At 38.3% G+C, this 60948-nt stretch overlaps 2 protein-coding genes across 6 annotated transcripts; both read right to left on the bottom strand.

Annotated features, from left to right (window-relative positions):
- Positions 1 to 7965: 7965 nt before the first annotated feature.
- FMR1NB (FMR1 neighbor) lies at positions 7966 to 21887 on the bottom strand. Of its 2 annotated transcripts, XM_021281514.2 has the most exons (7): positions 19093 to 21887; positions 18420 to 18491; positions 16320 to 16433; positions 15016 to 15153; positions 12453 to 12549; positions 9666 to 9808; positions 7967 to 9373 (listed from the first exon to the last, which is right to left on the bottom strand). In XM_021281514.2, exons 2-6 carry the CDS (start codon positions 18487 to 18489, stop codon positions 9706 to 9708), a joined length of 522 nt encoding a protein of 173 aa, XP_021137189.2. In that variant the 5' UTR covers positions 18490 to 18491; positions 19093 to 21887; the 3' UTR covers positions 7967 to 9373; positions 9666 to 9705. The 2 variants fall into 2 exon arrangements, with proteins under 2 accessions (XP_064933545.1, XP_021137189.2); XM_065077473.1 differs by having other exon boundaries at positions 7966 to 9373; positions 18420 to 21887.
- A 1997-nt stretch (positions 21888 to 23884) lies between these two features.
- FMR1 (fragile X messenger ribonucleoprotein 1) lies at positions 23885 to 52961 on the bottom strand. 4 transcript variants are annotated; one of them, XM_065077472.1, is made up of 15 exons: positions 52437 to 52958; positions 44200 to 44252; positions 43472 to 43565; positions 42397 to 42468; positions 41978 to 42126; positions 41219 to 41312; positions 41010 to 41126; positions 36228 to 36398; positions 36037 to 36115; positions 33966 to 34075; positions 30485 to 30571; positions 28038 to 28233; positions 26593 to 26772; positions 26192 to 26274; positions 23885 to 24438 (listed from the first exon to the last, which is right to left on the bottom strand). In XM_065077472.1, exons 1-15 carry the CDS (start codon positions 52485 to 52487, stop codon positions 24433 to 24435), a joined length of 1542 nt encoding a protein of 513 aa, XP_064933544.1. In that variant the 5' UTR covers positions 52488 to 52958; the 3' UTR covers positions 23885 to 24432. The 4 variants fall into 4 exon arrangements, with proteins under 4 accessions (XP_064933544.1, XP_064933542.1, XP_064933541.1 ...); XM_065077470.1 differs by having other exon boundaries at positions 23885 to 24392; XM_065077469.1 differs by having other exon boundaries at positions 23885 to 24443; positions 52437 to 52957.
- Between the last annotated feature and the right edge of the window lie 7987 nt (positions 52962 to 60948).

Genomic DNA, 60948 nt, shown 5'->3' with positions numbered 1-60948 from the left:
CTAAGATTATATATAGCATCCACAAATTCCACAGAATCCCGCAAAACCTTAATACTGCCCTTTTCTGGAGCTGGCGTGTGGTTTATTTCCCCCAGAGCATCACTCAGTTTCAAACTGTACTCTTCCAATCTATCAAACCATGACTGACATAGAAGGAGGAGGCTATCACAAACCCAGGGAAATGTATTAATAGCAGGTTTGCCAACACTGCTTTCAACAGGTCCACAGCATTTGTAAAGAGGCAATCAAATCTGAAGGGAGACAAAACCCTTTTCAGCTGGTTGTCTGAATGAATCAAGAAATAATTATTCTTTCCTCTGAGGTTAAGTTTAGCCAGACTGGCAGAATTCTACTCTTGCTCAGCAGAAGGAAATACGAATAAAACAGATCTGAGCAGCTCTTTGCCACTTCAGGTGCCTTGGCCATAGAGGAAGCTCTACCTCTCTTCACTTTAGCTTGTGAAACAAGCCACTGGTCTCATAAGTGCACTGAGCTTAGGAAGGTGACGGCTAGAAGGAGACTAATGCTCAGTGATCATCTGCATAAATGAACTAGTTCACGCATTAGAAGACAATTAAGAGCGAGGTGTGGATGAGAAAGACTGGTTGGAGGGATGTATAACACCTGCCAGCACTCTACTTGGTTCAGGCAAGTGTTGTTCTCATTCATGGGGAAGTATGAGCAAATTCTCCTTAAAATAAAGAAGTGGAGGAGCAAACGCCAAGACTCTGGAGCTGACTGCATATGTAACTTCAGGCCAGGACTAGAGAACACCTTCCCTACCCTGTAACGATGAGTCAAGCCAAATTTTATTATAGATTATAGGGGCTTACTAAAGCAGCCTGACCACAAGAGCTACTAAGAATAATTATGATCTACCCACAGTAGTCATTAAGTTGCTATATCTGTTACATGTTTAAATAACAAGGTGAAGAGTGAATGGGAAACAAAAAGTCATATACCTATCCCACTGGTCATTGTTTCCCATAGGACTAGGAGGTCTATGTGGGGAGAACCAAGTAATGGAGAGAGAATTAAAGTACAGAAGATTATATTTAAGGAAGGGGGGAGTGAGGTCTGTCCTTGGACTATGCTAAAGCAGTGGTTTCCTAAGTGGAGTGTGTTCACACAAAGGGGTACAATCCATTCGAAGGGAGAAAATATTTTTCCTTCTATTAATAAAATGAAAAAGAATGAAAAGCAATGTTTATCACATCTTTCATCCTTTTTTAATTTGTATTTTTGTATATGTTTTATAGTATACATAATATATTAGAACAGTAATAGGGGCACATTCTTAGAAATATTTTGCTGATGGGGCACGTGATCAAAAAGTTTGGAAACCCAAAGGACTGGTGTTGCAGGTAGCACTAAGTCAGCTCTGAAACTAGAAGTAGTGTCGAAACAGCAAAACAGCTGGAGCCAGTGTCAGGGTAGCTATTATCCTTACAAAACAAGTGCTAGGACCTGAATAACCAGCCCTGAACATCAACCTGCGTGGAAATCACAGTACAGTGAACAGTCCACTGGATGGTAAAGATATGCCCATAAAATAAGGAAAATTTAGTTACTTGTTGCGCCTCTTGCCGCTCTTCCAAATAACTGCATAAATGTGAGATTCGTGCTGTAACAACTCGAACCAGTCAGGATGAGCTACAGGTGATGTTTTAATCTTTAAACAGACTTTGCAAATTCTAAGCATGTCATTCAGCACTGGCTGCATGCTTCTCATTAAAGGCATTAAGCAAACAGAAAAGCGATTGTTCTACGACAAAAAGTTTGTTGATGTGTAAGAATATGGAAACTTCTGCAGCTGATAGCAATAATTCCTTTGGGTTTATCTGTGCATTCTTAACAGTATATATTACTTAATTGACAAATCATAACTCATTTAGAGCTCTTAGGTCTATTGCACAAATATGTGGTCAGGCTCTTTAATGCACACCACTGTTGCTATAGACCATAACAGCTGCTTTGGAGATGTCAGTTTAGTTTGTCACTACCTCTTTTAATCTGAAAAAAAAACTCAATTACTTTGTAGTTGCCAATGCGCAATTTAAGCTGATTGTTTGGTGCCATAATTGAGCATTGTCTGAGCATGAGAGGTGAAATACTAAAGCAACTAAGCAGAACAGGCATCACTATCATCAGATAAATCACAGGGGACTCAAATTCAAAGTTAATAACAGAGATGCTTGCCATGTGTTTACAGAGGACAAACGATGAGAAAAGAGAGGATGTGAGACATTATTTCTCTGTTTCACTCTGTACTCAGCTACTTGAAAAACCTACATGAAACCATTAATGCTATATTTACAGTTAAAAAGCAGTATCTGCTTGCTATCCCCACTTCCCAGCTCAAGTGTCAGCTGCCAGTTAGCTGAGAAATCTCTACTGGGTAGGGGGTGCCATCCAGCTCATCCATCGTAGCAACAAGTTCAGACCTAACCAGCACATTGAGCATCTCCAGCACAGGAATTCAATGGAAAGAGTGACGCCACTTTTCCTGTGTTTTGGCCTGTTGGCACATCACATTTCCTCTCCTCTGCACAGACAAGTGGTTGATACAAGTGCATAACTTTGCAGGTAAGGAAGCAGATGTCAGCTGTTCTCAAGTGCAGGAAAAAGCTAATATAAATGCTCAGAAAACCCAGCTCTGTCCCTAATGGTCTCTCTGCTCAGAATGCTATTCTCTATAACCACATAATTCAAAGAGACTTTCGCTAAGTACTGGGGGAAAAGTGGCTTCCTTTGGTGAAGGGAGCAAAATGCCTGTTGCTGCAAGCTATCTATCATCTTAAAAAAAGCCCAAGACATACTGAAACTCCCAAATTTTTATTCCCAACAGAACCAGATAAGATCAGTGTTTTCTTGACAGGCACTCCTCCCATGTCAAAATCTGCTTCTCAGTACAGTTTCGTAGACATCAACCCACCTGCTAGGCTGGATAATAAATAAATGCTCATCATGTCTTTATTTGAAAAAAGATCATCTTTTTTTCATTTTCCTTGCACATTTGGGAAAAGATACCCTTCCCCCAGCCAGGAAACAGCCATTTTGAGGTAAGACCTTAAAACTGATGATTTTGAAAGTTTTCCCTATTGCCATGCTGTTCTGCTCCTGCATTCCTGTGGTGCCAACAGATGAAGTTGTAAGCCTGCTCGCCTCCCTGCATCTAATCCTGATACTACTCAGCAGCAGGGAAGGTGGGCAAATGTTCACTAGCAGTTGTCGGGAAAGAAACACAGCAGGATTTAAACTGGATGACACCACCGCATGTGTAAAACAACCATTTGAGCAAATGCTGCTATAGCAGCATCTTTAACCAGTAAAACAGAATTCGCTGTTAACCTTTTGCTTCCTAGCTAGCTGCACTGATGAGTTACGATGAATTGTAGTTATGCTCTTTTTTTTTTAAAAAAAAAAGCCTATTGATTAAAATAAAATAAAATAAAATAAAATAAAATAAAAGCTTGTAGGAGCTGCTGTGACACACTTTTATGTCTGACCACACGAAAAAAAAATACATTGTAAAACTCTGCATTCTGGTAAAAGGCTCCATGTCATTTTTCACAAGGCCTTTTTTTCCCATGATCTTCCTTTTCCTTCTTTCAAGTTTGCACAGTTTGGTCTTTAGTTGATGGGCCCCAATCCCAGATGTTTCACAGTTTAACTACAGTTGTTTTATAGCATTCTAGGACTGTTATGAATGAGTAAGACCATAACAGTAATTTGCCACACTTATCTACTATTCAAAAGCTAGATCTCAGTCACCTACTGTGTCATCAAAACAACTGGTCAATGCCATCCCAATAGCTGTTTTTTCTCCAGCCTCTCAGATTTCCTTGCTTCTGATAGTTGTTTATACAGACCCTCTGCTTCAAACTGAACGCCACCATTCTTTGAAGTTATCAGTTTAGTATGTGAGAAACATAATGTCAAAAAACTCGAAATATCAGCTAACAACAGACCCAATGTTAGGAACGGGAATGAACTTTTTCCTGCCCTTCATTGAAGATGATGGGAAAAGATGCATCACAAAGCCAATGACAACTCCTATATGTTTAGCTGCTGCCATTCATAAGGCCATGTTTTACTGAAGAAATTGCTTTTCAGTAATGCTGCTACCTACGTGGTGCGTTTAACTGAAGTTGGGCTTTCTATTCGGAAATGTATGTAAGAGCATTTTATACCTGTGTATTATCCCCCGGATCTCCCATCTGTGCAGTAAGTCCTCAGCATAGGATGTTATCTGTTGTTTCAGTTGGCTTAGTTCCTCCATCTCACATTTAGATCATGCATGTTAGTGCTGGATCAAGCAACTTGAAGAAAATAGTAAAAGCTTGGAGGGTCAGTAAAAACCTGAACAGGAGCCTGGACAGGAGTGCAGAGCTAAACAGCAGCCCAAGCAGATGCATCAGAAAATTCCTTTTCTAAAGAAAAGTTGTTTTAATTATTTCATTTTTACTCAGTCGATGATATGCATTAGGCAGACTATTGAACAGCTCTAGTCTTACAGACTGAAAATACTTGAAAATCAGGGAGATAAGTAAGATGCAGCAGGTGTATAACATCCATAGCCATGCTCCCTTTTAGTGGGCAGCTTTTTGTAGAAGTGCCATTGTATTTCCCACGCGGCCTCAATGGCTGCTGACACTACCAAACCTGCAAAGCTACCAGGATAGCACTAGTGGCTGATACTACAGAGAAGCAAGCTGATGCAGAGTTGTCATGGTTTAACCCCAACTGGTAACTCAGCCCCACAAAGCCACTAACTCACTCCCTTCCCCTGCTACGATGGGAGAGAATCAGAAGGGTAAAAGTGAGAAAACTTGAAGGTTGAGATAAAGAGAGTTTAACAGGTAAAGCAAAAGCTGCACATGCAAGCAAGGCAAAACAAGGGATTCATTCACCACTTCCCATCCCAGGCAGGTGCTCAGCCACCCCCAGGAGAGCAGGGCTGCATCACAGGTAACAGTGACTTGGGAAGACAAAGTCCATCACCCCGAACATCTCTTCCTTCCTTCTTCTCATAGCTTTGTATACTGAGGATGCAGTCATATGATGTGGAATATCCCTTTGGTTGGTCAGGCTCAGCTGTCCCAGCTGTGCCCCCCCACACCCACTCACCAGTGGGTCAGTGTGAGAAGCAGAGAAGCCCTGACTCCATGTAAGCTCCGCTCAGCAGGAGCCAAAACGTCCCTGTGTTATCAACACTTTCCAGCACAAATCCAAAACACAGCCACACACCAGCACAAGAGTGAAGCTCTATTCCACTTGTACACTGAATAGAACACACACACACATGCTCAAAGATTTATACACTTGGATGGGAGGTGGATGTAGGATAGTGGATTCTGTGAGGAAGCAGTGCAGTAAGAAACATGCCTTTTGTGAACCGACTTGGAAGCAGTACAATGAAACTTAGAAGGCTACAATAGTACAGCTGTGGACAGATTTTCACTTTCATCTGGCAGAAATTTTTTTCAAAAATATTTTTTCCAATGTTTTGTGAGAACAAAAAACCTTTGGAGCACAAAGATCAGAAGCAAAACTGAGTTGGACGGAGGCAGATGCTCCACTGGGACCTTGCAGCAGAACATGAAATACATTTTCCAGGGAGACCTTTGCATTTTATTTCAGCTGTGCACCCAAACCCAGGTCGACAAAGGATCAGAAGAACCATAACATTTCAAAATTGCACCCCTTACATGGAGACAAGCTGGGAAAATATTTGTTGAGAGATGAAGTACATTCTCCTGCTATATCTGCACTACCTGGCATTACATGAATCTCAGCTGGGAACAATAGGCCTCAGAACTGAACCTCAAGCCTTCAAAAATACGAGACCGGTTCCCCAGTCACAGGGATTTTGCTTAAATACAAATTTGTATTTGGCTTTGGATTTTTGAGCTTTATGGTTCAAACCTGTTCTCTCACTATAACTCTGAGAAGCCTGGGTTTCATTTCATTGTACTTATTTTTTAAGTTTAATTCTCATGACTTTGAAAGCTTTCTAAAGGTCAGAGGGAGAGAACTACCAGGTATCACCACAAATGCCTACAGTGTAATGCAGCCATTTCATATTGCCTTAAAGCTTTCCAAAAATCATTTCAACTCTTTCTCTTCATCTTACAGCATGTGGTTAAAGGTGTGGGTTATGTTTCAGAGGGAACAGAAAGCGAGACAAATCCTTTGCCATTAGACATGGTGCAGGCTCTGAGTGATGTGATAAAAGAGCTGTACTCCTGTGGAAGCCCTATCGTAGCTCCTGTCTCTAGGGCAGCGGCATCCACTCTTGGACACAGCTGTTGTGCATTGGGCAGGTTGTTTATCCTTGTATTTATTTAATCTTTGTGAAGATAAAGAGGGATGTTCCACTGAGAGCTCTTTTGTTTCACTCTGTATCAGTTCAATACAGAGCGAGCAGATCTAAAGCCACAAGCAATGGTTTGTGTATCTTGTAATTCCTCTAAAGCCTTGTCATCATATGCTGCATTATGTTGTCTTTTTTACTGAGTGACCATTGCTCTATTGTACACTATCTGCCTTTTTGTGACTTGATGAACCACGCTGTAAAAGGGAGAAATCAATGAAGTTCTCCAGAAACCAAAACCACCAAGGGAAAAATGTTTTCCTGCAGCACCATCTTGTGGTCCCTGGTTTTAGCACTGGAGGTGTCTGTCCCTCTCCTGGGCCTGGCAGGTGGAAGGTCTGTCTGCTCTGCTGCCCTGAGCAGCTTCTTTTGCTGGCCACAAAAGCCCTGTGAGGAGCTTGTAAGAAATGCTTGTGCCTTCTTCTAGCTGACCTGGGCGATAATCGAGGTCTTTTAAGTGACAGAAAGCAGAAAGAAAACATGAGTTTGGCTCAGCAACATGCAGCCTGGTGTACAAGATACACTGCAGAAGTTTAGGCACCGGGGAAGACACGTTCCAGGTAAATCTGCGGTAGCATCCTGTTGAGATTGTTCCATAGTATGCTAAGGTTTGGGAATACAAAAACAAATATTGTCAAAGGAATCTAAATATCTAGCACTGGGAGTAAGCAGCCAATCAGCTGATCAAAACATGCGCATTTATGTGACAATGTCAGCAAAGTTAGCATCACACACAGGCCTGTGAATGACTATCAGTGATTTGACCCTAAGGTAATAATCTTGACCTGCAATAATAATGAAATAGCTATTATGACATTTTAAGCACAAATTGCAATTACTTATGCAATACCCTTGCTTGACAGCTACTGATTCAATGAACTGTCAAGATACTATAAAAATTTCAATTTAAAATCAGAGGTTCTGTTTTCTCTAACTGAAAAACAAAATTTCCAGCTTTTTAGAACATCTTTACAACAAAGCTGCTACGTGGAAAAGGGACAGGGCCCGAGTCCCTGTGCTGTGCTTTTGACCACTGTCCCACCAGGGGACAATATAACCCTTGCTGTGTCTTTTTGAGCTCACCTCCTCCTCTTACAGTGCATATGTTTTGCTTATACTCATCTTGTTCTGGTGCTGCCAGATACAGTTACTGTAGATGCACTGATTGCTTACTATTAAATATAGTTGTTTCATCAGTACGTGTCCTTTTGTCAGAACGTTATATGACATCGAAGGTAGTTGTGCTGCCAATAACAGAGAACCAGAAAGAATTTCACCCTTCAAATCAAAATCAATACCCTTCAAATCAAAATCATGAAGCATCATGTGAAAGCCCAACTTTCTCCAGAGCACAGCTCTGTCCATAATCACCATCAGCCGTGAGGATCTATGTGGTTTGTCACATGCACATTTCAGCTGTGACAGTGCCCCTAAATTCAACATAGCAGGATACTTTTTGTCTTTGTCAAAATGTCTGTATACATAATTCACCGTTCATAACGATAACATGGAGAAACAGCAAGTACATATCAGATTGGGAAGGCAAACAGAGCCCTGTTCAGTGTCCATCATTCTGCTGCTCCACATAAAAAACATCATAATACTTTTATTTACAAAATTATAATGAAATAATCTGTAATATTAATACAATGCTAGTGGCAATGGTTGCAATACCAGGTTTTAAAGCTCCTGCATATAGCTATATCTATCAGTAAGTACTCCCACAACTTCATGAGATTGCACATATGCATATTCCACCCCTATTATACTTGGATTTAAAATTATGCCTTTTTTTACAACTGATGAAACTAAGAAAAATGTATTAAATGAAATCCTGAAAGTACACAGAGTTTATAAGAATCACACATAACGCTTGTTTGCCAGTTTAGGAGCAAAGCTCCGTTAATCCCAGTTGTAGCTCTTGGAAATTCTGCTACATGGACTTTACAGATCTAAAGAAAAATGACCAGTGACTGCATTGTTATGTGTGATACTGATTCCTGATGACATTCTTTTAGGCGCTTGTCGTGGTCGAGACGGACAAACGACATAGACCAAGTTCTTCCAGGATGAAAGTAGTAGGTGCCATTTATTGCCACAAGTGCATTTTTATACAGTTTTACCAATTAATGTGTCTCTTCATTATTGGTTACAAGTTACAGCAGTAACATCTCATTGGCTAATTTTGCTATCATCAATGTTACTCTTCTACTCCCTTCTCTCTCATGGGTACATCCTTAACATCTCCGGATACTCCTTTACTCCCATCTTTCTCACAGGTGGGCCTTCATATCTTCAAGGCTAATTTCTGTTCCCATGCCCTCTGTCAGGGAATCTATGGACCCACCGTAGTCCCCCACAGGCGCTCACTCTTACTTTGCAGTCAGATGCTGAAACCGTTACATGTTTGTTTCTTTTATTTTTGCTACTCTTCAAAGAAACAGAAAGAGATTCCATTTTGAAATCACCTACCTTGGGAGACAGGTCATCTTAAGATCAAAGAAAGTTCTGTGGTGCAGCGATGTATCGTGGAGAGAAACAATGCCAGAGAAAACACTACCACAGTTTCCTCAAGTACTTAGTATTTTTGCCAAGCTTATCTTTAAAGCTTGCTGTCGATTTAATGAGTGACAACACTCTCTTCTTAATCCAGATAATATTCTAAGACTGACCTCTAAACTGAGATGGGCATTTATCTGGTATCTTTATGTCCCTCCACAGAGATGCTATATTAATAAAAGAAGACTGGCTTTATTATTCAGGAGTTGCAATGAGCAGTTTTGCCTTTCAGTGTTACCAGCCTTTTTTGTACAGGAGATAAGGAATGAGCATGAGAAACCAGAAATGAAGAACTTCCATTGCAAAATCAATAGCATTATCAAGGGTTGACAACATTGTATTACTGATACTAAAACAAAACATCTCATTTCCTGGGGCATACTCAAGTAATCCTGGTGGCCTTCTGCTCAAGGTCTTCAAGATCAGATGGATGTTTCTCTACACAAAAAGGGAAAAAAAATAATATTAAATATCAGTATAAGCAGATTTAGGCACATCTTTACATATTTGCCAAACCAATATCCTCCCTCCAGTATTTCTTTACAGTCAAATGACCTCACTGATGCTTGATTTCGTTGTCACCTTTAGTACACTATAAATTGGCATACTCATACTGGACTGAGAGGCAACAGGCATTTAGTACTGCACATGTTCAGTATTCTGTACAGAACTGATATAAGATAGCAATCCTAAACCAGAAGAACAAAAGAAAACTCCAAGGTTAGTTTACCTTTTTTTTGTTCTTATGGTCCTTAAGAGTCTTTCTTAAGTCATTCCAGTAAACGTCGAGTAAGGTCATCCTTATATGCTCTTTTCTTCTGCATAGTTTGAGCTATTTCCTTGTTCGCACTTTGTAAAGGATTGACACATGGACTGCAACATATTAAAACAACAGGTGAAATCGGTTGACTTGCAGAGAAGGAATTTAGAGAAGATCACCTGGACTTCAGCCATGGAATCCCAGCTCCAGTGAAAAAACCACACAAAGCTACAGCTGATTTCAGGGCCATCACAAAAGTTCATCATTGTCAGCTTAGGGCCAGGAAAAGCATGACAATAAGCTTTTCCCATCTCTCACATTTTCTTCATGAATTTCAGCTCACCGTTTGATTCATATCATGCAACCATGACCAGAAATTTCCCATTAACTAGTCAACCAAATTCTACGCCCTGCTTCCCACCGCTGCACTAGAAATTCAGCAGAAAGATTTTTCTAATTCTTGCTCTATTTTAAAAATCTGCACAATATTATTCAAACATAGCACTAGTTAAGTGCACCTGTGTTCTCCTAATCTTGAGTATCTTAACCTGCCTGTCATTGCATGTTGTTCTTAATGAAGACTAACAAAACAGAAAAATAAGATAGGATAGCGCAGTTATAGACATAGCAAAAGCATCAGAGAACACAGCTCAAGAAAAGAGGTGCTATGTTGGTAGCACACAAGAGAAACAATGACTGTATAACATTGAAAACAAAAGAATTCCCAGCCGAAGTACATGGTTTAGGCTCATTAAGGGAATGCTTTTCAAAGCCATATCCTCTGTTGACTGCCTCTAAAAATTGGTAAAACTCAAAGTTACAATGTTATAGGATTGCTCCTTTCCTAGAACTCAAATATATGATGTTGGAAATTAAAGCCATTTAGCATCTGGTTAATCACTTCATTAAAAAACAAACCAAAAAACAAGTCATAGTAGAACAGCAACATTCCTAATTTCACTGGCTGTGAAAAAACACAGAAATGATAATTTAAACATTAATGTGAATTCTCTCAAAACGAACACATATTAATTCATTTTCCAGAAAATTTATGATAATTCTATGCTAATTCTTTGCCTCCTGTTTTCAGAGTCACTGATGACTCAGTACAGCTATCTGTATGCTGAACATCAGCTGCTGAGCACAGTGGAAGATGCAATGTGGAGATTTGCACAGCAGGTTTTGTCTAAATGTGAAACTCCACAGCAAATAGCCATCTGCTGAGCAGCTGCATTGGTAACATCTATGTGTGCGTGTACGTGCATGTATATGATCCCACACAGACTACTATCATCTTAGTAAAGCAAAAGTTTAACACTTTGGGGAAAAAATAATCCTCACATAAAGACAATTCTGTCGCATTAACCAAGCTATAGCATTAGCCATTAGGTATGAACTACCACCTTAGAAAAATAAAGCACAGTTAACGCATTCCATCTTAGTTTACTGATTTTGATGTTGGGAAGCTTACATTTTCCCATTACCATAAAAACATACACATATGCTCAAATTCTTCACAACATCAAACATTAAACCACTTGCACAACACTCACAGGCTGTAATGTGCCCTATACATGAAAAAGAAATGAACTGCACTTTAGAAGTATTAGAAATAATTCACTTTTCCCCCAACCACACTCCCAGCCCATCTCTCATTCTCTTCAGACCCACTACTTTGTTCATTCCGTGTCTTACTGCATAACTCCAGGTCTGTCCCACACAGACACATTTCTACTTGTTCTTCTTTACAATCCGCTTTTTCTCATCCATTTATTCCCTATTATCTTTCAGATAATTCATTCCTGCTCATAGATGTAATTTCCAGTGCAGCAGTCAATTGTTTCCTGTAGGCAACATCACTCTGTTGTAGAAGTGGTTTTGAAGACAATGGTAAAAGAACCAGTTTTGTCTCCATTTTCCCTGTGATTTTCGAGAGCTAAGGCAAGTGGGAGGATGTTTTCTCACTTGTTTCTGTTTAATTTATTTTACAAAGTGAAATTAAGTTTTCCTTAAAACTATTCTTTTATTTTTTTTTTTTAATTCATGTTCTGGGTTTTCTTTCCACTCATGACCTTGAGTCCTAAAACCCTGTTCTGGGTTGACCAGGATGGGCTGTGTGCAGTGTTGGAATCTGCACACATCTCATTTGCCACCTTTTTTGCTCCCTATTGGCAGCTGCTGGTGTTGCTTTCCTGCCAAAAAGAGGAGAAGAATGCAAACCAAGTTCTTTTAACACATATGGATATAGTAGCGTTCGGTGGGGAGCAGGGACAGAAAGTGGGGGAATATAACCACAGAGTCAAGGGAGAAAAGCCTGATTTTCCCTTCCTTGGTATATCTGCCCAGGAGAGGTTCTGTGTCCTGCAGAGCTGAGCTCAAGTTCAGGCACCCCTGCTCAAGCCCTGCTCAGGGCTTTATGCACAGACTTTCTTTTTTAACCCCCAGACAGCTTCAGGTTTTACATGCAGCTTCCCAAGCAATGGAAATAAGATTAAGTCCAAGTCCTTTATAACTATGTCTTTAGAAAGAATACAGTGGTGTTAATAAGCTTTTTTTTTTTTTCTGTAAGTCAAATTGATTCTCTGTTTTATGCAGCTTCGAAATAGAAAGACTCATTTTTTATGTTTGCACATTAGTTTCTTGCCTTTTTTCCAGTCTCTTCTCCCCTCAGTGACTTCAAACATGTCAGCTGCCTGTATTTTCTACATTTAGAAGCAGTACACCATAAACTGGGGCTGCTCACACTCCAACACTTACCTTCTCTGCAAACAGGCAAAGCAACAGAATGGCAGACACCCCAAAGTCAAAAATCCTCCTGCTGCAAGCACAAGCACTCGAAATATCAGTTGTATATCTGTAGAGTCAGCAGAAGTTTGCATTAGTTATGAATCATTCTGAGACATACATTGAGGTGAAGATGACAGAGACCGGCCTCTAAGAGAGGTTCATGTTCAGCCGCTGTTAACAAACACCCCCAGGTCCTTTTCCACCAGGCTGCTTTCCAGCCACTTTTCCCCGAGCCTGTAGTGCTGCCTGGGGTTGTTGTGACCCAAGCCTGGAACTGCCTTCCAGAAACGCAGGTGCCATGAGTCTAATATCTGCTAAGTGCTCCTATTTTGTCAACAGATTCCTACAAGGTAAACAGCATGTGCTCCCAGGGCAGTGTTTGTATTATCTTTAGACATATGTTGTACATCTAGGAGCATTCAAGTAGCTAATTAATCTATGAACAAATAATTCTGTAAAATAGTCAGCACTTGATATTAATGTCCAAACAATAAAAGCTTAAGTGGAATGAGAAAACAAGCAGTTATGGCTGAATACTTAATTTTAATGTTTGCTTGAGTATCTATCCTAAAAATGTGCAGAAGAGTTATAACTTTCACTATACAGCTCTTCCTCTTGCTATAGTAAAATGCCTTTTACGTATATATTCATATACATATATGATATATATAGGCCTAAGTAGGGAATATTATTTAGACATTTTATTTCTAGAGTATGCCCCTAATAAACAGATTCTGATGGCCCCACGCTGAACAGTACTTCTGTCTATCACAAGTTATCTTGCTAGTAGCAATTACAGCTGCCCCAGCACTGGAATGGGGAGCTGCTTGGCTACAAGAACAGTTTCAAAGCTGAATCCTGAGCCCTGCTTGCTTCTGAGCAAGCACGAACAAGTAAAAAGTGAATTCATGGTAGCTTACAAGTATTCCCTCTGGGGTTTCGTATTGGTATTAATTGAGCTCTTCTGAAATTGGATATAGTCTCTGAAAGCAAAGGAAGTATGCTGAGTTATACCAGGAAGACCTAAGCCATTAAGCTCTAGATTATGGTTTCTTTTTGCTAACATCCACTTTTAGCAAGATTGCGTGTGTCTGAAAACAATTCTGTCTTAATTGTTGGTGAAAAAAAAAAGGATACAATGTAACAGGAGTTGCTGTGTTAAACACAACATGGTAATATTTGGCTTTTTCCCTATTTAAGTTTATGATGAATTTCCAAATATCACTCTAATACCTTGACATTTTCTTAAGAGAAAACCATGAGATATGTGTCTAGTGCCAGAACATGAGGCAGGGGAAACAAACCAAGATGCGAAATCCCACCTGAACATGATACTATCTATTTATTTAACTGCGAGGGTTCAAACAGTAAACTCTGGAACAGGTTGCCCAGAGAGGTTCTCCAGTCTCTGTCCTCAGACATATTCAAAACTTGACTGGAAGTTTTGGGAAACTGGGAAAACTGTTGTAGCTGAGCTGGCTTGAGTGGGGAGGATTGGACCATATGGTCCTGAGAGGTCCCTTCCAAACCAAATAATTCTGTGTCTAATAAAAAGCCTCTAAAATTTTCCATTTTTCAGTTTGTTAAGTAAGTTCACTGTGAAAAGCAATAACTGTTTCTACAAAGCTGCACAAATGGAAAAAAAGTTATGACAAAAATGTAGATTTGATTCAGCCCTTTTAGCAAAGCAGAGTTGTGTGCAAGGTTTGGATGTACAAAAAGAGTTTGCTGCATTCTTTCACATGAGGGAAAAACAATCATGTACACCAAGTGTATGCTCAAAGGAAAAAGGAAAGAAAAATATTATGTTAAGGCTAGAATTTGAGAACACAGAACCACAGAAATTTTGCCTGTAAGATTTCTGCTCCCCAGGTAGAACAACCTTCTCCCTGAAGCAAGGCCACCTCCAACATGAGGTCAAGTAAGTTGTCTTTGTCCAGCCAAGTATTGAAAAACCTCCAAGGCTGGCGACTCCTCTACTTGTCTGATGATTTGTCTAGAGTTGCACGACTTTCCTAATGATTTTTTCCCCTAATTTTAGAGCTAAATTTACGAAGCATCACTTAGTGGCAATTCCCACTTGTTACATCACCTGGTTCAACCAAGAAGAATTTGTGGCTTCCTCATGTTAGTAACTGACCTTCTAAACAGGCTTCAGTAACTATTAAATAACCAATCAACCTCTTCTGCACCAAATTACATATATCCAGTTCCTTCACTTTTTCTTCATAGCACTTTCACAGAGTCACTAATACTTCGGATTAAACTCCACTTTCCACAAATGAAGCCTTCACTCCATTCTTTGCACTATGTTTATTTGCACTACTTGTTCCTTGCTTGTGCCAGGGTTGGCATGATATCCAGCTAATTCTTTATCAATTATTTGTTTTCTGTATTATTATATATGCAGAAATAAATGCAAGCTTACACATTGAAAAGAGTGGTGACCTGAAAAACTAAAGGAAGAAATAGAAATGAAAATCACCCAAAGTAGCATCAGCCTAGGAGGCAGTAATTCACAAAGTATACTTACTGTCATTGAATGGCATGTAACAGGTCAGGTCATGGCTGGTTTTGGAAGGACAACATTTATTTTTCAAGCATTCGGTTTTGTTAAGGCCCTCTCCTAGGTTACAAGGAATTAAGACTTGCTCATCTCTGTAACGGCACGCTTCAAAAAGAGAAAGAATATGTAAGATCTCTATTGCAGAACAATGCTCCGGTAGAGGGAAGTTGTCCTTTTGGTGTCCCCAGTAATCATGTCATGTAAAATCTTATGTAATTTATTTCAGCAAACATTTACAACCCCAAATCTAAACACCATTGGGACCCTTTTTGTACTTACATTTGTTAAGTGGGAAAGACAAACTCCACTTTTTGACTGAAGTGTTTCAAATTTTAAAAATTCAACAGAAATTTAAGACTTTTTTTTTTAAGGGCCCACCATAGAATATATTGCAGCTCTAGATCTCTCTGGCACTACAGCTGAAAAATCAGCTCATAGGAACAAAGCCCTAGTATATCCAACCCTGTTATTGAACAGAATATTTAAGCCATTTTAAAAATTTGCTATTTAATAAAAGATTAATTGATAATAATGAGATCATCTGTGAGAAGGGCTTGAACATGTAAGACAGTTATAAATAGTAGATGTCTCTTTGTATTCAATTCCTGTAAAACTTGGTATCTCATCCCTTACATGACACTTTCTCAGCAACAGCAAAGCACCATTTGGTTCCAGTAGCTCCCATAATTGAGTGCACTTGCAATTTTGTACAGGCCAAGCCCTTTCTGTATTCATAGGTATCATCTTTGCTATTGATATTAGCAAATTAGCACTAAGATAATTTTATGCAATAATGTTTTTCTTGTCATTTAACTTCAGCAGTCCAAAAGGTGAGTGGTTTGGTCTAAGCTTGTGGCCACAGAGCCTTCCTTAGGCAGTAGAGGTGGCAGAGACACTACTGTGGGGTAAAATTCTTAACTTAGGATGTGGCAAATTGCTCTTTTATTCCTATGTGTTCATGGGAAGACTAGAAAGCTAGTTCAGGTCAGATAAAACAAAGCTTGGCAAGGTGGATCCTAAGCCGAACTGTCCAGCATTTCCAGCACAATCACATCATTGATGATGAAGGGTTTTGTAGTAACACAATGAAAGTCAATTTATGATTGCTCCAAAGGGGAGTTTAACGATGCCACTTTGAAGAGATATATCAAGCTTTGCAGTACTGGACTGAGGGTTTTAAATGCACTAAATGCGTGAGGGTGGACTGGAAGTGAGGCAGACGAAGGGGAAAGGGAAGAGAAATGATGCCGTGGTGCTGAAGTGACACTCACTCACTGGCCTGAAGAAGGTTTTGACAGCATCAAATGACGCCTGCAGTTTCCTTTGGAGATGGCTGGGTAACACTTCACCTTTTTCTGAAACATTCACAGTTTGTTGTGCAAAACCTGAAAGCTCATAATGATTACCTCATTAGCATCAAAATATCCATAATTAACTAAATGCAATGACATTTTCATACTGATTATCTTCCATTCTGAAGGCATTTATAGTCATTATGAGTTGTGACTACTGATGGCTAGCAAGGTTAAGCACAGATGTCTTCCTGTTGTGTTCAGTTCTATTACTTCAAATTGCTTCATGAACCACAATGAGTAAGGAACTAAAGCTGTGAAATTTAAAGAATTCATTCAGGTGGAAATTGTTAAGATGAAAAGCTCTACTGTTCACCTATAAGGTGCATGTTACATGAAAACTTGGGGTTACATCTATGGGTGTATTTTTCTTGTATATACAAGCAGAACTTTCAGCCTTTATTTTAAAGATCTAACTGAAAACCTAACTGAGACACAGAACTGGTAAAAGGCAGCTTTACCACATACAATCAAACATCCACCTAGCCCAGACTGGGACCTACAGTGTGTAGGTTGTGTAGAAAAGAGCAAAACACCCCTGAATATAGAAGGTACTGGAGTATTTTTGCAAACCGTAGTGATCCATAGTTCTGGGACTTCTTGCTCACCTTTCATTTACACTACTCAAAGTGATGCGGCATCACATCTCTCTTTAATGAAACCACAAGTGCAAATTGCAGCGAGACTCCACTGGCAATCAAGAAAAAAAAACCCAAAACAAACCCACAAAAAAACCCACCAAACAACCAAACAAAATCAAACAAACAAAAAACCCCACACCCCCAAACCACCCAGTAATCTTGTTTGCCTTTTCTCTCTCCATATGAAATAGCTTTCAGTGATGGAATTTCTTGAAAGCCATTTCATGGTTTTATAGATCCTTGTGAACAGAAGGGATATCAGGGCCTAACCGAAAACTAAGGTATTGACCGTGATTCTTCAGCTGGCAGCATCAGGAGCCCCAGGGCGATAAATCCCCTGTTTGCCCTGGTGCTCCACTGGGCTCTTCTGTGCCCTATGAGACTCACTCGACAAGAAGCAGCTTCAGAGTAGGGAGAGTTAAACAAATGTCGAAATAGGGAATCCAAGACTAACGTCTAACAGAAAAGTGACCAGCGAAGTTCACACTGACAGTTATCTCACGGTCCCCTCCCCACCAGTAATCGAGACACAATAGAAAATGTTAAAAGATTTTGTAATGATTTTGCAGGAAGTTCATGAGATGAGGTACCTGCCAATCGGTTTGACAAGAATTATTTGAATATATGTCCATGGCTGTCCTACACGTCGCTCTCTCCTGTAAGATTAATCATGTTTATATCTACATGATACCTCACACACATAAACACACTGCAAAAATGGTTTTGCCTCTTTTTTTTTTAACCAGAATGACTTTGGTATCTGGATATTGCAGAAATGTTTGCCAATGACACTTGCAGCAAGCGAGAGCCTTTCACCAAGCTCTCGAAGTGTCGTGTCTCAAGTCTGATTATCGACGCCTGAAGGATCCAATGCAATGGATCCATTGGATCCAAACGTGAAATCCTACGTTTCATGTGTGGGCTGATCCTTTCCACATCAAATGACCCAATTTAACTTCTGGTGCAAGAGAGCAGTCAAAAATCTTTGCTAACTATTTTGGGCCATCTGCTGTAGTAAGCAAATACATCAAATCTCAGCAGATTATAGGAACACTGAACTGTACACTGGAGGAAAAGAAAAGTGGGGAAAGAAATAGAAGAATCTAGAATCAAAGGTAAACAAAAGCAAAATAAACTGCCAGGGATAAACCAAGCAGGATGTGTTTCTCATGTAGATGCACAAAGAGGGAAATGGGAACTATAGTTGGGGGAAAAACATTCTGCTGTTTTTAAGTGCCAGGACTGACCCTACCTGGAGTATTTATATCTCTTGGTAGTATTTTTCAATCATTACCAAGACAAACTTTTAATCTTAACTTCTTGCTAATAACAGTATTCGCTGCTCCGACGAAAATACTTTTCACCTTGCAATACTCACTTGAATTGATGCTGCAAAGCAGTATCAGTACCACCAAGTTCCACACTAGATGAGTGCCAATTAGCAGCATTACTGCAATAAAACCAACAGGAATAATAGATATGTGCTTATGCATAAAACACATTATGATCTTAACTTTGTATTTATGGATTAGAATATGACAGCAGATCGCTGCACTTTTTCTTTTTTGCATAAAGGCGGTGCCCAAACCCAGTGATTTTTGTTTCTTCAGCAAGTGATTTTGAGGAAATTATTCATTTACAGGGAGCTTAAATGGATTAATCTTATTAATAGAGACTACACAAAAAGATCTCTGTGAAATGTCCCAGAGCTGGCCACCTGACAACTTGAAAAGACGACTTTTAGCTAAAAAAATACACAGGAATCAGCCTTTGAAGGGTCTGTTCTCTCTGTGCTCCTGCTGCTAAACGAGGAAGCTTTCCTGCCATTAGAATGGACCTGTTGAGTAACATACAAATGCCAGCTGTCCCACAGAGAAACTTTGCTTTGGTAATTAAATGTAAAATGATATTTTAAGAGGACAGCAACCATTTTCTGGTATACTTATTACACTCTAATGCCATCCAGGATAAACTGGGAAGAGGAAAGAACCTCCTGGGAGAAAGAAAACAAGGGAGATAGAGAAAACACTCTAGTTTTCTCTATTACATACTATTTTTCCCGTCTTCTCTGCTGCTGCAGGGAGTGCACAGCTGTTCAGAGTACAGCAACTACAGACTTGCTCCGCACAATGACGTGGAATCAAAGCTCATCACAGTGGGCTCCCTGTTACTATGATACAGCTCAGAATCCATGGTACAGATGTGAAAAACACAGCTTAGTGGCCAGAAAAAAGCTGTATATGTGGTTGGAAAAAATAAATAAGTCCTTCCCAAAGACTGTTAACAAAGCCTCTTAAGTCTTTTAATTCACTAAGATAAAACCGAGTTCATGGTATTACCAACTGTACTCCAGAACCACCATGTAATTCTGCAGAGCAGGTAATAGATGCCTCAGGACACCAAAACACATTCCGCTCAAAACAGACAAAGTTTGGTCAAAGTGCTTAAGTCTGAGCTTCCCAATAACCCATTACATGTGAATTAATTAGTTAAGAGGATCTTCTGTTGGGTTAACCAAGTCTCTGCACACTTGAAGCAAAAGCACAGTCTGACACACACTTTCTTAGCCGTTTCCATTCCTAAGGAAAGGCTCTTTGAATAGACTAGAAAGAGCGTTTTAAAAAATATTGAAACCTAAAGTTAACAGAGATGCCCCAAAAGTCAGCAGTTCTCCAAACAGCTGAGCTGCCTAAAGCAGTTTGTTATGTTCTAGAAAACAGAGTATGCTACAACAACCATTCAAAAAGATAAATTACCTTTTAAAAAAGTTATATATTCACATAAACATGTTTTGTTTGTTTTCCTGTTTCAATTGAGTAACGAGTTTAAAGGGTGACTCTCTAACCTAACTTGTACGCAGCAGTAGCTTGCTAACATAAGGAACAATACACAGTATCTTCACTTTCATTGTTTCATTGCACACAGTCACTCGCAATAGTACCAATGAGAAGACACTTAGAAACGTCCAACACAGAAGAGCCAGTCTTCATTTTCTGAAGCGTAAGGCCCCACACGCCGTTAAGATTCTCCACACCAATTATTCCCGTAGAACGCTGCCTACAGCACGATGCATTCTGCTGCACAAATATGGGACCTTTCAGACCGCTCATCACCTGACTAAACTGCCTCCACGTTTTACCTTGACCACTTGATTTTCTTTTCATTAAGTTTAGGACTGTTGGCTCTCCTTGCTGTAACTATGGTCTGTACCTAAGGCTCACCTTGAACACATCCAATACCCCAAACAATTCTTTGTTACGCCATCTGTGCAGCAGCCAAGTTCCCACTCATTTATACAGACTGCATCCATAGATCTTTTTTTCTGCTTTAAATGAACTGCCTTTATTTGGAATCAGTTTCATATATTCAGAGCAACAAATGTAAGAAAGTCTTGTCCCATTGAACCCTCAGCAGAAACACAAAACAATCATGTATGATCGTTGCTCTTTTTTATCCACACAAAAATACCTTGAAGTCTATCATAAAGAAATTTTAAAACACAAGTAATAGTGACAACTAATTCACATTCATGGTTCAGTAGCAATTATTTATCTCCATCACAAATTGCTCAAGATAGATGATCTTCATAACCGTGAAAGGAGTGATAGACATGGGAAATACCTTAAAAAAAAAATTAGGAGTAGAAAAAGAGATTCACCCCCCCCAATGAAGGCAAAATATTCACAAGCTGCTGTGAGAGACTCGCGCTGGTTCAGAACAGTGGGCAGTAAATCCAACCCTTCCCATGGTGAAGGCAGCACGGAGGTGTGGTGAGAAAGCTGCACTGCACATGAGCCTAGTGAAACTCCAGCGAGGAAATCCTTGCCCATCAAAGTGGAATCTATTCAGAACACTTACCTCAGACGAACTAACCTCACTTTTCGTAACATATGGAATGGTGTCTCACACCATTAAGGTATTAAGTTCTTTGTGGTCACCCTGATTTTCACAGATGTGAATCTGGCTGGAAAAGACTTTCACTAGTGTCTTTTAGGATGAAAACATTAAGTACCAGTAAGTCTAAGTGAATGAGAAAAAAAGCTTATTACAAACTACTGAGGAAACCACATCAAGCTAAGCCTTGTCACTTGAAAAAAATTCTTTAAAGTAGCCACCAGAACCAACATCAGCATCTACCCCCACCCCCCAGAACAGATATCCCACCACAAATCCTACTGTTTCTGGAAATAGACTAAAATCTTTAACAATGCATGGGCTAAAAAAAATGAGACCCATTTTTTGCCTTGCAGATTAATACAGAATGCTGCTTATTGGACCAAGGCAGCAGGATTCCTGAAGTGACTGAGGAATTCCCACTGGAAATGAATTAATCTATTCCCTTTTAATATTTAATACTGACGGGTTTTGCAGAGAAAGCTACTGCAGTTCAGGAAAACAAGTTCTCTTTCACAGTAAGTGCTACTACGAAGAACACAGCATCTCCACTCACTAGCGCAGCACTTCATGTTGTTTCTGGCTTGTTGAAAGACTGGCACAAAATAGTTGATATTAGAGACACATAGGGCTGAGAAAGTTAATCTATTACTATGTAATTTAAACAATTTCTGTATTCAAGAAACTAAACCTGTTTGGATCTTGAACTCATGAATGCTCATAAAGGAGAGATTTTTACCTATGTTTCAAAAAAGCTGTGTGAAGGTTTTTTTTTCCTTGATAAGGTTTTTTACCAACTCTGAAAATCCTAATCCACCATCATTACCAAAAATGCCCTTAGTAAAGAAAGGAAACAAAATTGCTGTTTGGATAAGTATTTGTTAATTCACAGTCTTTGCGCTTTACACTATTGAACTAGACTTTGGCATCATTCACAAATACCTCTCACTCTTTTTAAAGAACTTTATTTTAAAAATAATTTTAATTCATTAGACCATACTTTATAAGTTACCAATAGGACAGACCTGAACTCAAGCATCAGACAATTTGTTGCACTTTTAAGTTTCGAAACAACATGACTTTTCAAAATAAAATCGTACATTTAGATTCACAGTTTAATTTCTTGAAATTTAATAACATTTAAAAACACTGGAATTTGAATTGAAAGGGATACATGTTAAGCACACAAATACTGAAAAAGGTCATAACCCCAAAATGCACTTGAAAATGGAATGCAGCTAATTAGTCCAACTGTAATTTAGTAATTTCACATTTAACCTAGTTAGCACCTTAGTGAATTCAACCACTGAATGTGAGAAATATAGTGCATGTAGTGTGACAACTCAACAGGTACTGTACCATTTAATATTTAGATTGCGTTGTCTTGAGCATTATGTGCCATAGTTTTGAAAACAGTAATATTTTAGAAGTCTTCTATAACGTGTAAGTAAACAATGGCTACAATTAAAGTCTAAACAAAGAAACACTTTCTCTCCACTCTGAGATTTTTGAAAGCAATCATTTGTAAGGATTGCATCAACATCAGTTAGCAGAGGAAGATCAAACTTTATTGAAACTGCTTGCATACAAAATATATTGCACTATAACCAAACAAATGTCAACATAAAATCCAATCTGTCGCAGCTAATATGTACAGAGAATATTGCCCAAGAGCAGTTACATTACAAGGTCAGTCTACCTTGGTTAATTATCTACAGTATTTTAAACCAAACAGCTTACAGATGATGTGTTCAAGGTACCAATTTCTGTTTTCAAATACTATACATTCCCAAAATAAATAACTAGAAATCAACATTAATGTTTGGCAATACTTTTTAAGACATTTTTATATTTGTTAAATCATGTGCAGTTCGTTGCCATTTTTAGTATGCTCACCTGTATGCAAGGAAGAAACAAAAAGAATGAAAAGAGCAAAGAAACAAAACTCACAAAACACATCAGAGGCAAGGTCAAGTTTGTACAACTCTGTCCATAAACAGTGGCTCTCCTACTGGAGCAATCTCAATAAAAATGGATTAAAATGAAGGTCCTTATACAGTTTTGCCAAGTAAGTTTAACGCACGATTGGAAACAGAAGCAAGCACAGCTCCTCCCACCACTGCCCACCCTTCCCTGGTGTACAACTCCACTTTGGATCGGATTCTGCGACACCTTCCAATTGGCCATTAATTCAGACCTTGTACCTCAAAATACGATGTATTTTTGTTCTGTGTCCAACCTCTCGCACTGCTGTACCAGGGCACTACACATGGTGATTCTCTTCCCACCTCTCCTGAGAACAGTTCCCAAATTAAAATAAGGAATTAAAAAAAAAAATTGGGGAGGATGAAAAACATCAGCGCTTAAACTGGTCGTCTGGCCAAATAGCAGGCACACATGACTGTTTTGTGAACATGTTACACTTGTTCCCTCAGTAACAATGAATTTTAGTTTTCCACAATGGAAAGGTTTTTATTTTTTTTATTATTTTTTTTTTTAAAAAAAGCTTCCGTACTGCCTACAAAGAAAAAAAATTACACCCCTTTTTCAATAACACTATTTGCCAAATCTTCAGTGCAAAATAAATCTCCTATTCTTAGAACTGCCTAACTCAATGTTTATGTAAGGAAAAAATTATGGAAAGCATGCACTTGTCTATAAAGTACTAACGTCTGACAAGGATTGCTACATATATTTTACATTTAGTGTTACCAACTCATCTTCCCTGATATCTGCATCCAAATATAATATTCCTACCTGCCAAGATATAAAAAAGGCACAGATCATACAACTTTTTTTGCTAATGGAAATGACAATTGTTACATCACACATATTTCAGGGTCCACTAAAATATTGAAAGAGGTGGACCAGAATGTGAACTGACACAGGACATAAAACGACATAGCATTTCATGAAGAACTTGTAAGTTAGATTGAAAACAGAAGCCAATTTGATTACTGCAAACACTATTTATTCTGAAAATTGAAATTGAGCAGTGAATTTGACCCGATGTGTTAAAATGGTACAACTGAACAGAAAGTTTACCAATGCACAGCTCAGTATTTTTAAAACAAACAAAAAAAGAATCTTTCATTGTTTGAACTGCAATATGTACTTGAAAGCGATTTTCGGAAATTCAGATATTTTTATGCAAATATTGAATAACTTCTTATTCTGAAAACAACTGCATACTGTTGATGTTAAAAAAAGGCTAACAGAGAACACATGTTCATTTCATGCCCTGCGCCGTCTCGCCTACTATTTGTCTTTGGCCTAACAAGTTTCTCTAACATGGAATAGGAATTACTGAAACAGTATAGGAAATATGACTTCAGAATTATGCAGTTTAGGGTACTCCGTTCACCAGCGGCTGTTGACCATCTGCGCTGTCCGTTTTCTCTTTCTTCTGGTTACGTTCTTTACCCGTGCGCAGCCGACTACCTTCACTGGAGGTATTCTGTAATGTTTTAGTGTGGACACTCCTTTCATTATTGCAGTCAATTCTGATCTGGAACAAGTTAGAGTTATATAAAGCACCCTCTTCCTTCCATCCACCCCTTACGCATGTGCTACCTTGGCAGCCTGGGAGGAGGACTATTTACTAAATAGTCAGAATATTTAAAGGGTTGCACACCCTTATGGCTTTGTTAAATGTGTCCAGCTGAAATGGAGAGTGTGTGCGTTTTTTTTCTGTTCAAAAATGCCACATACTTGTGACCTAAACCCAAAAATCCTCCCATTCACCTAGACTTGGAAGCTACATTTTCCTGTGTGTTCGTGCAAGAGAAAGCTCAAGAACTAACAGCATCATTTCACTTTAAATAGTTCGACTTTCTACTTGCTGTATACACGTATAAACATTTTTTTGGAAAAAAATGAACACAGAAAAGTTGCTCATGAAATGATATGAACACTCAAAAAAATCTACTTTTGAATTTGAAAAAATGTCTCATTTAATCGACCAAACAGATTTCTGTGGTCTTTTTAACTGGTCATAAAAATAAAACATTGAAAAAAGCAATCTGAAAGCAAAATTTTTATGCTTGTAAAGAGGGTAAGTCCTTACTCCTTGAAATATTACAAAGTCTTTACAATTAGATCAGTCAGGTTAAACAATACACAGATGCTTATTTTCATATAAAGTATCTCATCCAAATCTCAGAGTAACAGAAAAAAGACTTGTTGATAACATGCCTTTCTTTTTCAGCACTGCACTTTTGCATTGTCGACTTCAAACTTTAAGTTAATTACTGATCAACTATGAAAAATAGAAAATATTTCTGGCATGTCAGCTGCTTGCATTTCAGATGCATATTCGAGTACTACACTTCCAAGTTGAGCACTGCCACTTGGAAAACTAAGCATTTGGTCACTTGTTCCAATTTTTCCCCCTCCTTTTTTCAGCAGGTTTTCTAACACCAAACCAAGAGCCATCTCAATCTCCCATCAGAACCACAGCTCCTGGTAACACCACACAGAAGGCAGCCGCTTGCAGCGGCTCCTATTTCTTCCTCACAATATAACTCATCCTATGCAGGAAGAGATGGTAGAAGGTTTGCATGTTATCATTTGAAATAAGAATAGTTTCCATGTGGGGAAACTTTGTGTATACGCAGAAAATATCAGCCTGAAAAACTTTACACAACAAAACATACTTGAAAAAAGAAAGTAAAAGTATCTTTATCAAATACTACAAATCATTAAAGGTTATAAAATATTTCAATATGACTTGAACAGTTTCTTGATGTGTATTTTTAACTTACTTTCTAGATTGCATAGCCTTCAATTGTAAATGTTTCATTTAGTAGTGAAGGTAGTTTCTGAAGTTTAATCTTTCTTACTCTGAAGATTCTGGCTACAACACACTCTCTTTATAAAAAGCGTTAACGATTCTCCTCCCTCAGGCATATAGGCGACAGAGAACAAGACACAACGCAGTAAGAAATATAAGCTAAAAAAAAAAAGCTAGTAAGAACAAAGACTGAAATCAAGCTGGTTAGTAAATCCTTTGGACTCATGATCAGAGTTCCAACCAAAGGGAGAGCTAAGCTAACATTACAAAGTTGCATCTTTACACAACTTGTTATACTGAGATTCCTGCACATATGTTACAAAATGACACAGAACTCTTGTAGATCTGAATAGGCAAAAGGGAACCATAAGTCTGTGTCACTTGTAGCTTTAAGGACTTCAATGTCAGTATTTGACACTTATGCATTTTTAAACATTACAGAGTTCCAATAAGAGAAAAATTACCTCAAGAGATCCATCTGCTGTTCTCCCTTTTGCATCTCTTGAGTTACGCTGACGGTTATCTGTTCGTGACTGTTCATCATTTCCTGTAAGAAGAATTAATCAACTAAGTTGTTCGACGAGGGCATATGTTCCTATTTTACTTAAAATTTATGCAAGCATAATAGGAAAATACTTCAAAATTTTCACACTGAATAACATTAAACAAATATTCTTAATAACATAACAACTGTTCTTAAACTGTGGGCCAGGAATCACTACGGAAACTTCTGTCAGGTGTTAATCAAATTAGACAAAACCACAGTGTTTAAAACCATCAGTTCAAAAGACTGTCTGCTGATTGAAGTGAGTTTGCTTAAGGATTCCAACAGTGACCTCTTTTTCAAAATTAAGCCTACATTTACCTTTGAATCCTCCACGACCCCTCCCTCCTTGCCCTCTCGCACCACCACCACGTCTTCGCCCGTCTCCTCTACGAAGGTAGTTGTCTCGCTCCTCTTCTGCTGGGGCTGCCGACCAATCGCTAAGTTCATCTCTGTGATCAGATTCTGTTTCAGAAGCATTTGATGCTTCAGAATTAGTTCCTATCAAGAGGATGAAAAAAATCCAAACATGCCAGTGTAGCTTAGCATGAAAGTACTACAGTATAATGAAAAAACACATATATATTTTTGAAAGTAAACAGTTCTGGGATCTTTGCCTCCCAATCTCTATAACACACTTAATACAGAAATGTGTATAATACACATTACTTCTTAAATAAGTCAAACAAACAAATACAAGTTAGAAGTGCATTTAATGTAAAATAATTAAGTGTGCCATATATTTATAGCTACTTGGTGTTATCAGCCTACCAATATACTATTGAATCGAAGTTAGTAGTCTAGTAGACTAGCCTTTCATATTTCTAAAACTCAAAGTTCTGCATGTAACCTGCCCTGTCTCCCCTCACCACAACTCCATGAAAGGGAAGAAAAAAAATCCATAATGAAACAGCCTGTAACACACATTACAAAAGCAGAGAACTAAGAATGCTAGAAATGTATCAAACCCAAAATAACTGTCCATTACCATTTTTCCAGTTAACAGATCACCTTCACTGCTAAAAGCTGGTTCTTTTCCCCAATTTTCCCTCCTATAAGCCTGTTATGGCCAGTTGAACTCACATCTTCAAAAACAGCAAACGGGCTTCAGCACAACAACATTAATTGCATATTATGTAGAAAGTAAGCTAAGACTGTCTTATCAAGCCCATGCTACAGGCCTTTCAGTGAGGACAAACACCGGCTGATCTGTGTTATGGATAATGAAGTAATAGATCACACTGAAAAAGCACCAACCTGAAAACTACTCATTAGTGAATTATACAAGGTTTTAAAAGTGTAACCCTACATTTTGGTGACTATGCTCTTCTAGTAAACACACAAAAGTTCAATTTAATATGAGGAAAATAGCTTTTCTGCTCAGCTACACAATATTTTCACTTATAAATATTTACATTAAGATAGCCTTTTACAGGTGCAAATGAAAAGTGAAGCTTTATCATTAGGAATTGTTCAAAATACAGATAAAATAACAATCCTTCCCCTGAAAAGTTCATAAGGTAGAAGACATAAGCATTCTCTAAGAGACAAGAACTGCGTGGAAATAAGTTTACATTACATATAAGCACTACATTTTACTTCAGAGTATCTTCTACAGCACAAAGCTCCATATAGTTTTCAAATAATAATATTCAGTATTAACTACACTTGTTTTAAGAGCTCTGTTTCCAAGTCCAGTCTTTTTAAATAAATCAAAAGACCAACAGGCCACTCTTGAAACTGCGAGTGCACTTGTAGTTGCGTACCTGAAGCATAACCTGGACCGCGTCTGCTGTGGCCTCTGTTTCTGTAAGGCCGACTACCCCGGCCGAGTCCTGGCCCATCATCAGCCATGTACCCTTTTTCCTTATCTGTGCGATTTGATGGTGGCCTAGAAGTAGCTCCAATCTGTCGAAGCTGCTCATCAATTTGCAATCTTTCCAAACGCAGCTGGTCCACTTCCTACACAAACACAAGCACAGCGAGTCAGATGTCACCAATATTTAATCACCTGAATGTACAGACAGGCAGCTCTCAGAAAGAAACAGCATGTCAGTATTGCCACTAATAATCCATTTAATACTTAAATATAGTAATTGAGCTTTGAAAATAATTTGCCTACTAAAAAAAAAAATATTTCAAATGCTCAAATCTGTTACCAATAGAATTCTCCCTGTGGCACAGTTGGCAAGTTTAGGTTTGTTTAAACTAGATATATCAAGAAAAAGCACTCAGATCAACTGTTTTCAGGAGACACAATAAACTATACTTCAGTATTACATTTATGAGATCTTTACTCTTAAGGAAGTTAATTGTTCTTTAAACAGAGAAATTAGCATTTCTTTATTTTTGAATACAGTAATATGATCCATTTTTAGCATTCCAACAATGACATAATTTAAACTTTTTAGATTACAAGACAAGCTTCTTACACTGCTGCACATAACAAATATCAAAGTTATTAAACAATTACAGTGTAATAGCACTGTTTCATAAAAAGGGCTAGAGGTTACACTGCTGTTAAACTCTACTTAATTATAACAAATAACACCAGGGAAGTGAGGAAGCATAAAAGCATAGAGAGCAAAGTGCTTTAACTCAGGCATAGAAAGACAGCCAGCAAACAGAATTTTTACCACACATAACTAATAAAAGAGATAAACACAAACAATTCTCTACAATGACACATATTAAGGGAGTACTTTTGTCAGTTTGAGATGTTTTCTAGCTACATCCAAAAGCGGCAACTTTTTTTGTTTAAACGAAAGTTTCAGTGTGATGTTGGAAGGGACTGGAGGTCACTTACTGGAGGTCACCTACTCCAGCAAGGACAAAGAGATCTCTCAGCAGCCAGAGTCCCACCAAGCCCCGCTGACTTGCATGTTTCTTTTTTGTGTGTGGTTTTTTTGTTTGTTTGTTTTAGCTCCCCCCCCTCCCCAGATGTTCCCTAACTCAATCTTCCTTCAGGAAGGGTATGTCTTCATTTCTCCAGATTCTCCCAGTGGATTCAAGGGCCTGGCATTTCTTAGGATAAATCATACCAATACAAAAAGTGAAGATGATATTCAGTACTTCATCCTTGTCCTTTGTGACCAAGTTCCCTACTCCACTCAGCAGTGAGCCTGCATTTTCTGTAGTATTCCTTTTGCTGCCAGTAGACCTGCAGAAGCCCTTCCTGTTGCCCTTCACATCCCTTGCTGGCTATTAAGCACTTTCCACTTAGTCAGTACCCATTTAAGTACCAACTCACATGTAAGTACCCACTCAAGGTGGCCAAAGTAGTTAAGCCAGAAATATCTTCTGAAATAACAGTGAGCATACAAGAAAGGAGCTTGATTTTTAGTAGTAGCTTTCAAGTGGTCCTTCTCTGCCTCTAGTACATGATAGCTGCAGAACTGCTGTATCTTTGCTCCACAATACTGATAAATTCAAGTGCTCAACAAGCAGGATTAAAAGGTATAGTTAGTCAGTAGGTGATTAAGGTAACAAAAGTAATTTCTTCTAATTCCTCTGATCACTGTACTGAGAAGTTTCTTTCAGTTGTGTACAGATATTTTAGCACTCTAGAAGATTCAATGATAGCTACTGCGCAGACTGGATATGTATCAAATCATTAATGGTCTGGAGGTTTCAGAAAAGATACATTTAACTCAAAGCAGTCCCTACTGTTAGCACCTGGCCCTGCCATCCAAGATCAAGTATCTGCCGCAACACCTATAAAGCAGAAGCAACTATAAGTAATAACGTGGGGTATTTTTTTCTCCCTATACAAAAGACAAGCACTGCAGACTACTAATGAAGTTATAGCGCAAAGGGGCAAACGCAACACAAAGTTGAATCACCTACAAAACATCTTCATGTATGAAATGTCAATTATCTACAGGAGTTCGGGGTTTTAGAATGAAATGCCCACTGTATACAAGATCTCTGCATAGAATGCCGCTTGCTCTGCAGTCGCATCATGGACTATTCCTTGTGTAAAAATTGTCATCATTTTCTGATTATTATTTTTTTTATTTTTACTCAGTCCTTTGTATTTTCCATTCTGAAAAATCCTCCACATAAATGATTCTTTTAATACAACATGGCTTTTACAATAAGCCTTTTGAGATCGAAAAATCTGTTACAACACCAATTTTCAGCCACCTTTGGGGCCCAAACGGATTTTGATCATCTTACTGTTTCAATGGTAATGCAGCATAATTTTCCTCACCTTTAAATAATTAAGATGATAATCCAGAAGAACAGTCGCATTAGTGATGCTGTCCTTTGTTCCCACGAACACAAATGGTACCATTCCCTAAAACACAGTAACAGTAGTCTTATGGTTATTGATTAGGCATCAAACACTGAAGAAAACCACACATATTGCTGTAAAACTTCAAAACAATTTTTACAACATGGCTAAGCATAATTTTAAAAGTGAGGCAATATTGTATTTAAATTTTCATGTTGACTAGGATGACAAACTAATTTCCTTTACATGAAGGGTTTTTTTAAGACTATTTTTTAGATAATACGCATCACAACACCAACATTTATTTTTCTGAACAAGTGAAAAAATAAAGAGTCAATTCAAAACACTTCAGGTTTCCTCCCTTGAAAATTAATACCACCTTTGCTGTTCACATCAACTCTCTCATACCAGGTTCTTTTATGCTACACATCAGTAGAGAAACCTTTTAAAAAAGTAAATCAAGTTAACATCATGTCATAAAACAAAACTTGGTTCTTCATAAGGATCTCTCAATTTGTAAAATGCAAACAATGACAACAAAAAAAAAGAAAGAGTACTTCATGTAGTGCCTGCTACCTTACATTTACCTTTCAAGTATTTTAAGTGATTCTACAAATACCTGAAAAAGGTAAAGGTGGAAGTTGTAATCATGACGCCTGGAGAGAAAATATCTGAAGACTAACTTAGGAGGCCAAAGCAGACTATGAAATCTACCTAGAAGGGCCTCACTGCGTGCCAGAAACACAGCCAAACTTGAGCAGATCAAAGGATAATTTCCACACCAAAACTCTTGACACTAGAATAGGCCCATGCAGCATTTCAGAGTTGTGATCAGAGCCCACACGGACCCGCTGAGCCAGCTTTGAACTACCTGATTCTTGGTGCAGCTGCAACCCCACCATGACCGCGTAAGCTTGACTGAGGTTGACTCCTGTGCTCCACAAAGTCTCACAGACACTCAGTTGCTGAAACCTACGGCACTGCAGACCCAGAGCCTGGCTATACCTACCCCGTTAACTTCAATTTTGTTCTGACACCTCATCCTCACCTCTAATGACACCTTTTATTATCATTTTATATACACCCTTTACAAGACTGCATTCCCAAAAAGGGTTTTTTTGCAAAAGTGAGTTGATTTGAAACACAAATGTCTTGAAAAAATAACCCACACACAGTTTGCTGAGGTTCCCTAAGAAGGACTGAGTGACAAGTCTATAATTTTGTCTCTGCTTTTTTTTGTGGTTTGCTTTTCTTTTCTTTTACGTACAGAAAACTTTTGTAAGGTCTTACGTGTTTGCATTAAATAACAAGGAAAAAACACCAAACCACTATGCAATATTCTAATCCTAAGAAACCTCAACACTAGCTTTCACAAGCATTAGAAATCCTTTAGCCCCAGGCATCATTGACTGAAACGTTTTATTATCTCGGGTATTTTAAGTTTCATAAATATTTAATAAAACTTGATAAAGAGCAATGAAATTTCTACTAAACTGGCATTAACTAGCACATAGTATCAATTATTAAAAGATCACAGGACAACTGACTTAAAAAGGCATTTACGGAAACAGCTCGCTGTTGCTTTTAGCAGTGGATTCTAGGGACAGCAATGCCAGCTGATACTCTTAATAGTTGGCAACAATATCAATTTTAGCCACACAAAATATCAAAATGCTGATTTATTGAACCTTATTTCTGTCCTTAATGCAAAAGTACCGATCTTCAACTTAGTTTCAGTGGTGAGTACTGAGCAGATCTTATGTCCATAAGAAATTGAAATATCAAAATAACATATACTACTATAACAAACACCACCTATCTCATTTTAAAAAGATGAAAAGCCTGAAGACCCTGTTATAAAATTATGCAAGTTATGAAACTGCACCTGAAATTTATGGGCAGTATTTAACAAAAAGAACCCAATGCTGTATTAACATATAAAACTCAAGTACTGTTCCTTACAAAACGAAGGCCTGTAGTATCCAAGTTCACACATGGCAATTTTAATGTGAATTTATTTAAAATATGAGATACAAATAAACCTACAAAACCTCTTATCTGCCAAAATTTTATCTCTGGTTCCTGTGTTGCTCCTGATATGACACGAGTAACACATGAAGCAGCATCAGCACTGCCCATGTTACCAGTGTCATTAACAGGTAAAACAGGGAAGTACCAATGCAGGGCTTGGCGGGTAATAAAAGCTTTCAAGTTCGTCTTTAAAAGCTGCATTTTGGATTGAAGAACATCAACAGATAAGCTTTTTCACGTCAGGAGGAGAAAAGAAAACCCAACATACTAAATGCAGCCATGACTACTTGCTCTTTTACCTTCCTATTTATCTCCAGGCTGACATGTTGTTAAATTTGAAAGTTTAAGCCTACAATACTAGCACCCTCTTGCTTATTAAGCTAGTTCAAGAATTTTATGCTGCAAGAATTTATCAGTAGAAATGAAACAGGACATAGCAGTGAATTCTTGAATCATACACTATTTTACCTTTTGAGATAGATATAAAACTAATAAAGTAGAAAAAAAAACCTTAATTGCTTAGCCACCATTTACAGAAAGATGGAAATTGGATTGTGGGTCTTCAGGAATAGTTTTACAGTGATGATACAAAAGATTAAATAACTACTCAAGCAAAAATGTAAGGGTTCCAGAAGTGTATTTAGTATCTTATTCAAAGTAGCAAAGGTTCCTTACCTGGTACGTTTAGATTTCCAGGTGAACTACAGACAGTTCAGTTTTCTCAAAGCACATTTCACCTTGGAAATTGCGGGCAACTTTTTGCATTGAGATGTTAAAAGCTTCATGCATGAAGCTTTCCTTGCAAACCTGCGAACTCTCCCCTCAACACAGCCCCACAGAAAACCGCCTCACATTACAAAGCTCAAGACTTCACGAATGCCATTTCCAAGGCTGACAGCCTTCCTGTGCAAACCTGGAGTATCATGTTGCTCAGGGTTGTTTTTCATTTAGGTTACAATTGACAGGTAATATTTAGGTAATATTTCTAAAAAGAGAGGCTTATACATAAAACACAAGCTTTTCTTTACAATATAAGAAATGACTAATCAAAATTTAAATCAGGTAAAACCCCAAGAGATCAAACTCCAAGCAAATTAATGAATGAAAACAATAAGTTTCACATAAGCTGATATACAGCTTAGCAAGTGCTGTGAAACAGCGTCACTGCTTCTAACAGGATTAAAATGAAATATCGAAGAAGGTGCATGAACAAGAAATTTCACAAAGCATTTTTCACACACAGATAAGCCAAATTTATATAAAAATGCCCATAAGCGTTAATAGGAAATTAGAGATAACACCAAACAATAACCACACCTTAATCAGAACATCTTACCACTATGAAGATACACAGAAGAATTTTATCACTGGTTAGAAAATAGCTACCAATTAACACACACAAAAAACACATTAACTGAAAACATACCTCTTCTTGTGGAATATTTTTATCGTTTTCAGCCTCAATTCTCACTCTTACAACACCAGATTTGTCCACTATCTCCTGAATCAGTTTTCCATTTTTTCCTATTACTTTTCCTAGAGAAAGAACATACAGAACATTCCACCTTTAGGGTTTTCCCCCAAACCTGAGAGTAATACTATACTGTAATTAAACAAGAGTATTTAGTACCAGTGCAAGAACTCATCAAAAATTAGTTAATACTCCATAACAAAATTTAATTAACAAGCCATGATCTAAAATGTTTAAGCAAGCTTGGGGTTACAGAGTATAGTTTCCTTTTTCAAAGCTTGTGTAACAGAGCAAAGGAAATTAAATCACAAATGCCTTACCTTTGTATAGAATTATTTGAAATTACACATCTCAATTACACAAATATTCACTATGTTGCATGCTTATTTGTCTTTGCTTTGTTGGTATGAAATAGCTTCGGTGATTTACAAATAAACATTGCTGGTTGCATTTAAAACACAACACAAAACCCCAAAAAAACCCTTTAAAAGTGCTCTAACATTCACTGTCACTGCCTTTTGGGTAGAGAACAAAGCAACACTCTTAGTTTGTTGACAAAAGTTTTAGTTGATGAAGTTTTCTGATACTACTGAAGATACAATATGAACCAGATCTGAAGTTCTCTTCTCTGAAACTGAGCTTTTTTAGAGGTATTTGAAAATAGTTTATGTATCATTAAAAAGCAAAGGATAAAAATGGAAATAAATTATACTCTAATGCCAGTAATTAATGCATTTATCTTTGGAACAAGACCTTCTAATTGCATCATTTGAGACAATGAAAATGAAAACTTGAGTTCTCTACAATCTCAGCAAAATAACGTGCTGTCTGAAACCTGAGCTGCTTGGGAGACAATAAGGAAAGGCCATATCATTCAATTAAAGCATTAAAGGAGAGACATAACAGATGTTTTCTGCATGTAACAAGTAGGGGGTTTTATGTGTGAGTGGTTGTGGTTGGTTGGGGGTTTTTTGTTTGCTTTTTGTTTTGTTGCTGTTGTTTTGTTATTTTGAATGTAACATATGGTTCAGTCAATTTTATATTCTAAAGGATCCAGGCCAAGAAGGTAAGCAGAAATTAAAAACTGCCAAAACAAAAATAATTGCAAAATTCTAAACAAAAACGAAGAAATTAAAACCTCAAGTTAAAATGATGATGGCAGCTTATTGTTTTTACTTATCACCAGCAGAAGCAGAAGCGAGCGGGGAAGGCAGAACTACTGGTCTTAAACCAATTCCAGAGCTGAAGTGCCACATGAGTAAGTACTTGTCTCACTGCTTCATACACTGCTGGGCAGCATATTGAAGCCTTTTTCAGAGGAAAGCCATACTGTCTAGCATTTTCCCTGGTTTTACTTATTTACTTCTCTACCAAATTAAGCCATGTATTTTTGTTTGTAGCATCAAAAGCTCATCAAAAGATTTCCCCACATGCAAAAGGGTTACATGCACTCTTGAGGACTTTTTCAGGGTATGTGATACTAGAAATCTATTCCATTGTCTTTGGGGTATTTTCTCGACCATTGGGTACCTTAACTAGGAGTTTGGTTCATCCCACAGTGCTGCTTCTAAACAAACTGTATTTCAGATGTAAAAGGACAGGGAAAAAAGACAAATACAAGTCAAAGACATGATTCAAAATGTACTATGAAAATATGAGACTGCAGATTCATCTGCTGTACAGCTGAACTCATCTCTGGACTTCTTCAGAGGAAGTATTTGAATTATTTGGCTCAATACAGAAACTATTCTACCTCGTATTTAAACGTTGGTTCTAGTTTAAGATATCCCTGAACTACCAAACCAGGAGTTAATTTCTTATAAGGTACTGAATGTAAATGCGTTCATAAAAGTTCCACATGGAGATGGAAAAAAATAAGGGCCCAGCGCCAAGACTTTGTACCATGGAGAACTGTTTCACATAGAGAACTTCTGCAAACTTTTACCCTGCCACACTTCTGAAAGTGAAAAAAACACAGTTCAAGGCATTTTTCCTTATTATCACACAGTCTCCAGAACTGACATACCTACTAAATTTCTTGGGACTTGTATGACATCTTCAGCAAATTCAAGGTAACTTCTTGCCTTTTTCACTGCATCTTGATCCTAAAATATACAGATGTGCGAGAGAAATGAGATCTGCTTTCCCATGTGCGTGGGGTTGTTCTATATTGGTGTGGTGTTTTGTTTTTGTTTTGAAAGGCTAAAAGGAACTTACCTCTCCATAAATATGGAATGTGCAAGTATCCTCATCAAGATCAATGGCAGTCACTCCTGGGACCTTTCTGGCTTGCTGAATATTAGCACCATGAGTGCCTATGGCCAAACCCATTAGGTCTTCACGTACAACAAACTGTTCATGAAATCGTGACGCAAGTTGTCTAGAACTCTGAGGAAAAATACAATGTTAGCTCACTTTGATTTTTAGTACACCAGTGAGAGAAATAAACAAATGTAGAGCCAATTCTTTAATCAGGTACTTAGTATACTTTTCACTTGAACTAATCCTTTTAATGCACTTATTTTCACATCTAAAGCACTGCAGAGTCTTCTTCAGAAGTCTTAATGTTGCCTTTTAAATGTTAACATAAGGCTATCCTCTAGCTTTGTTGACACCTCTGTATTTTGAATTACCACAGGGTATCTACAGCTACCCAATGTTATTAGGGAAGACAGTGCCCATATAGGTTAGTAAAAATCGGAGCTATGTTGACTGTTAAAGCAAACCCTACGATCTCTGAGAAAAAAAACCTGCATCCATTTCAACAAGTAGGGGGAAACAGCAATAACTCAATCACCGGGCAGAAAAAATTATACAGAAACCAGTAACTATGGATATCTATTGCACTTAAAAAAAGAAGAATCTACGCCTATGCAAGACAACACAGAATTACAGTATAACTGCAATTATTGCTTGAATTCATGGAACATGTATGTTAATAATTTAAGCCAGGTATCACATTTCTACCAATACAGAAAGGTCAATCTGACTACACTATTAAAATCAACTTTCCATCACATGTTTGAGACTCAGTTCCTCTCAGATTCCACACCTGGTTACTGTTTTGGAACTCTCATCACCTTTGCAGGCAACTACTATGGTGTAACCAAACAATACAAAACAGCTTACAGAATCTTAATGAGGATCTCCTAAATGAAATAAGATGTCAAGAAAGAAAAAGAAAAAACAACAACAAAAAAAATAATCAACTGTTGGATCTGGAATTAAAAAAAAAAAAAAGGTATAATTAGAAACCTGGATAAAACTCGCAAAAACTATATGAAACTGGGAAACAAACAAACTATAACTCCAGTGACCACAGTAAACCATGTCCTAAAGTGGTCCTGAGCTTCCAAGAGAACTATGTTAGCAAGCTCTGATTTGATGCACAAGTATGTGTATACCTGCCCATGCAGAAAATACAGTTTCTGTACTCTCTTAATGGTATAAAGCTTCCACCACACAGCAAGCAGGCAGAAGAGAGCTGGAAACAGAGGGAAGCTGTTGAGAAATATCTTGTAGCACACTGTGGAACTGGATGGCGCTTAAAATACCCAAACATGCAGGAAGCCTGGATTTTGTCACCATCCAAACAATCCTGCATGGATATGAACAGCCTCTGTCAGTCCCAGGTGGCTCAGATTATTGGCACGTACAGACCTCACGAGTGCAAGAAAAAGCACTTCGGAAATGCTGAATTGCATGCAGTTCAGAACCTGTCCAGCAAGTGAGGAAACTGCTAAAGATAAGTGGATGCATTTTCTTACAGAAACAAAACGATGTTTAAGACAACTAAAAGGATGGCTGACAAGCTTCTCCTATACACAGCCTCTTCATGCTTTAATAAAACAGTTTTCTTATAGGACACTTGATCTACATGAACCGAGAAGATCACTACGTTGGGTCACTCTAAGAACTAAAAGAAACACATGGAGAGAAATCAGTAAGATATAAACGTACAGAACAAAACAAATTGTTTATGATAATGAAGTTGTCATACATTTAAAGGAAGTTATAGTACTTAAATCTACAGAGAAGAGCAAATATAAAGTGTGTAAAAAAAGTCATTATTTAGCATAGTGAGCAAAATCCCTACATAAAAACATAGACACCATCCACAAGCATCTGAGCATAACAGAACACAGGAAAGCAGCACTGAAGGAAGAAAGAATTTCCAAATGTGATAATCTATTAAGTAAAATAGAAAGAGCGTTTTGCAAGGAAGAAAACTAAGACAGAGCTGCATATTGTCTTTCCAGAGTCAAGATATATAATCCTACACGTTTCTGCATCACAATCAAAGCTGTAACTACTTCGAAGACATATACCAGCACACTTAAAATTAGCAGTTTAACCTCAGTAACACGAGACACTACAGAGCCTGAGAAAACATTTAGAAAGTGCTCACAGTAAACCCTGCTCCACCTTAGCTAAACTGCTACTACTATCTGACCTGCTCCTGCTTAATGCTGTCAAATACCCTGTAGTAAATCACTGTCACAGAGAACTGGCTACTGCAGATAGTGGTACAAGCATGCAAGTGTCATGGAATACTTGCTATACTCAGGGAGCCCTACCAAGCACTTTATTAACTGGATTACAGACAACTCAGAAAGCAAACATTGTTTTAAATGCTCACCGATCTACATTCTAACAGATAATCCAAATGCCAATTTACTAGTTGGCATCTGTTATAGATTGTCACATGACAGTGGAGAACAGAATGATCAAATCAATGATCAGTTGTTAACACAACTATCTTCGATATGTAGAAAAGATGAAGCTACATCATCACTAGGGACCATGGCTGTGAGAGTCAAACTGTGTTTATATTGCTTGCACTATTATTAGATTTTCTAAACGATGCATAACAAGATGTATTTTATTTAAACATAGGAATTCCTGTATTCTACTTCCTTCCAATAAATTATTAAGAAACAAACATGCAAATAATGTATTAATACCTAGTTAGAGGCAATGACTGAATTGCATTTACACAGAATACAAACCAGAACGCAAAAGTACACTTGTAAACTCAGGCTTTTTAGTATGCCAAAGTAACAACTAATCCACACCTACTGGAAAGAACACAAACAGAAAATAATTGGTTATTTTACTTGATGCTCTAAAAGCCACACTTGTAAAGCCATGCAAGTCAGGAAGCTAATATGCAGAAAAGAAAGAAGGTACAAGATACAACAAATGGAAAGAAAGAAAAACAAAAGAAGCTGGTCTAATGATTATGGCTCAGAAAGCAGGAAAGGTAAAGCTGCTAGAAGAAAAAAGTAGCAGCATTTAAAATTCAGAGAGTACGAGATGTAGGAAAAGGTTAGTTTTATGGAAACAATAAACGATTATTAAAAATGCAGCAAAGCCCAAAGCGTTCACTAAATATTTCTTCTGCAGACGGACATGTGCAGTATGTCTACATGTCAGTAAAAATCGTACTCATCATTTCTGGTAGACACTATCTAAAGCTTTTCTCATCAGGTTTGGTTAAAATTGATTTTATATATATTGTAAGTAAAGGAAACAAATGCCAACATGAAAAATACCAGACAACTTTTGTCATACAAATTATAACCGTATATATTCAGCTCACAACCTTCACTGAAGTACTACTCAGGTAGAAACTAAAGTGTAACAACGATTTTCTAGTAAGAACGAAATCAAGGTCTCAAGTCCTTCACAGCAGCAAAAAGGTTCAGCCTTACAATGCCAGCCAGAATCCAAGATTAGTTTGGGAAAGGAATCAATGACAGCTGCTGCTGCTGCATGCATTTGTGGGGGCAGGTAAAGAGAACTAGCTCTAAAGTGGCTGTTGTTCTTCCCACCTCCAAAATAACACTTTGCACTTTGAGAGGTAAACTGCACACAATTGTCAGTTCTGGTTGAAGACAGAAGAACTACTGAAGAGCTACAGTGCCATGCTCAAAAAGGAACATAAATGAGAAGAAACTGGTCCTTTCTTGGTCTTGAAAAAAATCAAGACCCAAACAAACTTGAATTACATCTCGGAAATATAGAAATCAAGAGATGAAAAAGAGAACAACAGAAGAGAGAACTTCTTGTAACAGTAAGTACGCCTTATGGATACAAGAGGCCTGAACTACACCACCACATCTCACTTCAAGCTAAAACCAAATACATGTAATCCTCCATCCTGCAGGTAGGCAGAATGAAACCCAGTTCTAAATTAACTGAGCTGGTATACACCCACGTAAAACTGAATTACAATAGTGTGAGTGGTACCTCTAGTTCTTAACAGTGAATTTAAAAGGAAGTTTTCAGAAATGTTGCTACTTGCTCCGATTTGTAGATAGGAAAAAAAAATGAAGAAATGTTAATTCTACTATATAAAGATCCCCTTATTTCCTAACCTACTCTTTTTTTTTCTCCCATGGACAAGTATGAGTCAAGCTTCTTGCCAGTCAACACCCACTCCCCCAGTCACAGGAATATCAGAAGCTGTATCTGCTGTAAGACAATTTCCTAACATTTTATCTACAGACAAACCCATCCCTTCATACTCATCCTATCACCAGTCTCACTCCTTCCATCTCTTATTTTCATTGTGTTGCTCTGCAAGATCAAGTTCTAGTCCATCTCAGTATCATGCCATATTCACTGCCACCTATTTTTTAAAAACAGTAATTCAAAACTATCAAGTATGAGGCACTATTCAGGCAACAATGGCTATTTTATGCTTCAAACAATGAAAGAAATATATGTGTATGTATACATACATATATTTATATTTAAGCACCCACAAAATCCTGCTCAATAAAATGGGATAGGATAAAAATGAGTCTTTGCAACAACAGACCCTTTAGCCATAAACTTCACTGGGTTACATTTCCATCTGCCTCTTTTTAACGCCAGGAATAGTGCCAGTACATAACAATTACTTTCATCCCAATGCAAGACCTACCAGCTAAGAAATTCATGTGTTTTCCACCCTTGCCCTCCAAATTACTTCAGAGAAAACAAACAACATACCTCCAGCTGTTTGCTAGCTTCTTCATTTCGCAGTATCAGGGATAGCTTGGTACGAAGACTTCGAAAGTGCATATCAATCAGCATGTTTGCCCGCTTTGTTGTTACATCATTGATTGACTAAATTATTAATAAAGAAAACAGTGGTTTACATGTGAGCTTTTGAAACAAACCACTGCCAATGTTACGGTTAGAGATTGGTACTTACTTACCAAAATAATAAGTTGGTGGTTTTCAGAATCATATGTTACAGAAAAAGCTCCAACTGCCTTTTTGAAGTCCTTATGTGCAGATTCTTTGGCACACCTAGGAATAAAAACTCTACGAAGTTAAAAATAAGAACTACTGTGTTTACGCTTCACAGCTAAAAAGATGAATTTCTTAATACAAGAACCTAAATAAATACATCCAAGTTCTCCCTTTGAATGCAGGTGCTATTTTATTGTTATCATTATTTATTTCACTTGTTTTTCTCTCATTTGTTTTCAAAAGTGGGATTAGAAATATTTCATAATTTTTCTGTACATACATCTATGAAATGACAAACAAGTTAAGCAAAACTACATTCAAAAGGCTATAATCACTACAATCAGCAAGTCAAAAACTTCAAACGCACCATGAACCAGTAAGATGTGTGACTTCACTGTCACCACTGCAGCGTTCCTCAGACCTTATGCTCGTCTCATCCTGTATTTTGCTACTCTGGGCTTCTTCTGTTCACTCATTATCAGTGAACTTGGGTACTATAATGTTAACTTTGGAAATTCTTAGTTCAAGCTGAATTTGTTGCTTATTCACATTGAGGCACTAACATATAAGTCAAAAAAGCAGAAAGTGATCTGAAGCTAAAAAAGTGGAGTCAGTATTAATCTGAATTTTGAGCTACATTCAGAGCAGAAAAAACGGTTTTATTCCTTCTCAAGAAGCTCCCCACAGTTTGAAAGAAGTCACAAAGAAACACTTGTACTTACATTTGCCTTAAATCTTCTGGAACTGCCAGTTTGATTTTATGAAAAGTATCTTTTGTTGCAGGTTTATTGGGGTTCACAGATCTCAAACGTTCAATTGTGACAATTTCGTTGTATGTAGCATCACAGGCTGCATATTCTATTACGTAGAACTGATACAAAAATAATAAAATCATCCAAGCCAGACATTTTATGACAAGAGTGAGCATTACACCATTAAGTGAAAGGCACTTAACCGAACAAGTCAAATTTCAAACTTTTCAGGTTGAGGTTAATGGTAATTGCAACGGTCCTAGTCAAGTAATCAATTAAGGGGGATAAGTTAAAATCACCATGTACATTAATATAACAAAAAAGTAACATAAGAAAATATAAATACTGAAAAATATTTAAAAAATAGATGTATATATGCATATTCCTACCTCACCCTTTATCATTCTCACTTTAGCCAACCACCAACAGCAGGGTTCTTTTTCATTTGCCCTGGAATAAACCTAAACAAAACATTTACATTACACATCTGTAGCATTCTTAAAAGACATCACAAAAGCTGACACTAACTAATACAATCAGGAGCTCTACTATAAGAATAAAATCCAGCAAAATATATTGGTGCATGAAGTCTCCATGCTCTACATAGCAAGCATGTAACAGCCAAAACATCTATTGCAAATACAGGTAGGATATAAAACCATGTATACAGGATTGTACAGATAAATAACATAGTACCCAATCTACTGGCCTAAGTTGCTTCAGTCTCGCATACAGTCAAAAGAGAGAATTCAGCCTTTCACATCTGTTAGTATTTAACCAACAATATTTCTAGTTATGTGTAGGTCAGATAAGGTCTTACCAGTGAGTGGAAGAGGACACATATCTACACTTCTTCAGCACATATATGATATTGGCCACATCTACACCAAAGAAGCTTTGCCATTTTCTTTTATTTCAAATCAAAATAAACCAAAATAGCATATGAGCAAAACTCAAGTCTTGAAAGTTGTTTTTTTAAATAAGAAAGGTTTAAGAATGCACTCTATTAAAGCTAGTCTCTCTATATACATAAGTATCTACATATGCACATGTATTTTTGTATTTGATGTGCACATGCATGTAGGTTAATTAGCTCATTCAGCTTACAGTTTTGGTAATACACACATTATTAACTTACAGCTAAAGAACTACAGTCCAGCAACTATTTCTAGATTCATTCAGTTCTGATAAAGAACTGATCTGTAACCAAAGAAACACGGATCACGTTTGTAAACCAGCAAAGAGGTCATGATATACAGAATTCCAAAATTGCCATATGGTTTACAACTGTCAAAATCTCTTTCTGATGACATGCTTGATATTGCGTTTTATGTAGTACTTGGAGTCAAAAAAACTGACAGCACATAACACAGAAGCAGCAAACCTTCCACTGGCTTGGCTGACATTTTTCACCCTGAATTCTCTCACTTCTCAAAACAAATGTTGTTAATGGACCACACATACCTCTACTTCATCGCTTTCATTTATATCTTTATTATAACCTGCAGGTGGCGGAAACCTCACATCATGGAATGGTATTTGTCGCTCTGGTTGCCAGCTACAAATAAAAATACAGTGAATGACCTCAACGTTGTCACCTTCTTTGTAAACAGAAATCAGAAAATCTTTCAAAGCATTAATTTTACATTTTTAAATTTTGTGGAGCTTTTGTGCATGTATGTATTAAAGGTAACATGATCCAATGTATATTTAATAAGAAGAAATACACCTAAGTGACCATTAAGCTTCTTAAATGAATCTCTGATGCCACTATTTCCAAAATGCAACAGATGATGCTGTAACAAATACTCACAAGAAAACATATATAGCAGACGGCTGTTTACTTCCTGAAGGAAATGAAACCTAAACTAAATGGTATAATGGAAAGTTAACTTTTTATGCCCTTAAACGATGGGAAAGGAATTTAATTTCATTTCTAGCTTAGAAAACTGGTATTCATCACTTACCTATACAATAAATTTTGTAATAATGTAACCTCCTAAATCTAAACTAATACATTCACATGAGGAAGAGGCAGTCATGGTACCACTGCTGTCTTATTTCAACATGCCATTGAATTCACATTATGACAACTCAATATGCTTATCTTCCCAACAGAACCCACATTACTGAAGTTTTGTACTTAGAAATATTTAAATAATGAAAAGAAATTATAAATGCAATACACTTACTTGTTTTCAAATGCAACTGTTATAGAATCGTCATGCACGTCTTTTACAAATGCCTGCATAGAAAAAAAAAGGTATAATTGTGGTCTGCTTACAGATAATTTAAAAAATAATTTTAAACCCATACAATGCCTTCCTCTCACCGGTATTGATGAAACTGAAAATTTAAGTATGCTTTCAAGTCTGCCTTTTTAATTTTGCAACAGACTTACATAAAACACATACTGAAAGCCGACAACCTCCCGTGGTTCATGACTGCCAGCCCACGAATACACAGGCAAAACACCCAGGTTACACATGCATTCTTCCTGCTTTTTAGCAGTAAAGGGAGAGGCTACTAACAAATTATAAGATCATTCTGAATAGTTTTATAACTAAAGTTTTCAATGTTTGGGTTTATAAACACATTTTGTGTATTTTGACAGGTATAGAAGTTAAACCTCAACAGTACTCCCTAAAAAAAAAAATAAATCCTGTCTCTTACCTCAAGTTCGAATATCTCACTAGCAAAACTCATCTATATCCATTTTAGGATAGCTTTACCCTTATTTATTTCATCACACTTAAATTCCATAGTGCACAAACTTAAGATAAATGCTCTGCGGCCTGCCTTCCATTTTCTTCAGGGGATGGACAGTAGTTGTGCTGAGTCTCCAATGAAACCACAACGCAGAGCAGAGAACTAAGATCCAGCACTGAGGGCTTTGCCTGTCCTAGGCCACTCAACTGACTGACCTTAGAGCAATTTTCAGATTCAAGCCCAAACATCCCCCCCATCTGCAGAACAGCAAGATTGATACTCAAAGACCTTTGGGATTTACCAATGAAAATATTTTTTGTAGCCTCAAATGATGGAGGTCATGGGACAGCCAGGGATTAAAACATTTTTTTTTCGGTTGCTATTTCTTTCTTTTTTAAGAATATGCCTATGAACTTCTGAAACAGATAAACATTGGTGAAGTGCTGAGTATTCCACTAATATTTGTCCATATATAGTATTAGCTTTGCCCATGAACAAGACTTAGTATAAAAATTTATTCTACCAATGGAGATGCATTTTGGTAGACTGAAAAGTTTTCAGGAAATTGAAAATAATGTAACAGTAAGTACTGCTTCTGAAGAAGAATTACTTAATGAACTGTGGACCATTTATTTCGCCTTGCATTTCAAGTTTCCAAGACAAGAGAAGCTTTTATCTCTCACAAGAAGGTAGCAGTTTCTTAATCATAAGGAATCTAAATGTTTTTTAAAAAAATTATTGTGATATTTTTCCTTTATGAAGTATTCCAAAGTACTTCTTGAGTTGCAGGAGTATCTGAGTATCAAAAAAGTGCAATGACTGATACAGAGCTCCAAGACCTGGTTATACTTAAATTAAGCAGTGCAAGCACACAAATGTTATTACTCAGAGACATTAAGTAAGTAAGATGTGCAATGCTAGTTAATAACCTGAAAATCACTAATGCCACCCTGAACAGAATTCAAAGCAAAGCCACAATGACAATAGCAAAAATGGTTTTATACCTTGCTCTGTAAGAATCAGGTTACCAGAAAGTTTATTATTGCTAGCACCCAACCAACTTACACAAATTACATATCTCAAAATTCCAAGATATTCCTTCTAAGGGGATCACAAGCATAGCTGGTATTTTTTTTTTCATGATGTGATACAAACAGATTTAAAACCACATCTCAGGATCATGTTGATACTACACACCTGAGTGTGCAAAAGCAGAGATTATTTTATAAAGCAAATCGAACAGAAATGATACCAACAACACTTAACAGCTTTAAGGAAAACAGGGAAGAGTAACATAAGACAATGCACTGAGAAAGAATGTGTTGATACTTAATATTCTCATTTTTATAAAATAGGAAATAAATAGATAAATAAATAAATAAATATTGCTTCTCCAGCTATGAAAGACACTTTTGGATAAGTCATCCCCTCTATGGTGATGAAAACACCAAAAGATGCTCTAACTAGCACTCTTGAAAAATTACAGGGAATGACAGAAAAAAACAGAAGCACAGCAGGAAAGAGTAAGAGTACTTCTCATATTCAGATCTGATAGCTCATAACATGCAAGTCATCTTGAGTAGAATCCTACTGACTACAGCAATATAAATAACCAGTGGAAGTAACTCTAAAACCTACCATTAATAACTAAACCAGATAGTGACACACATAAATTTAAGTTATCAAGTTGAAGACTAGACTAAGACCTTTAATTAGTCTAGTACTTAGATTATCTGGAAAAATTAAAACTTAGGACAGAGCTAGTTGAAAAGAGTATTGAATTATGGGTAATTCTTGTCTGCAATGTGCATCACATCCTAACTTAAAGACTCAAGACCTAGTACAGAGGATGGAGCATTCTTGTCACTGTTACTGTGTCTGTCACCATAAAAAGAGCAATGAACTTCATCAGGCTGCAGATGATTCCAACAATGTGCAAAGCTTTTCAAGTTAATTACTTTAGGGTCTTATTGCTTTCCAGTTACTACAGAGTTCTCCTTAAACAGGTCTTCTATATTGCTTGGATCAAAACCCAGAAACCTGAAGGAATCTGCATCAGGACCATTAAGGGTAAGTGTTGACCATATACGAGTAGCATCAATACAAACACTGCTAGTGAAAATTATAAAACTGATATAATTTCTTTAGTTTATACAAGTTGAAAAGACTCAAACACAGTAACAGATGGAATACCTGGTTTTCACTCCAGACTGGCCAAAAAAGTTGATGCCATAACACGCTTGTTTACCTTTTCATTTCCAGCCCTGCAAAATTACTAGAATCCATTGTAATGAATTTTTATCTAATAACAAAGTGATGCCTTGCGAAATACCTGATTTCAACTATATAATATATACAACACTTGTGTCTACCTCCATGTGAGATTTATGCTTTAAAAACAATTAACCAGCCAAAATCCATTAATAGCCTAAATATTTAGTTGTCTAATCCCATCTACTTACAGAAAGGTGGTTCTTCCTTATTCTTCAGCTTTTGTGACACAGAAAAATGTCAGAAATACTTATCACACCAGTTTTTCATAGTCTGTACCATAGCATTATGTCAATTTCCCTCTGATACAAATATTTGAACAGATCTGTAGTAACTAAAACATATTTGGACTCCACCCCACTACATATTTGCACACGTCTAAATAGAAATATTTTAAAACATTTCTAAGTTTTTGTAAAAAAACACCAAAAAACTATAAAGACAAAACAACAAAAAACCCAAGACAAAAAAAAAAACCACGCACCCCCAATACATTAACTATTACTGCCTATCAGAACTGTCCGGTTTTCTTTATTCTCTGATAAAGTACATACGATGCTAAAAAGAAATGAGACCTTTAACATCATAAGCTGAACTCACAAAGGAAAAGCCAGCCACAGATGTCATTAAGTTCAGAAAAGAGGTATGGACTTCATGCAAAGTGTTATGAAAAGTACAATAAGCACTCATCAGCCTTTTTTGACATAAAGGGTATAAGTTGAACATGGTAATTCAAACATACAGGGGTATACACGCAAGTTTGAAATGCACATCCAAGAAGGGACAGAAAACGGGCTGTGATGAATATGAACATAGATGAAAAGCACTAGAACCACAGTGAAGCTAGATGGAAGTAAAATGAGGGAAGAGGGCAGTGAAAGGCCACAACAGCCGGGATATTACTATCACTTTTATCAGAGATACCAAATAAGAGTATACAAGAAGAAATCAGAATCAGTGAAAAAAGTCTGCTTTCTCTTCTGTGAACAGAAGCCCATTTTACAATGGCTAAGGTTAATTCTTTTCTCATGTGGAAGAAGAATCAGATGTGTTAAGTTTTCTACACCAAATTTAACTTTCGGTCACATAAAACATTAACGTTTCTCTCCATGCTTCAGACACAATTAAGTAAAAAGTTTACAATCCAACGCTGACGTGATGGCATTTCTCAGACACCTGAGCAACCCCATTTGCAGGGTTATATGCTGAAGATATGATATAAATTTTAGAAATTATTTGATAGAAAATAAGAATTCTTGGAAACACTGCTATATTTGTTATTTTTGTGCTAAATGGAATGACAGACACTTCAAAGTAACAAAGGCTCCAGCCGCCATGAAGTTTTGTTGCTTTTTTAAAAGTCTGCTCTCATCATCAGACGTGAGCATTGTCAACCATTTTAATAAACAAGGATCATTAACTGTACGAAGTGAAAGTAGAGAGAACACATTTTTTTAAGATTAAAATAAAGCCGTGTCGATACAAACGTGCATCTACTGTTTGCATACCAGTTCTGAAACATTTCGAACCTGTTGGGAGGAAAAAGTCAAAAGGGAACTCATAAGGCTAATCAAATCTGAGAAAGACAGGTTATCTAAAGAAACAGGACAGGGACAGAAGAACAGTCACAGACATGGCAACCGAAGGAAGGAGCAGGGTACAGGCTTTCCTCCTCTGAAGAGCTGAGCAACAGGCTTGAAAACGTACAAAGAGACTGGAGATAATTGCTACAGGTACAACAGTGTGGAACAGTGAAAGAAGAAATTGATACAGAACACAACATGAGGCCAAAGGAACGGTTAGCAGCGAGACCTGAATAAACAAGAAAGATGAATGATTTTGCAGCTTCAATGAAAAAATGTGAAGTATCTGTAAACTAAGGAAACAATTGCAAAGTGCTGAAACTATGGGGATAAAAAGTGGAAGATTTTTAACAAGGTTATAGAGCAAGAAATGGCAAAGATTGGTTACAGACAACATAGAGATGTTAACAGCAAACATAACTGCAAAACTAGACAGGATGCCTTTCATCTTTAGCAGACGATACAGGAGAGAATTATTCCCAAACTAGAAAAGAAAGATCAATCCCATGCTGGAAAGGCATATTCCCTTTTAGAGGAAAACAATATCTAAAGCTAGTCCTGGGAAGATTAGACAAAGGACTGTCTATTGGTCCTCTGAGAATGAAACCGAACTTCAAACCCCAATTTATAACACCTATATAAGAAAACATGTGAAAAGATACGCCCTAATAGCACACGTCTTCAAGATCTAGTTACTTAGCTGTGAGCTGTAAAAAGGGAGTTCTCTCCCCTTAGGATTCACAGTGCTGGTGTTGCTGGACCAGTCTTCTTGAAATAAATAAGGCAATCTGGTCTTTTCTTTCCAAAGATTCTGGGCCCAGCAACATACCAAGTCATGACTAAGCATCTCTAGGTACTAGATTGTCAATTATCCCTGAATCATGCTGACTGACTGCACTGCACCTTCCATGGAACAATTCCTCTTTTCCAAGGAGAAAACATTCATAAAAGTACAAAGCATTCATCAAGCGATACTTGGATTCCATTCAGGAAGAACTAGTCTCCACTAGAGTGATCACACCAACACACTTGAGTACTCTGTTAAATGTAGCGCACCTGACCACTACAAAATTTGCATTCAAATCTTTCAGCTGAGTATGAAAGCATCCTCAAACCGTCTCCTATGTTTTGTGTGGAACACAATCCCTCTAGATTTATCTCAGAATGAGTTTTGGATCAAGTCCTATAGGCAATGCAAGCAAAGACAGGTTTATTACTCTTAGTAGGGCACAGGCGACAATTAGGCACCCATTTCATACTACCAAGATCAAGATGCTGCTGGGGACACTCAGAAATGAAACTTAGTGTGTAAGAGACTTGAATTTACAAGGTCCTCAAAGACAGCCACAAGGAGGATATGAAAACCTGAAGTGTCAATTAGGTGCTTACTTGTGCCACCTAGTCCCTCCATTACTCTAGCAGCCTCATACTCCTTCCCTCCATGTTTTAATATCAAAACAGAGGCATATTTCTCCAAAACATTTACATATTCTGATTGTTCTGATCTTCAGAACAATCCAAAGCTAAGGAAATTATCACAAGGTATCAGTAAACCATGAAAATTAATAACTGTTTTGCTTTTGATTTGTTTGCAGTGTTACTGTTGTAAAACTTCTCTCAGGAGGCGTATAAACTTTTTAAATTAAAAAAAAAAAATCATCTTGGGAGTCAAATCCACTCTTCACATCACCATGCACTTCTTGTTATGGTGGGTCAACCAATCCATTTCATAATAAAATTCTCCATCTGCAAGATGAACATGGAACTCACAAGAAAACATTCAGATAAATTACTTAATAACAGAGTGCTACTTGGACATTATGATGAAAGAAAAAATTGTACCTAAAATACAAGTAATTCAGGCTAGAGGAAAAAAGTCAATTTACATTGAACATCACTGCACGAGGCATTTGGGGTTTTGTTTACGTTCAATTTTTTTAGCTTAAAAAAAAAAAGTTGCTGCATTAATCTTGAAGGTGATGCTCCATCTAGACAGGTAATACAGGTGAAGACCAATAAATGTGTGCATCCCATTTGCCCACTTAGATAACTAACTCCCCTTGGTTAGAGATTAAGAGAAGACAAAAGAAATCCTGTGTTCAAATTTCTAAAATATTGAAGGCGAACATTATATGCAACTTGGAGGCAATGTCAGTGTTATAACTTGTACACACTAAATCATGTTTAATGAATAAGCTCCCATGAACACATACTCAAATGAAATTTTCACCTTAACTACAACCACCAGTGTCGGTACGTTACAGACAAAAGTGGAACAGGACTCCAAGAAGTCAAAATTGAACATAATAAACAAAGAAGTTTTTCAATTCTCCCGCATTTCTTTGCTAATATTTGTCACTAAAGAATACACAATGTCATTTTAATCACAATCTATTTCACAATTGTGTAAATACTCTTCATATAATTTGATAAAAGCCTCATTTAAAGTTCTCTATATAAAATATTTATGCCTTCTGTTCCTTTCTGAGCAAACATCACAGCTTTAAAAATGTAAAACTGATTTTTCAAAGTGCAAAATAATTTCATTCCAGGAAGCAGTATACAGATCAAAGATTTTGGCTGCTACACTGTAAACCCACAAGATGCTTCTTTACAGACTTGTTTCATAGTTTAAAAAAAAAATATCTGAATAAGAGATTACCACATGTATTTTAAAAATAACCTTTTAAGAGGTCTTTTTCCCCTAGAAACACTCAGAGCTGTTGGAACTGTATCATTCGGATACCAACCTGCCCTACCACACTAACATCGGAGCGTGAAATTCTACCTGTTCCTTCATTGCTAACATAAATATTGGATGTTGCACAATAACTAGGCCCAATTTTGAAAGTACTAGGAACATTTAAACAACGGTAAACTTGCAGAAACTGATCCATGACTCTTTCTAGTGTGTTGATAACACGTCAATGACAGTAGGCCCAAAGGCACTGTGTCCAAATTTTATTTTTCTGTGAATAAGGTAAATCCACAAATTATACCCTATTAATATGCTGATTAATACAACCCAACTCAGGCAATGCCAAAGCAATACTACATAGTATTGATAAAAATATTAAGTACTCAGCATTTATGTTCAAGGCTCAGTGATGGCTTTACTCAGCACCAACACAAGGGCTTGGAAAGAAACATGGAATGCCATGAAGTAGTTGTAGTAAGAAGAGCATTTGATAATTAAATGGATTTAGCAACTCAGCAAATATATGTGGTGAAGGAATGCTCTCTAGTATCAGTAGGCAGCATCTCCTGCCGTGGCATTAAAAGCAGGAATTCACGGCAGCATTCTATCATGAACGTGTATTTAACAATCCTCCCCTCTCCTCCCCCGCCTTAACCGCCAGTGCAGCTCTCCTGGAAACCTAGAGAGCGAGAAAGACTTTCCTTAAGTAGCGACAAAAGCTGAGGATTTAGCAATTAATGCCCCATCCCCAGCCCTGATCCTCGCTTCAGCGCCGAGGAGAAGGCGGCCCAGGGCTCTCCTGTCCTCGCCTCCTCTCCCAGCGGCAACGCCAGGGCCTCCCGACAATAGGGGAAGGCCCGAGGCCTCCCCGGCCGCCGAGGCCTCTCCCGTCTTCCCTCTCTCCCTCATCAGGCCTCGAGTTCCTGCAGCCCCCGGCTTCTCCGAGCCCAGAGGCCCGGCTGCCTCTCCCTAAACACCGAGAGAGCCCCGCTGAGGCCTCCACCCCTGCCCCACTCCTTCTCCTCCTCTCCTTCCTGCCCCGGGGCCCCCTCTTTCCCTCAGAGCGTGGAGGAGGAGCCGCCACCGCCGCCGCCTCCTCCTCCTCCCGGCCCAGGCCCCACTCCCTCCCCTGAGGCCCAGCCCGACTCAAGCCGCGAGCGCCCGGTACCTTGTAGAAGGCCCCGTTGGAGCCCCGCACCTCCACCACCAGCTCCTCCATGTTGTGCCGCGGCGGCTCGGTGCGGGAGACCCAGGCCCGGCGCCTCCTCCCTTCCCTTTCTCTCGGTGCAGGAGGGGAAAGAGGAGGAGGGGTGGGTGTGTGTGTGTGCCGGGGCGGGGGAGGGGAAGGGGAATCTCGGTTCACTCCGAGCCCGAGGGGGTGGGGCCGCGGAGGGGGAGCGGGGCGGGGGGTGCGGGCCGCTCCGCGCCGCCGCTCTGCGCCCTCAGCCGCCCGGAAATGAAAGCGAAACGGTCACCGCCGGGCGGCGCGCGCGGGGGGAGGGGGGGGGGAAGAGGAGGGTGCGTGGGGGCGCCCGTTTCGAACGTAAACGCTAAACCTGCGTCACGTGACGGGCCGCGGGAAGGGGCGGGACGCTGGCCGCACGCGCCGCTCGCCCACCGCCCGAAACGGCCGCGCCGCGCGCTGCCCACGCGCCCTTGCCTTCCGCGCGCGCGCAGTCGCAGTGGCACGCGGAGACCGAACCCGGCGGTTGCGGCCGAGATCCCGCTTCCCGTGCTGGCGCGCGCCTTGAGCGACTGCCCCGCTGGCCAATCAGATTGCGCGGCTGCCGTCAGTGCGCGTTCTCGCCACGGGGGGCGGGGCGCGCGGCCTGCTCCGCCCGGGCCATGTCGGGGGGGGGTCGGTGTGTTGTGGGGGGTCCGTGTCCTCATACGGGCTGCCCGGGGCGGGGAGGGAGGCCGTGCCGGGGCTCCTTGGGTGGGCGAAGGAGGCCGTGGAACGGCTCCTGGGAGCTACGGTTTTGCAGAGGCCCGGGGGAGGCGGTGGGAATGATGGGGCTGCTGTAACGGGCAGGGGAACGAGGAGAAAGAGGAGGCCCGGGCCTGATGGGACCCGGCTCGGGTCCGTCGGGGGCGCTGCGGGACGTGGCTGTGGGGAAGTGGGCCCGACTGTGCGGTGATCTTTGCCTCCCTTATTGTGGTCAGGAGTGAAGAATAACATGTGAATTGTCGCATCACTTTTTAATGAGTTCTGCACTAAGGCATGGTCAGGCTGTTGCAGTTACGCCGAAGATCTAAACACGGGAATACTTACAAGTCCTGCTGTGTGTAAAATAAATAGGATTATGCTATGCCTATTCATTCAGTTCTGGGAATGGCTAATGTGAACTTTACCAGGGAGCCCCGGTAAAATACTCCAAAAAGGAAAGTTGCTGTAGGGAGGTGATGACAATAACCATTACAGAGAGACAAACCCAAATATTATAAAATGATTAAAATCAAAACCCCTTCATTACATGTGTTAGAATGATGGGTAATCTCCTTTAATCTTGTGAAAATATACTGAGAAGAGGCAACTAATCTCTATTGATTTTGTATCATAACTAGTTAAGCTGACCTTTGATTAAAATTGTCTGTCTCTTTTACAAGTCATTACTCCACCTCCTTCTCCACATGTACAGTTTTCTGTATACTAAGTTCAGAATAGAAAGACATCCAAGATCTGTTTTGTCACAGATTCTCCCTCAGTGTAGATATATGTTTCTGCTAGTGGTTTTCGGTTTCTATGGCATACTGTATCTTCCTGACCTGAATATGGAAGGAAGCCTGAGGGATTTATGTCAACTTTGCCCCTGCAGTACAGAACCTTCCCAGTTTTGTGGAGAAGAGTCGAAGAAGTAAACACTGAAATCTGAACTTAAGGTTATTAAACCTCGTAACTTACCAAAGCATAATCTCCTAAAAATACGTATTTTTAAAATACTACCTAGTAACTACCAAGCTCTAGCTCTGTTTGGTCATCCAAAAAACAACTGACATTGTAATTCAACTCACCCGTGGGTCATCTTTTCCTTATTTGCTGCATATCATGTTGGTTTTTGGAATAATGGGTCTCATTTAAAGTTAACAGAATTTTCGGCATTCTTCCAGAGCAGTATCTGTATATCCTGCTGTTGGCCTTTGTCTCCCAGTAACACATTCCCTTTTTTATTTTTGAATATCAGTAGTGAATTTGAAAACGCAGCATGTGGCGTTTTGCTGCTTAATTATTCAGTTTCATGTCCCACTCATGAGGTTCCATCCATTTCTCTTGTAACCCCACAAATGCATTTATTAGTAAATTAAACCTGCATGTTATTTCATCTGCAGAAGTGTATTGGTGTCGTTCATGTTAATAGATGACACTCACATTCATATGTAAAACTGCGTGTTAGTTTATGCAGCTAATTATTTTTTATTAATCATTAAGCAGATTGCATTTGAGGTGAAATTGAAAAGAATGATGTAGGTCTTAAAAATGAATGAATTAAAACAGAATAAAATGACAGAGAACTTGGAGTACAACCAGTTAGAATGTAATGCAAGATAAATGTTCTTTTCATGTGGACAGAAAACATTCATAACCATAGGCTATGTATATAGATTCTCCCCTGTGATGTGCATGCTGGGTGGATTCATATGAATACTGTATGGTAATCCATACAAAACTCCTCATGGCTCATGGCAGTTCAGTGAGTTTTAGTATGAACATATAGCACTTAAATAGTATTTGATGTCTCTGGAAGCTATAAGCCTTTATCTTCCATGACCCTCCCAAGTTAGGCATTAATGTTGCCCTTTAGAGAAGAAACAATTGGTGCATTAGGAGTTAACTCACCAGGGGTGGCTTCGGTTCATAAATTAAGAATCAAACCCCAAAATTTCTCGCGTCAGAATGACTGTGACTCACTTGATTGTTTTGAGAGTGAGGGAAGTCCTGCCCTACATTTCAGTGGTGATAAGCAGAACCTTAGATAACAATTCAGGTGAAGACAGCTACACTCTAGACATCTACACTTAGATGAATTCCACATTATAGGTGGTTACTGGGTTTCAGCCAGCTCCTATAAATTTGTTAAAGGGCAGTGTTCATCAGTATCGAAGTCAAAGATGGAACTCAGGAGCTTATAGGGTCTACATTTCTAGTCAATCTAGAACATCAAGTTAGTTGTATAATAGACATTTCTAGAATATTTCACACCTGATTCTGTAACACAGAATGCAAGCATGTTTTTCTGGCACTCATGGTAAATCGACTGAGCAATCGTCAGGTGGTGATTTTTAGCAGCGCGTTCATTTTGTTGTGTGTATGAGAAGGATGCTTCAATACTGAAGCTAGTACAGAGATTTATGAAGGTTGCTTACTGCCTCTTTCCAACATACTGCAGTTTTCACTGAGATTGATCTGTAAAGATCACATGAGTCTTCCCAATCCACAGAGGAATTCCCAGTGATGTCAGACACCAATAGGTCTTTATTTCCAAGCCTATATATGCTGGTACATTTATATGGACTTAACATTATTTGTATTGGGAGTGTGTACTGGTTTGACTGAAAGTCGGTTAATTTTCTCCATGCAGTTAGAAGCCTTTCTTTTTTTTTTTTGTAGCTGGCACAGTCATTGTTTGGATTTAGTTTGAGAACAAGAGAGAACACCCTGGGACAGAGCTAAAGTTTTTAATTGTGATTTAGGAGCCAAGGACACTCTGAGCGCTTTGCCCACATGTGCGAGGCAGCGAGGAAGTGGGGCATGGATGGGGCCGAGCTTGACTGACATCCATACTGATCAAGAGTATTCCATTCCATTAGCATCATGCTTCATAATTTAAGGAGAGTCGGGATCTTCCGACAAGCAACAGAGTTGGTCGGAGCCAGGATGGAGACTTGTTCAGGAGAGTTCTGTATTAGCGTTATATTTTTACTCTGTGTTCATCTCAGTCCATGAGTTTCTCCCTTTGCTTTTGATTTTCTCCCCTATTCAGGGTGGGGGAGGAAGTGAGTGAGTGGCTCTTGTGGTTATGTGGCTAGCTCGGGTTAAACCACAGAGTGCTATGGAAGTACTATATAAAATGTCATAATCCTGACAGACTGGGATATTTAACTTCATATTACAATCAAAAAGACTTGTATTGTTCAGCTAAATTGTTATAGAAAAGAACACACTGTAATCTTATACTGTGGCAGCAGGTGAATAGTGTGAAGAAGAAAAACCAGCAAAGGAAGCAATCTGCCTGTAATAATGGGCTTTCATCCTGCTTTCTGGTTTGGGTTTGTTGATTTTTTGTTTTGTGTGTGTGTATTTTGTTTGTGGGGTTTTTTTGTTTGTTTTTTTCTGTCAGCTAAAATAACTGACACTTTTGTCCCAATAGCTAACATTTTATCCTTTACTAGTTTGAAAAACAGTCTTTGACATACCATTTATAGGTTTTTATCCTGGACATATTTGGTATAGCTATACTTTTACCTTTTTTTCCCTCTGGGTTTCAAAAATCACTTACTATTAGCTTGTATTTTCTGCAGCTTCACGGACTGCAGAAAACAGTGTTTGAAGACACATAAATTCAAAGGTTTCCTGAACACCACGAAGATTTTAAGTGCAATAATAAAGTTTTACCACAAGAGGACCCCCAAAGACAATTTGTCTTCTAGTACAGAAAACGACATAGTATAAATTTGTCTCAAGAATACTGATGTGTGCCATATATTTAATTATGATTTAAGATAGCTGAAACATTTCACTGTGATTTTGAAAGAAGACATGATATTATCTCCTTAAATACTGAGTACAGACTACGTTAGACTAATAATATTTCACATAAACGCAGGAACTACATTTGAACAAAATTAAACACGAGAACATGTAATGCCTTTTGTTATTATTTTTATTAGTAGTAAATTTAAACAATTAAAAATGATTATTTTTTATTACTGCTAAATGGATTTTAATTTTGAGAACTGGCTTGTAAACCATGATCTAGATTGTTCTCCAATTACTTTCATCTATCGGAAGACTATGAGACACTTAGGTTGTACATTTGTTGAATCCTGAAGTTCCCTTACTAACCTTTTAACTAGATTATACTTATTCTGCTTTCATGATCCTGTCCCCTTCAGCTCAGAGTTGTTTTTCCTTTTCACAGACTTTCCTCTATACTGGAAGTGGAGAGAGGTTGTGCTCTCTTGGATTATGATGAAAAGCCAACTGCACGTTCTCATTCTATAGGAAGGACTTTAGTGCTATACTCTTTACTCTTTAAAAAGCTCCACTTCAATAATGTATTTACGAACCATATCAAATGAGATTTTCAGCAAAACCTCATGACATTGAGTGGAAGGCTGCTAAGGGAACATCCCTTCTAATTTAATCTCAAAAAAATTGGAGTATCAAGCAAGGAATAGAAACTTATTTGAAACTTTTAAACTACCTTTTAATGTCATTAGAAAAGTCTATCTTTACAAAACAACAGAAAAATTAAGGTCATAACTTTAGAAAGATTGTCTGCTTGGTGTTCAGAACATTTTAAATCAGGACACTTAGGTGAATAAATATATGTGTAAAAATTAGCTTCAGTAACCCATTAAAATGGTCTAATTTTGACTACAGAAGAGGTGAATCTCAATTATAAAAGTATGTGGTATAAAACCAAGGCCCTGGCTTTATAGATAGACAAAACCAGGACATTTCCCCATTACTTTTTAGAAAAACACAAGAAGTGCACATAGTTTATGATGGTTCAACCCAATATAGTTCCACAGAAAGACACATTTTGATATTATAAAAGAAGGCAATATTCTACTTACAATGATAAGCTAAATGGCAATTACTTATCATGAATATGCCTACCATTCCGTATCAAGTTATATAACCAGTTCAGCTCATGTAACAATCTAGGCCCATGTTGAATAAAAGCAACACTTAGGTATTCTTAAAACCACCATGAATGAGTTTTACTGAATTGTCATAGAGAATATTTTCCTTAAAACATCTAATCTGGATACAGAAACCTTTTGTACTTGTAACTTTTTTCAGAAGAGATAGAAAAAAAAAAACAGTGTCAATTTATTTTATGAGCACTCTCTGAATCTCTTGGAACAACAGGCATTGCTGAATCTGAGACCTGGTGGAAGAAGTGTTCCAACTGTGGAAGGAAAGTTACGGATTTCAGTGAGTGAAAGACGTGGTTATTCTTGCAGAGATGTTGTGCCTCTGCACCACTTGCAGGTGATGGTTTTTTCTGTTGGTTGCTTGAGAGCGCAGGCCACTTGGCATCACCCCATCTTTGTGCAGAATGACAACTGGGTTGGCGACATGCAAAAAGTCAGCACTAGGAATCACAAGTTATTTTCTCACTGTCTGTCAGAAACTAAACCACATCGCAAATACCGGGTTCCTGTGAGAAGATTCATTTTGATTAAAGGGCTCTACTGAACACAAGTACCCAGGAGCTTTGCTTCAGTGAGGTCAGGATTCCTCCTGTCATCTACCACTTGAGTCTTCAGGATCTAAGTTGCCCAGCTACGAAGAGAGTTGCACTGCATGACCTTCAGACATGCCTTTCAACCTAAATTCTGTGATTCTGTAATGGTTCAGTAATTCTGCATTTCAAGCATGTTCAAGTATTCATACTATTTGATGGAACAAGAAGTGATGTCCGTGTGGCCAGTTTTCATTAAATATTAAAATACCACATCTGTGGTTAAAAATAAAGCTTAGGAGACAATATTTTGGTCCTTTATTGACTCTTTCAGTGCCTTGTCAAAGCTTACCTGCTGGGGAGTGCATCAGAGCAGATGTCTGAGTTGAAAACTGTACCATGGAAAGGTTGTAATGTCAACACAAGTTCTACCACACAGGCTTTGTAAGGATGTCAGGTACTGTCAGGTGAACATGAAGGGAGAAAATAACAGAAGATGCAGTTAACCAACAACTGAGAAAAAGCATCTCTGAATAGGAGAATGTCTCTGAAATAACTGTCTAACATTTCCCAGGAAGAGACAAGCATTATCAGTCAGAATCACAAGAGACCAATTGTTCTTATGTGACATTGTGATGACAGGCATCTTGAACTCTGAAGGAATTTGTCTTAATGAAGTGGGGTGGTAGTTTCATTGAAAGCAGCTTCCAAATGGCATAAACACAAATGGTTGTACCAATTCATATGAGTGGAAATGTTTCAATAGTATACTGTAAAGGCTGTCAATGGCTTTAGTTGTCTCTCACATGAAAGAGAAGAAAAAAAAAGCTAGTCAAGTCTTTAGGCCTGTTGGAAACCCATTATGCTTTTTACAGCACTCTGAGGAAGAACAGCAGGACTGTGGTTACTTGAACAGAGAATATGAAACAATATTGCTTATTAGGTAATTTCTCATCTACTTGTTATTGGTTGGACAAAGAATAAATAAATCTCAACATCTGGGCTAAAGTATTAGGGAAGATGGCTCTATTATCAAAATGATAGTAAGAGTTTTGTAGAGAAGACAGCAAGAAAAAGTAAGAACTCCTCCTCTGGATGGTGCAGTTGAGAGCAGGATGAAAGGCCAAGGAGGAGATGTCACTGAAGCAGAAGAAAATGTGATCCTGGATATGAAGAGGATTGTTACTGGTGAGCAGGTGGCTTTATGAGCCAACACTGTGTTGATGGAGAAGCTGCATGAACTGAAAAAGCCAAGTTACACACTGCAAAGCGCAGTGACCTGCAGGCTCTTTCCACCCTCTCACCAGCCTCTGCCCAGTAAGAGTAGCGGGGAAGACAAGACAAAAAGCCACCCAGTGTGATGCTAATGGAGACAGGAGGGACACAGGTGGGCTGGGTGCACAGCATCTTTCTTCTTTATCTCTGAAGTCTGTCGTATTAGGCCAGCAATCTTAATTAAGCACTCCAGTAAGACTAATATCAAGAATGATTCCAATTGAAGTCAAGAACAGTTTTGTTTGTTACCGGAATAGGAGCAGGGTAGACCCAACAATGCTCTGTGTATGAAACAGGTCTATAAAATCTCAGCAATGCTTCAATATATAGTAATTAGCTATTTCCAATGTGTTCACTTGATTTGATTTTAGCTTTGACAGTTTCCCAACATGACAAAGAGTAATTAAAGTAAGTAATTCAGAGATACTACTTAATGAGAAAAGTGATTGAGAAGCTGTGTATGCCCCTGTGGATAACAAAATTGTACATCAGAACAGAGCAGGAATTTTCCAAGGAGAGACGCATGGATCTGTGTTCACATAAAATTATTTAGAGCATTAGGAAGACAAACAAGGAACTAAAACTGAGGTATCTCTTTTCAAGTCTGTTTTCAGTCTAAATTAAATAAACAGTGAGAGTAGCCTCATCCTTCTTCATCCGTCCACAAGTAGGAGACACTTCCCAGCATTTAGAGCCTGAAGCACATGATGTCCAAGCCATTTAGGGCTCTCCACAATTAAGATTCTTATTTGGTTTCCACAGACATGAAGGCAAATTACCCAATGATTTCAATGGAAACTGGAAAGACTCTGAGAAAACATGTAGAGAAATACCACATAAAAGAACAGAACTTGGTCTGTTGTGGGCTTTATAGAACTTTTTTTAGGGGGAAGGGATCTGAATCTATACAGATAGAAAAACATCAGTGTGGTTTTCATCAATAACTATTGTTAGTGAGATATATGTTAATAAAAATCTAAGCTCCCTGAAGAC

Source organism: Columba livia, chromosome 12, assembly GCF_036013475.1.
Source record: "Columba livia isolate bColLiv1 breed racing homer chromosome 12, bColLiv1.pat.W.v2, whole genome shotgun sequence".
Classification (NCBI taxonomy): Eukaryota; Metazoa; Chordata; class Aves; order Columbiformes; family Columbidae; genus Columba; species Columba livia.
The sequence above is the reverse complement of the archived record's forward strand: the minus strand, read 5'-3'. Positions and strand labels throughout refer to the sequence as shown.

Bases quoted from the DNA above. Each gene is read 5' to 3' on its own strand.
- FMR1NB (XM_065077473.1), bottom strand. From the start codon at position 18,612: ATGCAAAAAAGAAAAAGTGCAGCGATCTGCTGTCATATTCTAATCCAT. The intron at 15,154-16,319 runs GTGAGTGTCACT...CTCTTTTTGAAG, and splicing joins AACCTTCTTCAGGCCAGTGA to CGTGCCGTTACAGAGATGAG. The intron at 9,809-12,452 runs GTAAGTGTTGGA...AATATGTTGCAG, and splicing joins TTTGCCTGTTTGCAGAGAAG to TCCATGTGTCAATCCTTTAC.
- FMR1 (XM_065077469.1), bottom strand. From the start codon at position 52,487: ATGGAGGAGCTGGTGGTGGAGGTGCGGGGCTCCAACGGGGCCTTCTAC. The intron at 42,469-43,471 runs GTATGTGTGGTC...TGTTTTGTTTAG, and splicing joins ATGAAAGCGATGAAGTAGAG to GTTTATTCCAGGGCAAATGA. The intron at 26,275-26,592 runs GTAAATGTAGGC...TTCTTCTTACAG, and splicing joins GGGTCGTGGAGGATTCAAAG to GAAATGATGAACAGTCACGA.